At 41.9% G+C, this 64,512-nt stretch overlaps 2 protein-coding genes across 7 annotated transcripts; one reads left to right on the top strand and one right to left on the bottom strand.

Moving 5' to 3' along the window:
- Nucleotides 1-19,736: 19,736 nt before the first annotated feature.
- LOC147880555 (adrenodoxin-like protein 1, mitochondrial) lies at nt 19,737-33,975 on the top strand. 6 transcript variants are annotated; one of them, XM_087370729.1, is made up of 6 exons: nt 19,737-19,986; nt 20,117-20,185; nt 20,454-20,560; nt 20,853-20,902; nt 33,279-33,361; nt 33,490-33,975. In XM_087370729.1, the coding sequence occupies exons 1-6, from the start codon at nt 19,895-19,897 to the stop codon at nt 33,602-33,604; spliced, it is 516 nt and encodes a 171-aa protein (XP_087226855.1). In that variant the 5' UTR covers nt 19,737-19,894; the 3' UTR covers nt 33,605-33,975. The 6 variants fall into 6 exon arrangements, with proteins under 6 accessions (XP_087226855.1, XP_087226857.1, XP_087226854.1 ...); XM_087370731.1 differs by having other exon boundaries at nt 19,741-19,986; nt 20,117-20,159; XM_087370728.1 differs by having other exon boundaries at nt 19,744-19,986; nt 20,078-20,159.
- A 24,012-nt stretch (nt 33,976-57,987) lies between these two features.
- Nucleotides 57,988-61,411, bottom strand: LOC147880554 (uncharacterized). Its single transcript, XM_087371180.1, has 7 exons — nt 61,241-61,411; nt 61,009-61,128; nt 60,616-60,865; nt 59,283-60,287; nt 58,984-59,185; nt 58,729-58,819; nt 57,988-58,527 (listed from the first exon to the last, which is right to left on the bottom strand). Exons 1-7 carry the CDS (start codon nt 61,390-61,392, stop codon nt 58,470-58,472), a joined length of 1,878 nt encoding a protein of 625 aa, XP_087227306.1. The 5' UTR covers nt 61,393-61,411; the 3' UTR covers nt 57,988-58,469.
- Nucleotides 61,412-64,512: the final 3,101 nt, after the last annotated feature.

Raw genomic sequence — 64,512 nt, 5'->3', positions numbered from 1 at the left:
TTTTGTGGAACAGTGCTTTAATCCGTGCAGTACTGCATAAACACTACATATTAATGAATTGTGATCAGGTACATGGTAAGCAGTATTTATTATGGGTTTTGAGGTACAAGCACCTTTGTATACATTCATACCTGCTAGATTTGTGGAACAACCAACCCCATAAATTTAGGATTCCGGTGCATTGCGCCTGTACATAAGTAGCTGCAGGGTTTTGTGGAATAACTAACCATATAAATTGTGTTTCTGTTACCTTGCCTCTGTACATAAATAGCTGCAGTATTTTTGTGGAATAACCAACCCTATAATTTCAGATTCATTGCCTTGCCTCTGCATAAATGCCTGCAATATTTTGTGGAATGTGATTTAACTACTGCAGGTGTTTTGCGTTCTAAACATCTCATACTGAGGAAATATGACTAGGTACATGGTAAGCCATATTTGCTGATGTCTACCCATAGATTTTCCGGTAGATGCACCTTTGTACTCATGGCAGGCTGTTGCCATAATTGCCAAAACACACACAGGCTGCTGCACATAGGTGGGCTGATTGGCAAGGTGACTATGCCATGCATCCTTTATGGTGCATCAATGGCATTGTTTTTCCCCAGCAGCGGCTCTTCAATTGGGGCATTGTCCCCTGTGCATAGGGCACCCGGGATGTGCAATATCAGGTGTCAACATCTGTCTTGAGGAGGCTGTTGCCTCTTGTGCAGGCTACGGTGAGATTGAGCTATGCAGGTAGTGGAAAATAAGCAAGATCAAGTCTCCACAAGCTATTGGATCCCACTGACAACGTCATGTAAAGTGATTTCCAACGCCCCTCTAAAGTATTGCTCCAGTTGGGCATAGCTATAAAGTAATTCTAGCACTTGCCTTCATTTATCTGAGTATGTTACCTTGTTTTGGAAAAAAACCGGATTCATTAATTAGTATTGGAGTTAAGGGTAGGGTTGTAGTGCTTTCTCCTTTTGAAGCATTCGAGGGATTGCAAAGCATGGATAGGGAATTACAACCTAAATAAATATGAAAGCTTGAAAAGCCAAAAAACTTAAAATTAAAATTGGACTCCCAGCTTCTGTGATCTAGGATAACAGTCTGTCCAACCTGCAGTTGAGCTTCCGTGATCTACATATTATGATCGTTGCTAATTGTTATGCTCTAGCCGAGATAGCATGACCTCGGAAAGATCGGTGGGCATTTTCTCTTAGATGACCGACTTTTGTAATATTTCATGTGCGTAAATTAAATGGTCAAGGGAAGTAACTGCCAAGGTCCTAGGTGAGGGTGTATTGGCATTGACTAGGTGGTTTTGAGTACTCAGGCCAGGATGCACCTAAATGTGTAAGAATGCCAAGGGGCAAATGGTTTAATTGTGCCCCAAGAGAGGGGTAAATGGTGTACCAAGCTAAAGGTCTAAAATGATGACATGTGGTAGGAGGGAACCATCTAGGGAGTTGTGGGCTTGTGGATATGCATGAAACGAAATTGAATCACGTATCTTGGTGTGCATGCAATCCATGAGAGTGGCTGGGAGGAAATACGGATGCCAGCACCTATGAATTAGCTCGTGAATCGACGGAAAGAGTGAGATAAGGAAAGTGAATGTTTCATTTGGTATCAGAGCGCAGAACATCTAGGTAGTGTGGATGAACGATTGCGTATGAAGGGAGCGTTTCATTCGTTAGCCGTTTCGTCCGTTAGCATCAGGCAAAGATTACGGGGGATCTAGGCAGCGTCATGATGATATGGATGGCTCGACGGCGATGCGTGGTTCATTGACTCCACGAAATTGAGCGGATTTGGTTCGATCGACGAGCTGTCTACGTGAACCCATTGGTTTACGGTTAGCTAAGAGCCAAGGAACGGTGGCACGTGAGACTGAAGTTAGGGGCAGGCCCTTCGACGCGATAAGCTGTGGAATCGTATTATTTTCCCTTAGAGGACCGACGATAGCATGAAAGAGCGGAAACCTGGCCCTTCAGAATTGCACTACGTATCAGGAGGGGTGACGGGCGAATTTTTGGGTCTCAGCATTGATGCTCTCCTCGCCTACGCAAATAGCTTGGAATTAAAAGAGAAGGCTTGGGCACTTCGTCGAAAATGTAGCGACTCTCGAAGCTGAAAGTCTAAGATGAAGCCGGAGACGGCGGTCCTTGATTCTGTCATCTTTTAGCTCACTCCTACGCGAACCAGCGGAAGAACAGCTTGCAAAAGGCGACTACTCTATCCAACTGGAACCTCTTGATCGCTATGAGTCTACATGGTTTACCAAGGGCACCATAGAACGGTTTGTTCGGTTTGTTAGCACTCCTGAGGTGCTAGAGCGAGTCAGCGATGTTGAAATGGAGCTGATATAACTCTTCATCAAAGGAAATAGGGATATTTGCATTACGTGGAGCTTCCAGGGAGCATCATTTTTTTTCCTTCTATATAAATTTTCAGTTTCCAGTTTGCAGTCGATTTATTCCTGTATAGCAGAGGGAAAGTTGAGGAAAAAAAAAAACTATTTTCCCTTTTGAAAAAATGGAGGCAGAGGACAAGATTCCAGGGTAAATCCTGGTGAATCTAGAGCACGATCTGCGCAACAAGTGTCCCATCACACAACACCTACTCTGGTGGGTAGGATTTCTGTACTAGAAGATGCCTTACAACAGATCATGAACCAGCAGCTTCAAGTGAACGCTGGTCAAAATGAAATTAGAGAAATGGTGCAAGCCTTGTCGGCTAGACCAGCTAGAAATGAAAAGGGCAAAGCTCCAGCAGAGCCAGAGCTAGTATACACTCATCAGAACGTGCGAAGCTCAAGGTACCTAATATTGCCAACTATAGATCGAAAAAGTACATTGGTCGGATGACCGAGCGCAGTTCTGATGTGATCGAGGTTCGGTTGCACAAGTGGAAAGAAGCCTTCGCCATTTGTGAAATCAGATCTGATCTAAAGAAAATCCGCGAGACCACTCACCTGTTTATTGAGGCAGCGGATAGGTGGTGGATCAAACAACAGAAAGATCAGGTTGTCCCTACCACCTGGGAAGGGTTTAAGGCTGAATTTAAGAAACACTTTCTTCCACCTGACGAAGAGTCCTGAGCTTGGGATGCTTACAGAAGCCTTCGCCAGAGGAATTTGTCAGTGGCAGAGTATATTGACAAGTTCAGGGAATGTGTTATGAAAATAACAGACCCTCTCCCTATGTCGGTTCAGTTGAAAGACTAAATCTATGGACTGAATGACAAGATTAAGATGGAAGTTCAGGCTAAATATGTGACTACATCAGATGAATCTATTGCAGTAGCCTTGAACTATGAGGATGCCAGAGGCAGACCTAGTGAGTTTGTGCAGGCAGGGACTCAGCATGAGTACCCGAGAAAAGGAGGATTTCAAAGGAAATGGACTTCAAAGACAAGTCTCTCGCAGCCAAGTGGCCAAACCAAGCAAGTGAAGCCGGTTGAGGGACAAACAAAGACAAGTACCACCGTTGGGGTGAAAAGAAAAGTAACTCCAATGGCAGCCCGGGCAAACCAAGCAAGTGAAGCCGGTTGAGGGACAAACAAAGACAAGTACCACCGTTGGGGTGAAAAGAAAAGTAACTCCAATGGCAGTCCTCGTTGACCCCTGAGCAAAAAGAAAAAGCGAGAAAAGAAGGATTGTGCTTCGGCTGCCTTCAGCGACATCAGTGGAAAGATTGTCCACTAAACAAAGACCGTTGCACGGCCAATATGATAATATCTGAATGCGACACGGAAATGCAGGAGAGTCCCAATGCGGAACATATGCAGATGCAATTGGCGGGACCTTCTCAGAGGTTAGTACTTCTGTTGTTAAGTGTGTCTGTTACTAAGTTAGTAAGCGGTGCACCCGATAACATCCTTTCAAAGCCCGCAGCAATGGGGTATACGGTTTTCAATGAGCTCGAGTTGATTAAAATGAAAGGGCAAGTAGCCAATCATGATGTGATTGTGTTGTTTGACTCAGTGTCAACGCACAATGTAATTAACTCAAAGCTTATTAAGAGGCTCAAGTTGAAAACTAGTCCGTCTGACTATGCTTATACGGTTATAATGGCGGACGGAAGTTCAACTGAAGTATGGGACCAGAGGGTTACCCAGTTGGAACTTCGAATTCAGGACTATGTTGAGAAGCTGGACTTTGAGTTGACCATGCTTGCTCACGTAGATATAGCCCTAGGCATGGCTTGGCATTTTTGGAAAAATCCAGCCATTGATTGGAAAAAGGATATTTACCAATTCAAGATGAACGAGGTAGAATATGTTTTGCGAGGTGAAAAGGATTTACCTCGAGGACCATTGATTTCAGCCATGGAAATTCGGAAGACTCCGAAAGAGTTTTTGTGTCTGTGTATAGCATCGGTAGAGTCGATTGATGATGCATCGGCTAGCACTAAGGCTACCCAAGATGGGTAAATGGCCGAGTTAGCTAAAGAGATATCGGAGAAGTTCTCTAATTGTTTTAGGGATGAGTTACATTATGAATTACCTCTAGAGCGGAATGTTCAGCATAAAATTGAGCTTATCCCGGGGGCAGAACCTGTAAATAGACCTGACCTCCCTATAGATTGAGTTTTACAGAAGAAGCTAAGGTGCGAAGACAATTGGAAGAATACCTCAAGCTGGGGTAGATTCATCCCAGTTTTTCACCTTTTGCTTCCCCAGTGATATTAAAGAAGAAGAAAGATGATACTTTTCGTCTCTGTATAGATTACAGAGCATTGAATAATATCACTATTAAGCACATGTATCCAATGGCTCGGATCGATGATTTGCTAGATGCATTACATGGGGCCGTAATTTTCAGTAAGATAGATCTTAAGTGTGGCTACCATCAGATCCGTATTAGAGCCGAGGATGTGCATAAAACCGCATTAGAGTCGAGGATGTGCATAAAACCGCTTTTAGAAGCAGGTTTGGTCATTATGAGTTTTTGGTAATGCCCTTTGGACTTACCAATGCTCCAGCTACATTCGTCATGCTTATGAACGATTTACTACGTCCGTATATCGGAAAGTTTGTAGTACACTTTATTGACGATATTCTGGTATTCAGTAAAAGTATTACTGAGCATCACGGACACTTAAGAATAGTGTTCAATACTTTGAGGAAAGCCAGTCTTTATGTGAATAAAAAGAAAACTATACTGTGTATGGTAAGACTTGAATATTTAGGATTCATAATTACTCCAGAGGGGGTAGAAATGGATCCAAAGAAAGTGGTTGCGATACTGACTTGGCCAATCCCTCAGAGTTTGACCGCTTTTTGCGATCATTCTTGGGATTTGTCCAATTTTATCGAAGGCATATCAAAGGATATTCCGAAATAGTATCGCCATTGACTGATCTGACCTCAGATAAAGTACCTTTTTTATGGGGACAGAATCAACAGGAAAGTTTTAACTCCATAAAACAAGCTGTGGTCACAGGACCGGTGTTAAAAATAGTGGATCCCCAGAAACCGCTGTTCCTTGAAACCGATGCAAGTGGCATTGCGGTAGGAGCAGTTCTCCTCTAAGAGGGAAGGCCAGTAGCCTTTAAAAGCAAGAAGCTTTCTCCCTCTCAAAAAAATTGGCCAACTCATGAATTAGAGTTGTATGCTATTGTCCATGCTTTGAAAACATGGAGACATTATTTGTATGGATCAGAGTTTTATGTGAATGTTGATCATGATACTCTGAAACATTTTTGTAAACAACCTGACTTGAGACGCCGCCAAGCTAGGTAGGTAGAACTCATGCAGGAGTTTAATTTGACGATTCGGTACCAAAGAGGGAAGGATAGTTAAGTTGCTGATGCGTTGTCACGCATTATGCATAACATGAGTTTCACGGTGTTAGAGGGTGCTCTAATGGTCGAGATTAGAGAAACTCAAAAGGTGGACGAGTTCGTCCAGAGCCTTTGGCCTAAGGCTCATGTATTAAAAGCCGGGGAAAAGGATGACCTGGCATCCAGAAAAGGCCAAACTTATGCAAGATATGCCATAAGGGATGGTATGCTGAAAAGAAATGGCAAGGTAGTAGTCCCTAATTAGAATGATCTCAGGCAGAGAGTCATTCAACAATGCCATGATAGCCCATGTGCGGGACATCCAGGAGTCGAGAAGACATATGATCTCGTGAAGCGAGATTTCTTTTGGCCAAAGATGAAAAAGCATATTCATGAATATGTGACGCATTGTTTTTCGTGTCAGGTAAGTAAGGCAGAACGGGTGAAGCCACCCGGACTTTTACAGCCCTTGGAGATACCACTAAGTAAGTGGGAGAGCATTTCCATGGACTTTATTGTAGGGCTGCCTACGACACAAGGTGGATATGATTCTATCCTTGTGGTGGTTGATCGTCTTACCAAGATGGCTCACTTCATTCCAACTAGAGAATCTGTTAGTGCCCCGCAAGTGGTGGTTTTGTTTATTAGACATATATTTTGTCTGCATGGATTACCCAAATCCATAGTGTCAGACAGAGATGTCAAATTTACCGGTCATTTTTGGACTGCGGTATTTGAGACACTAAGGACTGAGTTGCGAATGAGTAGTAGGGATCATCCAGAAACGGATGGTCAGACAAAAAGAATCAACCAAATTTTAGAGGATATGCTTAGAGCATATGTGTCATTGAGGCAACATACATGGGACAAGTGGTTGCCATTGTTGGAGTTTGCCTACAATGATAGAAAACATTCCTCTACAGGGTTCAGTCCATCTGAACTGAACTATGGTTATAGACCAACGAATCCAACTAGAGTTGGAATACCTTAGAAAGTGCCTAGCACCGCGAACTTTGTGGTTCAGATGCGGGAGATGCTAGCACTTGCGAGAGCTAACATCCGTCAAGCTATGGATAGAGCTAAGGCGTATGCGGATGAAAGCCAATCGCTAGAGAATTTAAGGAAGGAGAAAAAGTTTTTCTCAGAGTTCCTTCGCACTCTAAGTCTTTGACTGCAGGAGAGTGTGCTAAGTTATCACCTCGATATTGTGGGCCATGGTTAATTCTAAAAAGAATAGGCAAGGTAGCCTATAAATTAGAATTACCACCAGGGTGTAAGGTGCATCCAGTGTTTCATGTTTCTCGTTTAAAGAAATTTTTGCATACTGGTGACTAATTAATCGAAGGTGTTGTTTTGTTTCAGGAGATAGAGGATAATGCAAGATGCAAACCAACAAGAATCTTGGACCGAGGAACAATGCAAGTGCGCAATCGGAAGATACCCACGGTGTTGGTTGCATGGCATGGTCTACCTCTATCAGAAGCTACCTGGGAATCCGTATACCAGTTACGGAGAGTGTTCCCAGATTTCATCATCGAGGACGCTGATGCTTGGAGAGGGAAGGAATGTTATGCTCTAGCCGAGATAGCATGACCTCGGAAATATCGGTGGGCATTTTCTCTTAGATGACCGACTTTTGTAATATTTCATGTGCATAAATTAAATGGTCAAGGGAAGTAACTGCCAAGGTCCTAGGTGAGGGTGTATTGGCATCAACTAGGTGGTTCTGAGTGCTCAGGCCTAGGTGCACCTAAATGTGTAAGAATGCCAAGGGGAAAATGATTTAATTGTGCCCCAAGAGAGGGGTAAATGGTGTACCAAGCTAAAGGTCTAAAATGATGACATGTGGCAGGAGGGAACCATCTAGGGAGTTGTGGGCTTGTGGATATGCATGAAACAAAATTGAATTACGTATCTTTGTGTGCATGCAATCCATAAGAGTGGCTGGGAGGAAATACGGATGCTAGCGCCTATGAATTTAGCTCGTGAATCGACGGAAAGAGTGAGATCAGGAAAGTGAATGTTTCACTAATCCTCTTGAGGGCATGTTGTGAGTGTCGATCTTCTTTGCTAGACCTCTTGAGAGCCTATTGCGGCTCCAGCTTATGTAAGTTTGTTGTTGAAACGTAAGTTTTCAGGAGTAGAGCGTGGTCCCTCGAGTTGTACTTCCTTTTGAGTTGAAACAATAATACAAGTGTCCAAAAGCAAGTCTTGAAATTTGGCTTAACTCGGCACAATGAACCCAAGATTTCCTGTTGATTTGCAGACAGGTTGGGAAGCTTGATGATAGCTGGAGTCATGAGCATGGCTTTTGGGAATCTAAAATACCTGATGTCATAAGCAACCTTTTATGGGATAGACTTCTGCCTATCACAAAGAGTAGATACTCTTCTATCACCTTAACTGGTCAACTGCCATGTAAGATGGGAGGTTTGTAATCTAAGCTGGATGCTCAACGTAAGAGACTTTTTGTGATTGAAAGCATGTGCCCATGGTAGAGATTTCAGGTGTATGCCAGTCCTCTCCAATAATTGATTTTGGTGGGAAGCATCTCATAATGTAACAAAGGCTTGTTAAGTACTTTGTTATTGCTAGTGTCCTTTGGATATGGGCTTGTTGAGTAGGTCCAGGGTGACCAGTCACTTGTTAACATCTTGTATGTTTTGGTGGACTTATTTATGTCTTTTAGTTTAAACTTTGTTGGGTATGCCATTTGGCACAGCGGGATTAATCCCATGCACAATACTATGTTTAACAGCAAGTTGCCAAATGTCACTCATTGTAATGGCACACTCCCATATACATGAAAGTTGAGTAGGTCACAACAATTCATTTCAAGAGCAATCATTTGGATAGTATGCTCAAAGTGATGGATGAAACTAGAATGCTTGGCCACCTGCTAAGTATATGGGCCCGCTACTAAATATATGGGCTTTTGTAAGTAGCTAATAATAAGTAAGTTATCTAATGGCTTAGAATGTGCCACATGGCTTCGTAGAATTTTATAGTTTCATAAAATGCTCTAGTGTTGGCCAAGTAATCAAGCTTAATAATTAGAGAATGGATGTTAGGTTGCAAAGTCTCTTGTCAATTGGGTTGATTATCTCAAGCAAAGTAAAATACATGAAGGGAAGAGACCCCTTAAACATACTTTTGGAGAGGATTTTGATTAGATGAGGAACGAGTGCATACAATTGAACCTGAGGGTTTCATGGCATCTGCTTAGAAGCTTCATATTTTTGGGGATTCAACTCATAAAGCAAATGTCCATTAGTTGCAGCTCTCAAAGTAAGTGTTCTGATACTCAAGGTCTATGTTAGAGGTTTAATGAGTACAAGGGCTTCCTTTTGATCTTAAGTCAGCTCTTGCTTTCCAACAATATGTAGAAACTGTGGGATCCCACAATATGCTTTCCCTGATGGTATGACTAGACACACAAGAAGGAACATTGGAAATTTATGTTAGGCAATTGTGGAAATTATATCTTTTCATCCATGGTATTGATTCAAAAATTAGGATCCTCAAGTTTATGCATGGCTTGCACCCTAGGCTTGCCTTAGATGTTTCAGCTCAAAGACCAAGCACTCAAGGAGGCCATGCACTCAAGGAGGCCATGCCATTGATCGACCTGCAAGAGCCTAAGTACAACATGAAGGAGAAGAACATTAGTATTGGTCATTTTGGTACCAAGCCTTCAACACAACAAGCCAATTATTTCTTCAACAATCCCTACCAAAAAGTACAAGGCTGAGGATCCAAAGGCCTTATTCAAACCTCTTCTAAAGGATGACATGCTAGATAAAAAAGAGGTGGAGGCTAAGCACCTATCTCAAGCTCTTACCGAGGAGAGGAAAAGAGCAAATGAATGTTTTCTTTGAGGAGAAAGTGGACTCTAAAGCATAGAAATGTATGCAATGCCAAGTCTCGGACAAAGATTAATATGATACTAAAGATTGACGATGAGACGGTTCTGATGAACTAGTGCCAGGCTCATAATTTTATGAATGTGTAAATGAAGAAAAAGAGGGTGACGAAGTACCTCAAAGCTCCAAAAAGGTGACTTTTCCATTTGACCTAGGTGGTTTGGCTTAGGTGGACTCAATGTCAAATGATAACTTCCATTGAAAGAGCCAATTAGCTTGTCAATGATGACTATTCTTATATTGAGAGAGATCCAATGGGGAGTTCTTGTGTAGAGGACGGTGAGTTATTCTAGAACACTCAATCATTCTATATAGTATTCCTTTAGAGGCTTTAATGGGATGAAGGGCTATATCAACATAAGACATGTCCGTATATTGGTATATAGCCTCCAAACCAATGTGATCCTCACCTGTCTCACTATCATCTACATACTTCAGGCTTGCTCTCCTCCTTCTCATCATGATGTTGGTCTTCCCCCTCAATATCATGGAGAAGCTCTTCACGTGTCCCACTAAATCTCTCGACTCCAACATCTTGGCTAGTTCAAGTCCTCTTGCCTCCACTCTTATTAGAAAATGTAGTATTTCCTCTTCCTCTTCCTATTCCTCTAGAGAAGAGTCTCTTTTGGTGCACTGCATCATGTATATACTCATGTTTGGCATGGTAATCCTCTCTCTCTCTCTCTCTCTCTCTCTCTCTCTCTCTCTCTCTCTCCCTCTCTCTCTCTCTCATAATGTTGGGAGGACCAAATTCTTTTATAAAATTATATTGATCATTTGGTTGGATAGAGTTTTATAAATACATAATTTATCCTTTTTATAGTTCATCAATCGGAGCTATAGTTTGAGAGTTATGACCATCATCACATCTCCATGAAACCTTTTGCTAGTGAAAGGGTCCTAGAAAGATGCCAAATTTTATTTTTGAGTACACAATTAGAGACAACACAAAAAGTACATCACATTTTATTTTTACATCTTATCAATCCAAGCTACGGTTAGAGAGTTATGAGCACTTTTGTTAATTTCACTTCTACTATTCTATTCATTGTCTCCATACTTAAAGGCTATAGATTTACAAACAAAAATTATAAAAGCATAGACATGTTTCAACACAATCTCTCCAAATACACTTAGTATGTTGCAAGTGAAACGAATATAGAGGTAGAATTCCAATCCAAAAACCTGTGCAAAAACAAGCTCGTGAAAATCTTTTGCATAAACCCCTTTGCATTCATTGCCTTGCTATCAGGGTTGACCATTACCCCAGTACACAAGATATCAAAGCAATTAGTCACTTCAACAATCACAATTAACACACGCAAGCTCACAACTCAATTGTGGTGTACCTTACCCCAACACGCTAATGCAAGAGCTATGGACTACAATCTTGTTGAATGAAGAGAACTTGTGACTCTCACAAGATTTTTATATGCATGAAATGGGGGGAACAACCAGTCAAAACTACCACCAGTAGTACAAGCCTTGATACCACTGGTATATGCACTCATACCACCGGTAATAGTACATGTACCATAAGATTTTTTTATACACCACTGATATATAGTGATATATGCAATTCTACTAGTATTATACATAGTTCATTAATTCAGTGAGCAGACTTCAGATTATTCAAAGGAATTGCCAATTGATCATTGGGCAGATTGCACATGATTTGATTTCACACAACATGCTATCATTGTAAAGCCTATTTGGCTATTTCACAGCATTGTGCACATCATTTTCAAGCCTTGTGAAGCCTCTTGGCTATTCCCAGCATCATTTGCCACAAGCCTTGTAATTCAAATCAGAATATATATTGTGGTTCTACCTTCATCGATAGTGCAGATTTCATTTGCTACAGTCAGTGTTTTGCAATTGATTCAGACAGTGATTTTCACGACACTTTGAGTACATTTCTTGCACCATGTCTATGACTAGCAACCTCAATTTGGAGGCATCTGCTAAGCTAGACAACTCCAATTACAACACATGGAAATACCGAATGGAGACCATTCTTGTACTTCAAGACAAATGGGAGTATGTCGATGGATCTACACCTAGACTATTGGACATTCCAGCCAGCAGTAGTTCTACTCCACCTATTGTCATAACACTTGTAGCGGGATCTCTAGCTACACAAACAGTTTTCGCACCTATAGCAGATCCTGCCATTGCCCACTACTAACATCTCCATGACACACACCTCCTACTCGCAATGCAATGGCAAACTAAGTGACATAATTTCTACAACGTGAAACAAGACAGGCCTCCAATTGACAAACGACTAGTCCTTCACACTGAGGTGGAACAACAAGCTTCAGCCTCCTAGCACCATGGCATGTCCACCATCTCCTTGCACATAGCTCCAAGGTGACCCCAATGACATACTACATGACCAACAACACTCACGATGATTTTTCCCACATGCAACCTTGGATTTTCTTTGTGACTCTAACTCGCTGATAGTAGCCACACCCATGTAGTAGAGTTTGAAACTTACAAAAGATCCAGAAAATCCTACAGTCAATGACAAGTACTATCGACATCTCATCGAATCTCTTATATATCTGACTATCACGAGGCTAGATATTTATTGTGTAGTAAGTTCACTTGCATAGTTTATGGCAAATCCAAAATAGTCTCAATGGAATGTAGCCAAGAGAGTTTTGAGATAAGTCATTCAAGGTTGCATGGATACCATGACAGTGACTATGTAGGAGATCATGAGACCAGGAGATATACACAAGGATATGCATTTTTCCTTGGTCAAGCTACTATATCATGATTTTCAAGCAAGCAGCAAATCGTTAGGCTTTGTCTTCAACTGAAGCAGAATATAGGGCACTCAACAACAAGTGCATGTGAGGCTATATGGCTCAGAAGATGATTGTCGAGAACATATTACTTTGATGAGTCAAAGCCAACAACAATATACTATGATAATCAATCGGCTCAGGCACTAGCCAAGAAACTAATAGAGGGATTTCTGCACATCATAGAGGGCTTTCTGCTCATTTCCTCCCAGCCACAGTTTCCAACGATCTCCTCTCATGAGCCCTGTTTCTTTTTTCATCATCACCATAGAGATCTCTCTCTCAAAACCTCCCTCTAGCCCAATGCTTGCAAAGTGGCCTCCTGCCTTGGTGTCATGCGTCTAGGATCTTATCTTTCTGGCCCTCTTATCAGCTCCCCTTTGCACCTCTTAATTAATGTCTAGGCCTAGGCGTGACCCTAGACCCAAACCCTCAAGGCCTCATAGTACGCAAGCACCGTCAAGCCCTTTGGTTTCTCGCCTAACCATAATCACACCACATCGTTCCAGAATTATGGCTAATGAAACATTCCCTTCCCCTTAAGAATGGTTTACGTCTTAAAAAATAAAATTAGGAAACCTTCTCTAGAGATTGCTTACCCTTTCCCATGTTGAACTCTCTTCAGGTCTATCTTTCCACTTAACCAGACATTCTTGCCATATTGTGTGTCGCGTTCTTTTTTCTTGTCTATCTAAAATTCTTTCTGGTTCATGTGGTAAAGATGCAAGTTCAATGAGTTCAACTAGGACTTCATTTCCAATGAGATTATCATCATCTCCTAATTTTCTTTTTAGTCTACTAACATGAAAAATTGGATGTACTCTACATCCCTCAGGTAAGGCTAATTTGTAAGCAAGTTCTCCAATTCTCTTAAGTATTGTGAATGGTCCACAATACCTAGGAGACAACTTTGGACATTTACCTATCTTTAAAGATTTTGAAGATTCAGGTACCTTGAGGTAGACTTTCTCATTTACTTCAAACTCCAACCTTCTACAGTGGGGGTTTGCATAACTCGCGCTCTATCCGGAGCTCTTCTTATGCTACCTTTAGCTAACTTAAGTGTTTGATTCATATCTTCAAGAAAGTCTTTGGCCACTTAAACCTTCTCTTTTTTTAAGTCCCACTACCATTGGGGCTCTTGGTTGAAATCCATACATCATCATGAATGGACTAAAACCTATAGCTGAATGTTTGGCACTGTTATATGCAAATTCTAATATGGGTAAATATTGTTTCCAATTAGTTTGCCATTTACTTACATATGCTTGAAGCATATCCTCAATGATTTGATTGACTCTATCAGTTTAACCATCACTTTGTGGATGATCCGCGATGCTCATATTCAATGAAGTTTCTAACCTCATAAACACAGCCCTCTAAAAATAGCTATTAAAATTACTATCTCAATCATTAACAATACTGGTAGCCCATACAATCTGTAAATATGCTCCACAAATAGCCTAGCTAATTTTGGAGTTTTAACATCTTCATTGACTGGAATAAAATGAGCCATCTTGGTCAACCAATCAACAATTACCCACACAGAGTTGCGCCCCCTCTGTGTCCTAGGTAATCCCACAATAAAATCCATGGAGACGCTTTCCCATTTGCTAGATGGAATCTCCAAAGGGTGTAGGAGACCTCCTCCCTTAAGGCATTCAACCTTATTGACCTAGCATTTTTGGCACTTCAATACATAATCTTGGATGTCCTTACCTATTCCAGGCCAAAAGAATTATCTTTTCAGAAGCGCAAATGTCTTCCAAATTCTCAGGTGTCCAGCACTCGGACTTTCATGACATTCAAAAAGAATTTGGCAGCTAATGTCATTATCATCTAGGACACATACTCTACCCTTGTAGAGCAGGTAGCCATCTTCAATAGCATATTTTTTCCACTTGAGTCCTTTATCACCAACTTGTGGTGTGTCGCCATTTCCATGCGACTCCTCAGTGAAAGTCCCTCGATTAGTTGGATCCCTACTTCTAATTGCTTTCCATATTTCAGAGAAGTGAGGATCAAACTCACATTTCCCTTTTAAGGACTCTAGGAAATCACTCTGAAATTGAGTAAAATTCAATTCATTAAAAATTGGCATTCGGCTAAGAGAGTCTACTACCACATTGAACTTCCCCTTCCAATATGTCAATTGTATTCAAACTCTTACATTATTTCAGTCCATCTAGCTTTTCTACCTTTAAGCTCTAGCTGATTGCAAATCCACTTAATGCTCTTTTGATTAAAGATGATCTCAAAATTTGCACCATATAAATAGTGCCTCCACTTCTTTAAAGCATAGACTATAGCATATAGTTCCGCCTCATATGCTGAGTAATTTCATTGGGCACGATCTAATTTTTGCTTTCAAAAGCCGCTGGTCAACCTTTTTGTAAAAGTACTGCCCCAACAACAAAATCATTGGCATCTGTCTCAACCATGAATGGTTCATTGGGATCCACTACCTTTAAGAAGCTGCTGCTATAGCTACTTTTAATTTTTCAAAACTTCTCTTTTGAGGTTCATCCCATATGAAGGTGCTTCCCTTCCCCTTAAGCTGGTCCGTCATCAAAACAACAATCTTAGCATAATCCTAGATGAATCTCCTATAGAATCCAGACAAACCTAAGAATATCTATAATTCTTCTAGGTTTGTAGGATATGGTCATTCCTATATAGCCCTTACTTTTTCAAGGTCCATATGAATCCCTTCTTGGGATATTATATGTCCCAAGCATCTCATTTCTTTTGCAAAGAATTCACATTTGGATTCTTGAGCAAAGAGTGAATTATCTCTAAGCAATTGGAACACTTTTCACAAATGTTCCAAATGATTTTTTTTTGTTTAACTATAAATAAGGATATCGTCTAAAAATACTACAGAAGTTCAAGAAATTGTGTTGCACTATCATTGACCATCACTCTTACCCTTTGCCCCTTTATTTTTCCATGCATCCCCATTAAATCATGAGGACCAAAGGTGGGCTGCCACATTGCTGATCATAGACAACACAAGTGGTTAAGCAACAACACTTGCACTGCATGTACTTGTTTTTGTGGAGGTCTATTTGAGGCTTTAGCTCCCGCTGTTTATTTTTAGGGTAGTTCCAAGCAGCATGGTCTTTGCCCAAACATTTGAAGCAAAGATTTTCTTGCCTAGCCCTTACATAATCCTCTTTCTTCAAGAGAGGATAATTTTGTGTTTGAGGTTTCTTAGGTGGTGCTTAAGGAATCTCCTTCTTAAAGTGCCCCTTCCTTTTCAAATTGGGAAATTTGTTGAACTTAGGAACAAAACCTATTTGCTCTGAAGTTCCAACTTTGGATCTCCCCATCGTATTGTCGTATATTTCGGCATACTTAATTTCTTCCTCAAAGGTTTTGAGAGAATTTCCTTTCGCCTCAACCTTATAAGTGTCTTTGAGACCTCTCATGAAACCCCTTGTCTTTTGGAATTCATCAATTCGCTTTAGCTTAAGGACTGCCTCCCTATAGTTCCCTATGTACTTGAGTAGAGTGTTTTTACCTATTGTGCAATTGTCCCAAGCCCACACGCTCTTTCTAATTCATTTTTCGGTAAAAACTCTTTTAAAAAGGCTTGTTCAAACTCAGCCCAATACCTAGGAATTCTATCATTTTCTTTGAGGCTCATCCACCATTTATAGGCATTATTTCCAAGGGAAAGACTTGCTTCCACGACTTGATTTTTAGGAGGGGTATTCCTGAGTCGATGGAAGTCTTGCCACTTTTACAAAAACATATTAATCGCATCTTTATTATGCTCCTTTTCTTCCCCATTGAAAATTGGCAATTTCAAGTCCTTAAGAACGTTAGAGGTTTCTCTAAGTCGAGAGGTGGACCTCCCAACTTGATTAGGAGGAGTCGGTGATTTTTTCGTAGGAGTTACCGATTGAGAATCGGCTAACTTAATTATGGCTTCAGCTAGGATTTTCAATGTATCATTAATAGTTCCTAACTGTGTTTCCATATTTTGCGTTCGAGTTTCAAGTTAAGTGAATTAATCACCGTAGTCTATGTCCTCCATTTCCACATTATCCTCTTGAGTTTCATTTTGTACCTCCTCATGTATTTCCTCTCCAGCTAAACTTTTCCTTTCCTAGCCCTTTCCTCGCTCTCCCTAATCATTTCATCTCTTTTTGGAGTTGACATTTTTAAATTTGAGTTGTCCATATTTTTTTAATAAAGCAGAAATCTTTATCGATAGAAAAATATGATTGCCACTTCCTTGGTATTTGTTCGATGGCCTTGAATTCATCTTCACGCTTTTGTCTGATTCACGAACTCTTCTTCGATCCCGCTCTTTCTGCTTCCCTCGATGTCAAGCTCGAAAGTCCTACTTATAATTTTCTCTCCTTAGTTATGGCGAGGCTAAGGGGGTTGGAAGGGAAATAACTTTTTAAGAGAATGAGAGGGCTGAAAAGAGAGGGATGAGGTGGCTTTTTCAAAGGTTGGAATCCTTTGAATGATGTGGTAGTTCTTTTGGTTGAAGGAATTTCTCCGTGTAGGTCACGCGACGACGGAAGTCTGTATTCTATGATATGACCGCGGCTTTCCCTCACAAATTATGCAGATGCTTTGCCATACCAAAGCTTGAATGCACACCCACCACGCTTCCGATGTGCCACTTTGATCTAGATATATATATATATACTGATATGTAGCTCAACAATCGTGATATGTATATGCAGCAGCGGCTCTTGTACAACTCAGAGTCTCAGACAAGCAAGCAAGTTTCTATGGGTGCTAGATCCTCACTGACAGGGTAGTCATGGACAACGAGTACTATTTGTAGAGATTTCCTACGAGAGCTACAACTGGGCAACTAGACTTGAAGAGCGAAAGCACAAGAGAGATGAGCTTGGTGATCATGAACGCCAACTCATTGGTCAAAATACTTACATCCAAACATCTGGGTAAGCAATCTCACCGAAACTTCCAAATTACGGTGAAGATTTAACTCGGTGATGAAGATAACGATCACACTTGTCCTTGCTCATTTGTACATATTTGTTGGTTGGAGATGTTTGCGTGGGTTGCAGTCTCCAGAAACTCAAGAGTCTACCCTAGCGGGCTCAACAACATTCTCAACTGTCTCACAAAATGGCTCTGATACCAAGGGCTTTTTGCTTAGGGTTAAGTTGGGGATACCTAACTTCCTGTGTTTTGTTAGGCTAGATGGTTAGTATTGTTGGTGATTCCATCTTAACCCTAATGTCGCTAGTGTTACTGGTGTTATTGCAATTAGTCACAAGGTGTGTATTTTGATATCTGTATATCAAGCATACAATTGTGTTGGGATTAGTGGGTGTGATGATTCATCAATTATTTGTAATAACTTACACAATTAGGCAGCTTGAGTACAGATGATGAGTGGGATAACGAGGAACGGAGATGGTGAAGGTGATTTGGATTGATCGAAGTATCAAATGGTTGCCAAAGGCTGTGGACCATACTGTAAAGTAATGAATATTTAGTCATAGGCCAATTTATTTTATTAATTGTGGATGAGAGCATATTAAGCCTTGTGATATTTTGAGCTCGTGCAGCTACGTTGAGCAATCCCTCTAATTGTGGACAAGGGATGCTTTTGGATACACTATTATTGGCTCTTTGCTTTTTGGAATTACAATTATAAATACCCTAGATGGGAAGTAAGAGCCACCATCTAGGGGGGGCCAGATTGGACCCCATGGAGTGTCGCTCTGTCTTTCTCTTCTCTCCCCCAGTTGTTTCCTTGTTCTTAGTTTTCGATGGTTTTCGTAAATCATGAGTATGTGATCATGTTTAATTTTAATCCATGGTTAGAGTGCATTCCCGTGTCTTCAAGCTTCTACACACAATCAGAGGCACCTTGCTTGCCACTTCCTTTGCTTGATGTTCCCTCTTGTTTGGATCCTTTATTTGTGTATGCTTCCACTAGACACATCTAACGTTTGTGCCTTGCCTGGGGTGTTGAATATAGATAGATGGTGGAGACTGCTAAAATGTATCAGCTCCCTATAGAGGCTCTTAACATTGACAAATTGCGTTGTTAGTGGACCAATTTCAAGCTCCTACTTTTCAGGCGAGAATGGAGGGTATGTGGTTCCAAACAAAAAGGGCGAGTTTTAGTATAGCGTGGGAATGGGCTCTTAGGCGAGTTTCACAATCTCTAGACAAAGACGAAGAGTATCCCTGTCTGGATGCTCCTATGTTTCACACGGATGTCCTTGCTTCTCATTTTACTTTATCGCATGGCCCACTGTATGATATAGCATCTGTTCACGGGTGGCCCTAACCCGTTTGATGACTTTTACTTGAGTTGCCATCTGCGCCCTTTGCTATCGCCTTATGAGATTCTGCCACTTAGCAGGATGGCCCCTGCATTGCTATCTCGTCCAAAGAGTTGTGAAACCTATCTTAGGTTAAGGCTAGGTTCACACCACTCGCCAGTCATCCTCCCAAAGGTGGTGCGAAGGGTTGCTGCCTTACTTGGCCCAGTAGGGAGGGATAGGCTCGGATACTGACACAAAAGATTTGTCTGGCCTATGAGTCAACCACCCACTACATGGTCAACTCCTCCAACAGCTACATGATTGACCCATTCCATCTCCTCCAACTGTTACACCAATCACATGTTGGTGACATAAATTAGCAGCCCGATGACCATCGGGTGGCGTGAACCATCACACTTGATAGCCATCCTCGAGCGAGTGGTTTGTACCTGCCCTTAAGCGGGCCTTACAGCACCCACTCATAAAAAAATGTTGGAAGAGTCATCGTTCCACTTGGACGAATCGAAAACGTGGGCTCGAACTCTGTTTGCCAGAAGAAATGTCACCCATTGGGGTGGCTGAGAATTTAGCCAATGGGGGATAAAACTTGTGCCGCCGCGAGACACAAAGCCATTTCATCCATCCACTACCAATCCAAAATTGGTGTCATTAAATGCCATTCGATTCAATATAACTTGACCGCTGTCGGGTCGTGTGGGCCAGACCCTCGGGAGCCATTCTCTCTTCGTCCAGGGCTGGTGGGATGAGGTGCTGTTTCCAGAGAGCGCATTTGGGTGGTGGTGCGGGCACCTGGGTGGCTCAAGAGACCTTACGAATTTGGAGCGAGCCAATGGCGCACGCGACCTTTGAAGGCGACCGTGCCACTCAAAGAGAGGAGTTCTATTATTCATGTAAAAGGAGCCCGTGAAACCAGAGTTAGGGCAAGTCAAAGAATGTGACTATAAAAGTGCTCCTGCATGTGAGGATGGGGTAATAGGGCTGTGCTGCATTGGCAGCAGCGTTGTCGCCCTATTTCCTCAAGCATTTGGACCTTGCAAGCTACTTCTGGTGTTGTTCCTCTGTATGGCCAGTCTGCGCGTCCTCTCGGCATGGCGATCAGCTTTGCAATCTCTCCATCGCCTCGCTCCTGGTTTTGCTTCTCACTCTTGCTCCCTTCCTGCTTCATCTTCCTTCCTCCCAGGTTTCCCTCTTTTGCTCTCCTTCCCCTACCTCTTCTTCCATCGCCATCTTTTGTACCTTGCCCTAACTTTTTTCGCTTTTGCCTTCTCCAGCTTCTTCCCCTGACCACCGGCGTCTTTATGCGTCCGCAGCTTCGGAGGTTTCTTCAGCCGAACCTTGCTCCAGCAAAGAAACGTTGGTATCTACTTTAGCATCCCAAGGTGAACTATAGATGTGCGCTTTAGCGTAAAGATGAGCTTAGTTTAAACTGTTTTGCACCGGGCGTGTTGAATGATCCGCACCAATTAACTCTCGATACGCTTAGCATCAGTGAACGACGAACTAGAACCAGAAGCCAAACTATACAGTTCCAGGCTGAGTGGCATTCGCTTGTTTAACTCTCGTAAGTTTCGAAAGTTTTTTCCATCCTGACAAAAATAATGCAATGATAAAGTCGGTAAGAACGGGTGGTTCCTTCTGGCTTCTCAGGATTGCAGTGACTTTTGTTGATAAAGATGGCGATGAGAAAAGTATCAGAGTGCCGATGGGTATGTCAATGCTAGAGGCCGCACATGAGAATGGTATTGAGCTTGAAGGTATGAGATACTTCTGCTACCTTTAATGGATAAGGAAGAAGGATACGTTTTGCACTTGCTGGTTGGGAGGGGGGAGGAGACCAAGATTATCGTCAGGCTTGGTAGTGAGTTTATATTCGTTTCAAAGTACCGTGTAGCAAGTTCTTTGTTCGCCCTAGAATTTATTGTTTGGTCTTGGAAAATTTGAAATTTACCATTTATGTATGTTACTTATTTGTAGGTGGAATCTGATTGGAGGGAATTTGATTCTTCAAAACGCTAACATGACGCATATCTCTGTGATATTTTGCAGGAGCTTGTGAAGGTTCATTGGCTTGTTCCACTTGTCATGTGATCGTTATGGTTTATATTCTCATCCCTCACCTTTTGAGTATTGTTCTCCTTTTGGAAAGATTTGTGTAGCCATTGTGAATTTGTCGTCAATAAATTCACTTCTAATTCTCTCCAGCTTTACCGCAAATTATTAATATAGTGTGAATTTTGAAATCTTTGTCGCATAGACAAGTTTCACATTAGTAGTCGTTGAATGGAAGCTATTTCTAAGAAAAATAAATATTCATCTGGCACTATAACTCAGCCACATCAGAGTAGGGTCAAGAAATATAGCACACATCAATCTCAAAATAGCTAGCACATTCAACAAAGCATAGATTTCCTTGTGTTGCAAAGACAAGTTTCACATTAGTCTTCGTTGAATGAAAGCTATCTCTACGTGACGTGGAAAATTAACATTCATCCACATGTGATGGCACCATAACTCGTAGTCATATCAGAGCAAGGTTGATAAATATAGTACATTAGCAATCTCAAAATTGATGATAAACAATTAGCATGAACAAACCATAGATTCCCTTAGCAGAAAGGAAGTCTGCACAATACAAGTCTTCGTCATGGTTGAGTTTTTCCTTCACCGACAGAAACTTAGTATGAAGACTTTGTACAAAATGGATGCTCAAGTATGTTTGGGTGTGTGGAGTTGTATGTGTGAGCATTTATACTATGGTCTACACCCATTGTTGGGCGCTAATGATGTCAGCGGGGATGTCATAGTAGCAAGTTCCTAGAATGCGTGGAGTTTATGGTTTGCAGCCTTATGGGTGACTATTATGAGATTGAAACTGCACTATGTTGTGTTTTTAGAGGATGAGTTCGGCTAGATTCATCTAGATATATAGATATATATGAAGTGTTACATATACATACGATAGAGAGCCAAGATGGACCCCTTTTTCGCCTTCTTTTATGGAATTGCAACCTCAAAGGCATGAACATACCTCATGCATCCTAACAAATCCTGAAATGTCTATGATATCATTCAATAAACTCAGACGAATAAATATCATTTGGATCTTCTCGAGGTTTCTTCTTTGCCTTTGTGGTCTTGTCCTCTATCTTGTGTTCTTATGTAATCTCTGGAGTTCAATGTGTCATTGTCTAAAGCTCTTGCTTTGAGGATTAGGGATATATGCATGGCTGTTCTATAGAGAACCAAACCATATCAGAGTTAGAACTATTAGTAGTCCATTGTCTTCAATCTACTCAGTATAAGTAATTGTGAATTGTTGTGATTATTCTCAAACAACGTCCAATCAGTCTACTAGTGCTCCTTAAGATAATTCGGGGCTGATGTCAATGCTCCACACCAGTAAACTGTAATATGAGCTTGTAGAACTTGCGCAAAAGCCCTAGGAACAGACCAAATATGATGCTTGTCATTGCTTCTAGGTAGTAGTAGAACTCACAGCAATAAAAGAGATGACTCGGGAAATTACAAGTTGGTGTTTCAAGAGTAGGCGTATGGGCATTGCAAATAGATGAACATGCTGTAATAGTCAATTGCAAGTGTTTTGTGGGGCTGCTCTTTGAACTGTAGGGTTGGCTGGAATATTTGGACAGCAAGAACATGATGATTCTAAAAGTTAGGAGGTATAGAAAGCAAGTGGATGGTACATAGGATACTCTTGAGATAGCAATGAAAATTAGGGTTTTAAAGAACTTCAGCTAAACTTATCCAAATCTCAAGTCAACTAGCTACACGTTGATAAGAAAAACAAAAAAGAAGGAAAGACAACCAGGAATTATGTACTTCACCACGTCAGATAGCTACAACTTCATAGGGATCAGCTGCAATGTGGGCTCGTAGATGATGAGCTTATGAACCAAGTTCCAGATCATGTGTCTTTGTATTAGGCACCGAGAAAAACCCCCCACAAAAAATTGACTGAACACGGATCACACAGACTCGAAGAGTGCCAAAAGACTACGCTGCCCGAAACAGATAAACTTAGAACTGAACTTCCCCCCCAAAACTCAAAAAACAGCAGTGTCAGAATACTATGAACCCACAGCCCACACTCCTAAGCTTCCATCAAGAACAATAGCTCGCAACTCCTACAAAGTTGCAATAGCGCCATCTTCTCTCCTTCTCTATCAGTACCCAAGCATCTTCCACGATCAAATCAGCATAAGATCACAACCATGCCAAAGAGGCTTCTAATTCCTTTAGGATAGCTTCTCTTTCCTCACAAAGCAGAAGATTAGTGATTGACGAACATCTGCAGCAAGCATCAATCTCACGTTCTTTCACGAAGAGTGCCCAGCTCCTTTAGGACAACCATCATCGATGAAGGTCACGTTCCATTTGCCTTAGTGTCATGTGCACGGATTGGTATCCGACATGTACTAGGTACACAAGACTAGCTCAAGTAGCCTGGGGAGGCTTAGAGCTAGGCAGGCTTGATTCTCGGGTTGAGTGGCAAGGGTACGAACCAGTTAGAGGTCTTTGCTATTTTTGGCGCTTGGGGCCCGAGTCTATATAAGGGGCCCAGAGGTTTAGTTCTCAGAGAGCCGATGGGAGCAAGTTTCGTTCCCAGATGCTAGGTATGATCTTGGATTGAGTCGCGGACGCGCGCCTGCATCATAGCATAGCCCAAGGCCCAGCAGTAGATCCCAGGCTTCACAGCGCCACTTGGTGGTATGGGACACCAGGTTGGTTAGATTTGGTTAGGAGTTCGTGCCAGTAGTTCAGCTCGTGGCTCGGAGGGGACATCTCCTGATTCGGGATCACATCCCGTAGATGTCATGGTTGCGTGGTGAGCAACCTGCTCAGTTCCTCACGTTGTGTGTGTTCTTGTGTTTGCTTGCATAGCAGAGGTTTCAGGAGTGCTGGGATGTGTCAGTTGGTATTGCTGGAAGGTGGCAGGAGCATTGGTCAAACCAAAAGGTAATACAAGAAACTCATAGTGGCCATACCTAGTTCGGAATGCAGTTCTATCTATGTGTTTAGCATAGATACGGATTTGGTGATAACCCGTACACAAATCAATCTTAGTGAAATACTTCGCTCCGGCCAAACGGTCTATTAGATCATCGAAACGAGGTAGAGGGTATCGATTCTTAATTGTCACTTTATTCAATCGTTTATAATCTATACACATTCTCCATGTAGAATCCTTCTTCTTTCTTAAGAGGATAGGTGCTCCCCAAGGTGATTTACTTGGGTGAATTCGTTGAAGTGTGCTTAGATGACATTTTGGTATATAGCCGAACGCTAGAGGATCACTTAGGACACCTTCGGATTGTCTTAGTTATTCTAAGATAGCGTAAGCTCTATGCCAAGATGAGTAAATGTGACTTCTTTATGAAGGAGATCATTTATTTAGGACACAAGATTTCTTCTGAAGGTATTAGCATTGATCTGGATCGTATCCAGAAGGTTTTAGAATGGCCTATCCCTCAGAATGTGAAACAACTTCGTTTGTTTCTAGGATTTACGGTATTTCTACGGAAGTCTGTGTGTGGTTATTCAAACATCACGGCACCTTTGACAAACATATTGAAAGGTCGCGGACGTAGGTCTACCCAGCCGATCTCTTGGAATGATGCCTTGAACAAGGCTTTTGAAACCTTGAATTTTTCTATCAAGGAAGCACCCGTTCTTGCATTACCCGATCCTACCCGGCCTTATGTTTTAGAGGCCGATGCGAGTGATTTTGCGATTGGGGCAGCTTTATTCTACCTCGAACGCGCAAGGGTCATGACTCCATTTGGGTCATAGTCGACCGTCTGACAAAAATGGCTAGATTCTTACCTACTAGAACAACTATTTCAGCTGTTCAGCTGGCTCACGAGTTTGTGGACCACTTGTTTAAGCTGTATGGTTTGCCCTCTGACATAGTCAGTGATAAAGTATGAGTTCTTCAGATCATGCACAATCCGATGGCAGTACAGAGAAGGTCAACCAATTGGTTGAAGATATGCTTCGGGCATATGTTTCTAAGAGACAGTCTTCATGGGAAGATTATCTACGTATGATAGAATTTGCTTATAACAATGCAAAGCATTCGAGTATTGGTTACAGTCCTTTTATGCTTATATGCAGGTTTCAACCTAAGTCACCAGTTATGGTTGGGTTAAAAGGAATCCAAAATGATGCTGCAAAGACCTTCTTGCTAGACATGTAGGAAATGTTGCAGTTTGCCAAGGAGTCTATTAGAAGTGCCCAAGATCGGGACAGATTTTATGCTAATAGACATCGTTCACCTAGAGAGTTCTCTGAAGGAACGATGGTCTATTTGCGAATTTCCACTGGTTTGGTTCCGAAGTTATCCCCCAGATACTGTGGTCCGTTCAAGGTAATTAAAAGAATTGGACCAGTTGCTTATAGACTAGAATTGCCACCTGATGTTAAAGTACATCCAGTATTTCATGTCAGTAGACTGAAGGAAGTATTGGGTGCGGAGGATCAACTTGTTTCTCCTCAAGAAATAATAGAAGTTACAGATTTGACTTTTACTCCACACGAACCTGAGTGTATTCTTAAATTTCGTGAAAGACAGATTCGTAATAGAACTATCACGGAATACAAGATCAAGTGGAAGGATCGTGTTGAGGAGGATGCAACATGGGAGACATTACAAAACCTCCAGAGGACATTTTATCGAACTCAGGAGTGAGTTCTTAGAGGAGGGGAAGTATGTCATGTGCACGGATTGGTATTCGATGTGTACTAGGTACATAAGACTAGCTTAGGTAGCCTGGGGAGGCTTAGAGCTAGGCAGGCTTGATTCTCGGGTTGAGTGGCAAGGGTACGAACCAGTTAGAGGTCTTCGCTATTTTTGGCGCTTGGAGCCCGAGTCTACATAAGGGGTCCAGAGGTTCAGTTCTCAGAGAGCCGATGGGAGCAAGTTTCGTTCCCAGGCAGGCTTGATTCTCGGGTTGAGTGGCAAGGGTACGAACCAGTTAGAGGTCTTCGCTATTTTTGGCGCTTGGAGCCCGAGTCTATATAAGGGGCCTAGAGGTTCAGTTCTCAGAGAGCCGATGGGAGCAAGTTTCGTTCCCAGGTGCTAGGTCTAATTCATCGCAATCCAAAAGCTCTACATTCCTTGCTACATGAGCAAGATGCCTTCCCAATCAGTCCAGCCACGTCATCACGTAGAATTTACCACTCTTCCATTAAAAAAAATGCAAATATCCCCCCAAGGCACATTAAATGCACATTTTGGACCTTTAGTCACACAATTCCCACACACATTAGCATGCACATTAAAGCTTGCATTCACCCCCGTACACACACATGAAAAGCCTTTTGACATGGATACCATAACATATCAAATTCCTGTAACATGCAGGACCACATTGACTCAAGAAAATTAAAAAAAAACCCTTCTTGACTTGATTTTCATGACCCAAAAAACATTCACTTGACCACACACTAGACACCCTTGGTCTGGAGGTCTGGTACAACCACATTGCATTTTATCATTTCCCATGAAGTCCCTGCAAAACATACTTTATTGTCTCAAAAAACTATACATTAGTCCATCATGCTTGTGAAAGAAAAATCCACAAATGCTAAAAGCCCACACCTCCCCTGGATGTGTAGAGTTAACTATGTGCCTACCCACAGCTATATACAGTGCTCAAAAACTTGATACAGGTTTTGTCCTATCATTTTGCCCATCCCCAAGTCTGCAGACATTCATGTCTTGCAAATAGGGGTATATAAGATTTGCATTTCTTCAGAGATATCTTGGCTTGTGTGGTTTCATCACAGTAGGTCCACAGCTGCTCTCACTCATGATCCTATGAAAGTATTTCCTTAGTTTGAAGCCATTGACTCTATTCTTATGCTGTTGACCATTAAAATTCTCAAGTTGATATGAGCCATTTTTGAATTTCTTCGTCACACGAAAAGGTCCATCCTTTTTGGTCACAAATTTCTTCTTGAAGGTAGAATCCAAACTACTGTTGTATCTCAGAATCCAAACTACTGTTGTATCTCAGAACTAGATCACCCTCCTCGATTTTCTTATCCCTGAATTTCCTGTTTGCTCTCTTCTGATTTTCCTCTTGAATTAAAGCATAATGTTCCACCGCCTTTTGTCTGTCTAGTTGTGCTTCCTGCAAATCCAATAAACGGTTCTGGAAAGTAGAATTTGAATCCTCGTTTATATTCATAAACATCTGTAATGCAGGAATTTCTACTTCCAAGGGTAATAGAGCTTCTTTCTCGTAAACAAGATGAAATGGTGAAAACTGGGTGCCTTCTTTTACAGCAACTCTATAAGCCCGTAAAGCCCAGTGCAAAGCAAGGTCCCACTCCTTCTCATGTGTTCTCATGATCTTTCCCATGATATTAATACACACATCATTAAATTTTTCATTCATCCCATTACATTGGGGATAATAGGGACTTGCATATCTGTGTTTAATCTTAAGCTTTCCACATAATAAATCCATCAGTTCACTGCTGAAACCTGGACCTCTATTAGAAAGCAACTCCAGTGGCACACCAAATCTACAGCAGATATCCTCATACACAAATTTACATATAGATTTCGCATTGACAGCCCATACTCCTCGTGCTTGAGCCCATCTCGTCAAATAATCCACAGCTGTCAGCACATAACAATCTCCCTTGGCTGGCATGGGTAGAGGACCGATGGCATCTATTCCCCATATCTCAAAAATATTATAAGCAAGCATGATATTTTTGAGTTCTAGATGTATGATCCTCTTACTCATTTGTTGGCACTGTAGGCATGACCTGCACCAATGTCTTATGTCTCTTTGGAGGGATGGCCACACATACCCTTCTGTAAGTATTTTCCTCGGCATGATTTTGAAAGCAAAATGTCTTCCACATACTCCCTCATGATTAGCTTGTAGAATATGAAAAACTTTCTCATGCCAGGGAATTCTTCTGAGCACCAGATCAGCCCCTTTCATGTAAAGAACATCATCAATCAGGCAATAATAAGTACAGCACTATTGTTCCTTCATCACTTTCTGAAGTCATCGAGCTCTCATCCTCACTGCTGGTTTCACTTCTCTCTTCTTCTTCACTTGCTGAATCTGAAACTTCAGCCCTGCTTACCATATTGAAATTCAATTTCTTCCCATTGGTATGTACAGAAAAGATTCCTCTTTGCTAATTCTGAATTGCACCTACCTTCGTCAACCACGGCCTTCCAAGAATCAAAGGATAGGCTCCCAACCTTGCAGGCATCACATGACAATCCACTCGACATGAAACATTGAATGCCTCAACCTCCAGGCCAGGTACTATCCCTAAAGTCTTCACCTTGGAGTGGCTTGCTATTCTGATGCGATAACTAGAGGAGCGGGATATCTTCAGTCCTAATCTCTCTACACAAGCCTGGGTAATCACACAAATCTGTGCACCCCCATCTATATAGGCCTCTCCAAAACCCTTTCCTTTATGCCAGGCTTCTACAGCAGGTAAAAGATCTGGCAACTCTGAGACAGACATCAGCTTAATTGTACCTTTATGAGAGTTCTTCTTTGCTGGATTTACAGCCCACCTCCATTCTTTCTTAAGCTTTGGGCATAGACCAATCATTTGGGCAAATGTAATGTCCGGTTTCCTCGCTGAAAGATCTTTCACCAAATTATAATCTCCCCTGCTTCTTCCCCATGGGATAATCTGCAGTTTTGTACTTCCTTCTGGACTTGCTCTTCTTCTTTTGGTAGGTGATCATCTCCTCAGACTGCTTCCCCTTCTTTGCACTCGGACCAACCTCCTCTTCTCTATCTCTCTTCCCTAATGGCGTGACATCTTTAACTTCCTCCAACTCCAACAAGCCAAATGTAACTGCCTTACCTTTCCCTTTCTCTTCTGCAGTGGCTTTACGGATTCAAGAGGTACTAGGCTGACTTGCATCTTTTACTTCTACACTATAACACCCTATTATTTAACCCTGTTGGCAATGGATAAACATCACCTCCAGCATGAGGAGGCTTATCACATTGTGTGCTGTAATGTCCCCACTCTTCACAATTAAAGCACTAGACACAAGGTGCAAATGACCCTTGACCTCGTCCTGCCTGCGACGGGCTTGAATTATTTGAAGAAGGCATGCTGCCTCATGAATTTCTTCTTTTATATTCTCCTCCTTCCTGACTTCAGGCTTTTGTATTTCTGGCCTCTGCCATAACTACCCGATGATCTACCTCTTCCCCTACCGTTCATCAACTCTTCATAAGCTTCGACATTTCATGAATTTCTTCTTTGATGTTCTTCTCCTTCCTGACTTTAGGCTTTTGTATTTCTGGCTTCACATGAGAGATAATTTCAGGCACATGCTGAACCATTGGCATCTCTTGCATCATTTGTGACAATCTTATCTGCTTCCTCTCCTTCTCTTTTGCTACCCTGAGAGCATCCTTATAAGTGACCAGCTCTTTACATTCAATTTTTATCCTAATCTCTGGCTTCATCTCCCTCGATCAAATCAGCATAAGATCACAACCATGTCAAAGAGGCTTCCAATTCCTTTAGGATAGCTTCTCTTCCCTCACAAAGCAGGAGATCAGTGATTGATTAACATCTGCAGCAAGTATCAATCTCACGTTCTTCCACGAAGAGTGCCCAGCTCCTTTAGGACAACCATCATTGATGGTCACGTTCCATTTGCCTTAGTCTACAATTTCTTCGTCCCTCTATCTCTTGCATACGGAATTCATGGAGTCTTTGTCGCTAAGATTACTTCATGTTGCATCGTAGCGCCACAAACAGTCCTTTAGATGATCTTAAGCAGACCATGCATTCTGCGCATTAGCTCACGTGCAAACGACAACCGTCCTGCCTGTGTGGTAGCCATGCTCAACCAACTACAAACAGCTCGCTATCTTTGGAAATCTCCAGTGCCAAGGTCTTCTCAGCACACACAAGCTCACAAACTCCCTACGTAAAGATAACTAGTAGCGTCCGCAATAGCTCTTCTCTCCTATTCGATCTGAATTCACCACGTAGCTATAATCCCGGAGCACCCATAGCTTTTCCTTTCCAAACCTAGAGTCCCTTTGTGCAAGCATGCAGTTAGAAATCCCCATCCCATCACGTACGTAGGCCTTCACTTGATGGGCGCTTAGCCTCTCGCTTTCATCTACGAGACCCTTGGTTACGTGCGTCGCTTCCTCTTTACTTCAAAAATTCTAGATTTCTCTACACGTGATCGATCGCAATCCAGAAGCTCTACATTCCTTGCTACGTAGCCACCTTTGCATGAGTAGGATGCCTTCCCAATCAATCCAACCACGTCATCACGTAGAATTACCACTCTTTCATTAAAAAAATGCAAATATCCCCCCAAGGCACATTAAATGCACATTTTGGACCTTTAGTCACACAATTCCCACACATTAGCATGCACATTAAAGCTTACATTCACCCCCGTACACACACATGAAAAGCCCCTTGACATGGACACCATAACATATCAAATTCCTGTAACATGCAAGACCACATTGACTCATGAAAATTAAAAAAAACCCTTCATGACTTGATTTTCATGACCCCAAAAACATTTCACTTGACCACACACTGGACACCCTTGCTGTGGAGGTCTGGTACAACCACATTGCATTTCATCATTTCCCATGAAGTCCCTGCAAAACATACTTTATTGTCTCAAAAAACTATACATTAGTCCATCATGCTTGTGAAAGAAAAATTGACAAATGCTAAAAGCCCACACCTACCTTGGATGTGTACAACTATGTGCCTACCCACAGCTATATATAGTGCTCAAAAACTTTATCAACGTGAATAAATTATATGCATGTCATCATATTGTCAAGCGCCAAGAATTTAGAGGATAATGCTAAACAACAAGATACCTCTTTGCATATCTTACTATTCTAATTTAAGTATGTTAATGATAAACTTGATTGTTTTCTCAGCTAGTTTATAATGTGACTTTGAGAGAGAGATTTTCTGTCGATGCATCAGCAAATAAAAAATAATCAATTTGATGTCCTTCACTCCTTGATCAAATTAGAGACTTAAAATTATCTTCGAGTGTCATTAGTTCTTTGACATGAGGTAAAAGTCTCTTTTCAGAAAAGAAATTCTAGTGAGTTATGGAGATCCTTGACAATTTCTCCTTTCACGTTTTGAAGATCTCAAAAATTATTTGCTTTGGCATGTTCCAAATCTTCTTGGTTTTGATACGTAGTGCTTTGACATGCGTTAGAATACTGATTTGTTTGACTATGCGCTAGCTAGCCATGCTTTTGAGCTTGTGCATTGCTATGAAGAGTTAAATTAGACAAAACAATACAAAATTGGGAAGTACTTGATTCCTTCAAGCTAACCTTTTGAACTTGTGGCCTTTATTGCAAGGAAAGTGAACCAACTACACGATCAAATCAGCTGAAGCAAATTACGCAAGGACTAGTCACAACATAGTGATACTATGTTTTTTAATGGGGTTCTTATACCTTGCTCGAGACAAGAGGCCATAAGGAGTAGGAAAGGTCTTGGAGAAGGCATCTCCCTTCCGTTGAGTTATGGGGAGGGAGAGGATGGTGACAACGTTATGAAGCAGATGGAGATAGGTCAGCCCTGAGGAAGGTATCTTTGCCATGAGGGAGTGACAATGATAGGGAAGTGGAGTTAACCTCCTTGTGGCTGGATACCACCTACTCAGCCTCATGCAAGTGGATTGTTAGAGGAAGAGACAGTTATAGGTAACTCCTATCATGGATGGCTATATGATGGCTGTATGCCACTCACTCACCCTCATGCAAGGGGATTGGTAGAGGCATGTGATTGCAAGTAGCCTCCCTCTCTCAACCACCTTTAAGACTCGCCAAGTTTTTTGGATAGATGGTGCTAGGTGGCAAGATAGTTGATGGAGGGTTTAGTTGTAGAGGGTCTGACTCTGAAGTTGAATATTTTAAGAAGCAACATATGATGAACATTGAGGGAAGGAAGTGGCTCCAAGGATGTAGAGATCTTTTCTGATGGTGTGCTTGATGGACTCCCTACGTGGTGAGTTTTATAGGGTGAGTTATCCATTTGATTACGTTTGTATCTTGCTTAGATGTGTTTTTGTGAGTATTCAAGGATTGCTTTGGGTGGGTGCTATGGGATGCAATTCTATGAGCTTTCAGGGATTGCTTTTGGAGTCCTTCCAGTGCACTTTAGAAGCTCGTTTCTCATCGAGATTGGAGCTGCATGTATCTGCTCCCTCAACTCTTCTTACATTTTCTAAAGGTTGTTGTGGTTGTCTGCCATGGGTGGCCTAGAGTTGGCTCATGATGCTTCCCTAGCGAGCGGGCTAGGGCATTGCAATTGTTTGGTTCGTCTTGTAGTGCCTTGGGTTGCAAGACTATTTTGGTTTTGGTTGGATATGTGGGGGTTCTTGTGGAATCTTGTGTATGAAACTGTAGTACTCATAGAAAAAATACACTGCATGTGTTAAAACCCCATCACGCAAAGAGATCTAAAAGACATTAATTGTTAGGTCAAAAACATCATTAGCAAAGGCGGCTGGCAAGATTTTTGCATTGGCTACTTGATTTCAAACTCTAGAGGTCGCTTTTTAGTCTTCATAGTTCACGTGGTGTGCCAAAAAATGTGCGTGTAACTAAGGTTTGATTAGAATTGAAGAGCTTGAAGCTTGAGCCCTATACCATAGTTCTTGATAGAGTCTAATTGCTAGACGACTCTAGTACGAGATTCTAATTGCTAGACTCCTCTAGTACGAGATTCTAATGTTTTATGTTGAAAGAAGCAAGCGAACTGGGAAATGTGTGGGCCTTAATTAGCTCTCCCCCCCAATTCGGAGAGTGACATCATGTACAAAGTTTAGGAATAGAACACACGAGATGTGCGTTGTCAGTGCCATGTGGTTTGCAAGTTTATTTTTGTCCATGGTAGGAGTGCTGGTGTTTGCTGTATGAATTAATTCAGTAGGCATGTACAGTTTCTAAAGATTCCCTTGCTTGACACCTTTAACCATCACCTTTGTTGTCTTTGTCTCATCCTGTATCAAGCATTCCATGCCATCAAATATCATCTTGTTTACTAACTAAAAATTGACTTACAGATAGTAAATTCGAGTATGATCTTGGCACATAGTATTCACTCTGATGTATCTGTTTTCACCATGAGAATGCATATTGGAATGTCTCCGATTCCCTTTTAGATAGTTATTGTCCATTGCCATATGTCACCTATGGATTATCCACATGTATATCCATGTTGAAGTTATCAAACGAATCCTCTCTAAGAGTCATGTGGCAAGTAATTATATCAGTCCGGGTTGGCCTCTTATGCAGTCTGCTCCCTGCCCCTGCTATTTTCGAAGAAATGAAAGGCTTTCATTTGATGGTGTCTACTTTGGAGGGTGTTAATGGGTGCTGCAATTTGATTTCCGCATGGCTGAAACTTGGTGTACAAATGCAGGATGAAGATTACTATGGAAAGCTTCAGGAGCCAACAGATGAAGAGAATGACATGTTGGATCTTGCCTTTGGCCTGACAGAGACGTAAGTACCTAATTATTGCTTTTAGCTATAGATTTTCTGGCAGCACTCTGTCATAAAGATTAACTGGGGAGGTTGTGCAAGGTTTGATGTACTATTGTCTTTTCACGTTAAAGGTTTTGTTGATGCAGGTCACGCCTAGGCTGCCAGGTGATAGCCAAGCCTGAACTCGATGGAATGAGGCTTGCTTTACCTGCTGCAACCAGAAATTTTGCAGTGGATGGACATGTTCCTAAACCACATTAGTTTGTCTAATGAGTAGAATCTGCGGTCACTGGAACTGGATACCTGCTCATGTGGAATTTTGCAATGCATGTTCAATTGAGAGAGCTTTTCCATGGTTTTATACAGAAGTTGTCGAATCTTGAAGATGTCTTACGCAGTTATGCTTGGCTCAGGATGAGGAATCTGCTTTTTCTGAGTTCTGTGCTCAAGCCGTTCTCACTTCAAAGAAATCCACTACTCAAGATATTTGGAAGTGCTCTAGACTGCTGTTCATATTTTTATGATAGTGGCTAGGTATGAAGTGACCGGTTCCATTCTGGTGTCACTGAACTCCCCCAACTGTGCCCAAATTTGCCAAGAGTCGTCTTGATAGCATACTTTTGTTCCAATCAGATTAATCAGTTTGCAAAATGTTGTGTTTGGATTTCGAATTCTTTTCCAAGGAAGCAGTTTATATTGTAGTTATGCAGGAACACCAATGCTTCATCTGAATATTTAGTAACTAGGTGTAGAGAAGCTTAGTTCTGTAAAAGATTCAGTCCCAACTGGGCCAGCAGGAAAAGGAAAATTGTATGCTAACGTTGTTTTTTTAATCCCGTTGGCTTTAGATAAGGAAAACTAAAATTGATCTGTTAGTTGAGTGTAAGCTGGTACTCTAAGTGGTTAAAGTGGGGTTTTGACACGACACAGAATATTAAAGCTCATATCATGCAGTCTTAGGTCTCCAAGTTCTTCTCATAGTGCTCATGGAAAATAAGTCCACCAATTTTACCAGCATACAATTTAAGCATAAGCCTGATCTCACCCTATCAATCCCTATAGCAGTCTATTAATTACTTATTCAAAACTTGAAAAAAAAAACAGCAACCTATTAATTTTAATATCTGTAACAGTAAGATAGCCAAGTAGTGAGTTGTCTTTGCTACTCGGTCTTTTCTAATGGCTCCTGCGGATTCAGAAATCTGAAGCTATCAAAAGCTCATTATTTTGGACTGCAATCAATCGGAAAAGTTTCGTAAATTTCCAAAGAAAATTATGGTAATGTCTCTTGGCAGTGTGAGATTGAGGAAGAGGGCACACACACACAAGCACATGCTCTCTTATTGAAGCTAATGGTTGAACCTTTGACCAATGAATTAAGACATTGAAAACTTCAATTATGTACACACACACAAGCACATGCTCATGCACCCGCACTATGAGACAAGAAATGGATTAGGTTCTAATAGACAAGAAAAGTATCGTCTATTAGAAGCTTTGAAAATAAGTAATCTGTGAGGCTAAGTACTTTTTGTGAATGCTTCAAAAACTGTCTTTCCCACATGTTCTATTGCTTGCGTAAGGTCTCCAGCGTATTCAACCTACAAAATCAAGACCCTTGAGAAATAGTGAATGGATACAATTAAAAATGCTAATCTTGCTAAATGAAAAGAATGAATACAATGAGAAATGTGAATACAATAAAAATGAGCACACCTAAAACACCAAACGTGCAAGACATCCTCTTGTCAAAAAGCAACTATGCATCATCAAGTGGGCATGGTGACGACAGAAATGAGCACCTTTTTGTGATGCAGCATATGGTTAACTTGTCCTCTAGTGAGACCTCCGAGCACCAACAATTTGGAGGGGAGACATGAATACCTTGGTTGATGACCTCATGTCAACCAAGCAACCATGCCCCAAATGAAGACTTGATGAATCCTTGAAATCTTGGCGCAATCTTGAGGAAGCACAACCAAATCCACTTGGTTGAAATGTAGCACCACATGCGCTACGCTATCATCTCCAAGTCTCTTGCCACAATGGATAGATCCCATCTCTCCTCATCAACACTAGTCACAAGCCAATGGGTAGAAATAAAAGGAGTATGAATTCAAAAATCTAGTAATACCTCAAAGGACACCTGGTGTGGGTATTCTCGTGAAAGACTTTACGAGGCGTCCAATTGTAGCTCTCTACCATATGTATGGTTCACGAGAAAATCACGGCCTCCTCTATTCTCTTTGAGTGCCTGATCTTTATGGCCCACTCCTTGGGGTCTTACTCTAACCTTCTTCAATGATTATCCCTTCCACATCCATAATCAACACTGCATGAGTCCGCACAACTGTTAGTGAGTCTAGGGTGCCACCATCCATCACTGGGTCTTTGTCGAATGGCTCGACTCCTTGGTCAATGCTAAAAAAGACTCGGTATGGCTCGCAAGTGTAATAGTCTATGAAAAATACTGAAACCCTTGTTTTGGAAATGTGCCCAAAGCAACAAGGGTGAGCTATTGGATTAGGGCTACATTGAGCCCCACTTGCTAGGCCTCGGGGATGGTTGCATCAAACTCTTGTACGAGTAACCAGCAAGTGCATGCAAAAAAGCATAATGTTCCTTGTTAGATTGCTTTGAAAACCAACCCAAGCTCCTAAGTAGTGGGGCTGTTGCTTTGTACTGCCGTGCCTTGCTAAAGTGAGTATGATGACCAAGTGTGTGTTCTTGCTAATCATGGACCGCTAGATGCCAAATCAAATGGTTGGCTCTCAAACCCCTCCCTACAATGTGGGTTGGTTCAAATGAGGCTAGTTGAGAGATGCTACCAGATCCTCATCAGATGAATCACATATGGGTGACCTCTTCTCCCCAGGAAGGGGCCTCTATGAAAACCCAAGTAGGAGCAAGAAATTTCAGGGCTTTGAGCATGGGTAATTCCTTTAACAATGAGTGGCTCTGCTTCGCATCTCATGCCCAAGCCATCCTCTGCCTATGGCATAATTGCCCTCTACCAAGTAACTCTCATTGGAGTATTACATGTACCATTTGATGCTACACAAAAGAAATTGAACACCAATCTCAGAGCTATCCCATACAATCTATGGAAGCACCAGCAAAATACAAGCCATGGCCAAATAAACCTGATTCACCACCACTAAATTTTTCCTTTGAAGGGTAGCTTGGCTAAGGTCAAATAGAGGATTTTCTAGCACCACACACTCTCTAGTGGCAGGGGTATCTATAGGTTAGGTGAGATACCCAAGCCCACCAAGCAACCCAAGTATCTTCTTGTCTCTGACCATGAGGCATCCATTAGGATCTTGGCCCCTGATGCCTAGCAATATATCTCTAGTAGGTGTCTTACCTACTCTAAGGTAGCTACTGAGCCTCTAGAGCAATGCCATGTCATCTTCGAAGTCCAAGAGTGCCTCCTCTTGCCACATCAAAAAATGCATCCCCGGTAGGCCAACCTCTTGGGATATAAGGAAATAGCTCAAGGTCTGGGCCACAAATAAGAACAAGAATTGTCTAGAGTGCAATCCTAATGGCATCAAGTACAAGAGGGAAAAGGCCTCCCTTGTATCAATGTCTAACTAGAGCTACTTGCATATAAGGCTAAGATCCCATGTAACTTATGGTCCCCTCCACTCAAAGTCCAAAAGGAGGATCATGAGGGGGTAACGCGGCTGATCTACCCACTTGTGGGCCTCCTAGAAACTGAAAACATTTCTAGGATGATGTCTTGAAAGTAGGTTGAAGTTGCAAGCTCAAGACATTACCTAAGATCTTAAATGAAGTATCCAAAAGCGTGAGTGCCACTACCAAATATTTGTCTTGTCCCCCACTTTTGAGATCCAAATAATCCATCCACAACCGAGGGTTTTAGGCAGTTTCCCATAATAAAACTCTCCTAAAAATCTAATTGTAGTGGGCCACATAAGTACTCCCCAAAGGGCACAAGGACATTAGAGATAGATTGTCTTCCCACAAGTATTTTTGCATTGGAAGGTCACAAGAATTTCAAGAATGTTATCATCTACAACTCCTCACATATGAAAGGACCCTCCAACTATCTCATCATTCAAAAGGAGACCATTGAAGGGATGTGGGCGCCCATCTAGACGCACTCACTTGGGATGTCTCCTTCTCTACTTGGAAAAGCTAGTGGTAGAAGGAGGTGGTCCTCTCAAGGATCTTGTGTGAGTAAGAATGTAGGTATTTTGTCCACATTTCAATCTTAGAAGCTACAAAACTATTGAGCATGGGTGTGCAAGTTGAAAGAATTGTCATGTCATCCTATCCCCTTGCTAAACGCACTGGGCACAAAATGAATAGTACAAGTACTATGCCGGTTTCGGGTCCGCCTCTTGCAAAGCAATACTTGCATCTATCTAGTAGCCATATGGAACTTGGGGACCCTTGTCTTTGAACCTCTCAAGGGAAGTTAAATATTTTTTGCTCCCTCTTATGGAGTGCCTATCAAGGCATGGGCGACTCAATCTTATGGCTAAAGAGTTTTTATGGCTTGCCCCGAAGGTGGGGGGGTAAAAAGGGGAGGGGAGGTCTTAGTGTTAATATTGGCCTTCAAAGGGGAACTCGCATAGACATTGCATTGTGCCTACCACTTGGACTAAACCTTGTGGTTTACAGCCATTGTAAGAAACCACCGATGTTGACAATCTCCTGAAGAAGTTTCATATGGCAGAGTGCAAGATTGCAGCCACTCCCATGGAACAGCTTTTGAAACTTACAAAAGATTCAGAAAAGCCTTCAGCCAATGACAAGTACTATCGGCAACTCATTGGATCTCTTATATATCTGACTATCACACAGCCAGATATTTGTTATGCAATAAGCTCACTTGCATAGTTTATGGCAAATCCAAAACAGTCTCAGTGGAATGTAGCCAAAAGAGTTTTGAGATACATCGAAGGTACAAGACAGTTTGGAATAGAATACAAAGAAAGTCATCCAAGGTTGCATGGACACTATGACAATGACTATGCCAGAGTTCATGAGACCAGGAGATTGACACACAGATATGCATTTTTCCTCGGTCAAGGTGCTATATCATGGTTGTCAAATGAGAAACCCACTGTCTCTTTGTCTTCAACTGAAGCAGAATATAGGGCTCTCACTACAGGTGCATATGAAGCTATATGGCTCAAAAGACTATTGCCAGAAAAAAAATACTTTGATGAATCAAAGCCAACAACAATATACTGTGTTAATCAATAAAAGGGCCTCATAAGGAATGGATTAGGGAATGCTTAGTGGGCTAATGCAAGGGGCTTGGAGGGTCCCAAAGAGGCCTAACCAACCCAACCTAGGTGGGTTAAGCCCACATTTGAGCCCACCTCTCCCCCCATCAATGAGGGGAAGGGGCCACTTTTTGAAATTTGAATTTCAAATTTCGAATCTCCCTCCCTCCCCTGGCCTCCTCTCTCTCCACCTCCCTCCCTCCTCCTCTGTCTCCCTCTCCCTCTCCCTCTCCACAAAGATCATGGTAGAACCATCTTGGATTGTACCAAGTTCCTACAAGGGCCTCTGAAGCCATATTTGTTCACATGCATACCATGCAAGAGATATGTACTCAGCCTTTGCTGTAGATAATGCCATTGTGGCTTGCTTCTTGCTAGAACAAGATACACAATGGGCATTCAGCATGAATGTGTATCCTAAAATAGACTTGCATTGACATTTGGTGCATGGCACCAAATGTTTGATGGTGTAATGATCCTTGGCATCTCATTGGTTCTTGTGTGTGGCTTTGAGTTTCGTACATGTTGTGAGGAGACCTTGGTGTCTTGTTGGTTCTAGTGCATGGCTTGCATTCAAGCGATGATTGCGTATGAGTTTGGTATAGGTTGTTGTGAGGAGATCTACATTCTGTTTCATTGCAAGTTTAGTGATAATTACGTTCATTGGTAGTTGATTGGATTTTGTTATAAGGAGATATGCATTGATATCACAGATCCTTTGCATTTGAGGTTTTACTAGTGTTTTTCTTTCTATAAGGAGGGATTTAGTGTCATGATCCTTACATCGTGATCCATGTGCAATCTGCAATCATTCGATATTCTCACTGCATCTTCGAGGCACTTAGTAGTAGAGCCTTTTGCTTGTTGCAATGTGTGCTATGGATGAACGATAGCTTGTCATATTACACTGGATTCTCTCAGGTGTGTTCTTCACAGGGGTTTCATGAACGATAACTCAAACAGAATATGGTGGCACTTTCTATTTGATGAGTTCTTCTGCAATTATTTGATGTGAGTCCTCTACAAGATATATCTACTCGGATTGTCAACCTATATTGTAACTATAGTTCATGCACACAACAACTATTCTACTTTGATGAAGTTTGAAGCAATGTTGGTTTTTGTATCTCTCACTTGAAATTGTGGTACTTGTGATAGTTATCCAACACTTCTGATTTTAGCGTATTTAGTTGAAGTTACATTTTATACATTCACTTGGAGGATCACAAATATGATTGTATTTTATTGATCCTAGTGTTTGCAAATTCAAAAGTGATGAAACTATGGTTTTAAGTTCCTGTATTGATTATTTTAGGTATTCAAAGTGTGTTTGAATGTTGGGATTTCCATGTTTTCAAATATGAGGAGAATGTTCCTTTCTTATGCATTAGAAGTTAGTAGTTCAGATTACAATACAATGTCATTGGGTTGTTGCGATAGAAGGTAGCTCCTTCTCATAGTTGGGTTGCGAAAGAGGGCTAGGAAGCTTTGAATGAAGAGTGAAGGGTTGTTTTTAAGGATAGTTGGGTACTGTGAGAGGGCTAGGAAACTATGAATGAAGAGGGGAGGGCTATTTCTGGGGATAGTTGGGTATACTATATGCCATTACAAATGGTTGGGATATTTCTACGGATGGTTGGGTACAAGAGATGTCTAATTGAGCTATAAGAAGTTTTGCACACCTTTAGACCCATTGATTCATGATTGTAGTGTGAATCTGTGTTTGGTGGTTGGTTTCCATTCTACATTTTTGCTTTAATGAATTGTCTCATGACCCTTCATTTGCCATTAATTGAACATGCATTGCTTAAAAAAATTTATGATAAGTATTGGCTTAGGATGCTTCAACATTGTAATTCTTTGAGATAGTAGTTCTTATAATTTCTCCCCTGGGATGTCCTTAATGTGACATGAAATGGTTTAGAGGAATTAACAAACTATTGATCAACATTGTTAGTAGCACGTGAAGGTAAAAATAGAAACACAATGCATTGCATGTTGAGAAACCATCTCAACATCATGTGTTAGATATGTGCATAGCACTAACCCAATAGAGTGCTATAAAGGAAAGGGTTAAATGCCCTAACCCTAACCCTATCCCTAAAAGGGTTTGTATATATTCTACATTTTCAACTAAATCTAGTGTACAATTAGTCATTTGTGGTGTGCTCTCTATCTGTGCGCTCTCTCCTCATCTCCATTATTCTCCTCTCCCCTATTCATATTTTGTCATGGTATCAGAGCATCCCTGCCTTCCGTTGAGGCATTCCGATCCTTGAGAGAGTGAGAGTCTTTCATTCCGTTGATGAAAGAAAAATTCCGTTCAGTTTTGTTCACGTGAGAGATTTTTTTGTCCATGAGAGAAAGAAATTCCATTGCAAGAGAGAGTCCATTGTTTGAGAGATTTCTATCATTTTTTTCCTTAGAATTTCAGAGAGAGATTTGTTCTTGTCTAAAGAAGAGAGAGTTCATTCTGTAAGAAAGATTTTTAGATCATTTTGTGAGAAAGATCTGATCAGTTTAAGGGAACTTTGAGAGAGAGACCCTATGTTTAGTCAACTAAGCGTCTATCAAAGGTGGAGGACCTAAAGGCTCCTACTCTACAACTACGATTCTAAGCTGCTCTACAACTATGATTCTAAGTTACTCTAGCAACAAGCAATTAACTACGACTCTAAGCAGCGACATGGTGGTGAGCAGCCAAAACAAGACCTACGTGCAAGGTTGATTAGATTTGCAAAGCTAACAGCGCCATCGGCCACCTCAATGCAGTCGGCCACCTCCATCTTTGTGTGGCAGCACCTACAATGACTCCTATGCAATATCAACTGACGTGACAAGCATCTGCAGCAGCACACCTAAGCTATCGGACTACACAGCAGCAAGACCTAAGTGTAAGGCAAGCAACACGACAATGCACATGGTAGCTCCAACACGTTTAGTAGTGCACAATTGGATCCATCGACACCGACCAAAATGGGCTACAAGGCCAACCCACAATTGGGCCTAGGAACTGGATTGTAGCAATTGATGGCTCCTCAATGCACACCTCCATCGACACTCACAGCACCGGCTCAGCGTGACGACTAGCTCCTCATGCCCTACAACAACTGTGGATAAAGAGCCTACGCAGCCACGCCACAATAGCACACAAACTACAAAGACCTCCGGCTCACACAACTTTGCAGCGCTCGACCACTCGATGACTTTAGAGGCGCCATCTCTCACAGCCTTTTGTAGCACCTCTTCAATGAAATGGCTAACCCTCCAAGAAGCAAATCCACATGCAACTCCATATCATGCCTTCGTCAACAACAACGAGCTAAGATGCCTTCAACGATTGCAAACAAACATACTGCCATGCCAAACGGAGAAGATCGACGACTGATGTTCTATGCGGAGATACGTGGCCTTATCATCAACCCTATCTTCAACAAGACTACCACACCTTGAGGCTGGGTCAATCGTTTGACACGTGGCAACCAATCTGCCACATCATACTTTTCTACCACGACAAGACACAATCGTCCATCCATGTCAGCACTCCACCTTAGCACGCCACATCATCACACCAACATCTTATTTGACTAGTCAATTGCCATAGCAGCCAGCCAAAGTCAAAGTGCCATGCCATTTGCCACTCAGCATTGCCACATGGCACCCAAACACAGTTTCCTCTCCTCGACACACTTGGCAGCCTGCATGTGCATAGACCTGACACCTTAGCATAGTGCCCCATTGGCACACCTCTTGTGAGGCACAATCACATCATGTGAACACAGTGGCCACATCATCATTTCATCCTTTTTGCCCCTCCACCTAGTATCTCTTGATTTAGGAAGAATTTAAGGACGCTCCAAAAAGAAAAAATGCTTGATTTTTTGTGCTCTATGCGATCGTTACATCAAACACACATTTTGGTGCAAGTATCACACACTTTTGAGTCTCGGATAGATCCAATTCTTGCATGCACATCAGCCTCTACATTGATGCATCTGACCCACCACCTAAAACGAACAAAGAAAAGGAATTATTTGCTGCATTTTCCTCACTCGACGGTTGATCCAGATCTAGTTCAAAGTATAGTAGATCATCCATAGTGGAGAGAACTCCAAAGCAGCCAATCGAAGCCATGCCAAAAAATTCCTAAATTGTTCCTACTTAGTGTCAGTCCCTTCGCTCACATGCGGTTTCACATCATTACATTTCCTAAAACGCGACGTTTCACAGTTTAGTGAGCAGACTTTAGACTATTTAGAGGCATTGATCGATATATCAGAAGTTGCACATGATTTGATTTTACACCCACATGCCATCATTATAAAGCCTGTTTGACTATTTTCTGGCATTGTGCACATCATTTCAAGCCTTGTAAAGCCTCTTGGCTACTCCTGACATCATTTGCCACAAGCCTTGTAATAGATTGGATAATATATAGTAGTTCTATCTTCACTGACAGTTCAGACTTTAGTCAGTGTTTTGCAGTTGATTCAAACGATGATTTCACAAACACTTTTACATTTCTTGCACCATGTCTACAACTAGCAACCTCAATTTGGAGGCATCTACTAAGCTATACAGCTCCAATTATGGCATAGGGAAATACCTAATGGAGACTATTCTTGTACTTTAAGACAAATGGGAGTATGTCGATGGGTCTACACCTAGACCATTGGATGATCCAGCCAACAGTAGCTCTACTCCACCTGTTGCCGTAGCACCAGTAGAGCGAGATCTACAGCTGTGCCAATAGTGATCACACTTAAAGTAGATCCTACCATTGCCCGAGCATAGGAAGACTGGGACAAGAAAGACATATATGCATATCATTTGATCAAGCATAATGTGCAAGATGTCATGCTAGGACAACTCAACATAGTCAAGATGTCAAAAGAAGCATGGGATATGTTCGCAGCTCTTAATGAGTCCAAGAACACTTCCAAGATCCTCACACTGAGAAACCAAATCAATCAGAGTTTTTGCAGCAGTAGAGAAACCGGTCATGGTTATGTACTTAAGATCAAGGATTACAACAATCAACTCGTAGCAGCAGGAGAGACCATGAATCCTGAAGAAATGTTTTAAGTCATCTTGAATGGACTAGGACATGGATATGAGAATCTACTCCAGAGTATTGCCATTCAACAGCAAATTCCAACACTTGAAGAACTCTAGTCAGTGCTACTTGGTGAAGAACTCAGGACTCATGCCATTCACGCACGCATAGGTCATTTTAATAATCAAGCATTCACAGTTTCAAATAGAAGCAAAGGCAAAGGCAGAGGTAGAGGTAGAGGTAGATCATTTCAATGAAGTGATCATCATCAGCAACAAAGTCATAAAAAAGTCAGCGTCAGCATCATCCTCAGCAACATCAACATCATCCTTAGCAGCATCAGCATCAACAACCAATAGAAGTATCGTCTACCCCAAAGCACTTGGTCATGGAGACATACACCTTGCACTATGCCTATTGCATGTTGCTATAGAAGGTCTATTTGATGCATTGCTGGCAGTCGTTGGTGCCTTGGCTGGCCATTGAGGAGTCGCTGGAGGCTCATGGATTGGCATTGCTCGCTAGCGCCCTTGTAGAAGCTTGAGTCGAGGGTCGAGGCTGGAGGATGTTGCAAAGCACTGGAGCTGCTTCATGAGCCATGTGTAGATTTTTGGAGGAGGTAATTGCTAATCGTTGGAGAAATGCTCATGGGCGCTACCCTGACTGGGCTTGGTTCTGCTTGGTTGGAAGAATGCATTGGAGCCTAGGTATTTTTGGAGCTTGATGAAGAGTCATTTATGAGGATAAAGCCGCCTTTGAGCCTCTTTGGCATTGCGAGTGGGCTAGAGATGGGGGTTTTCAAGGCACGCTTGCTGGGCTCGCTGTTGAAGCTTGTATGAGGCCCATTGTGCTGTTGTGAGCTTTGTTGCTGCAGCATGTTGTTTGGGTGTGTGGCTATGGGATGGTAGAGCTTCACTTGTTGTCGGCTATAGAAGCCTAGTCGGGCTGACCATGGAGATTCCCTAGAGCCCAAAGTGTAGATGGAGTAGCTCTTGCTTGAAGATGAGGCTGGAAGTTGGACTTGTTGTAGAAGCAGTTCCGAAAATGGAAGCCCCCAAAACCAGAATCCAATAGAGGAAGGTTCCAAGGATGAGGGAATGCATCCACCAATGTGTCAAACATTCAGTGCAATTTTTATCATAAGTTTGGACATATGAAATTGCCGCAAGAAGCAGTATGACCAAGGCTATCAATCCAGCAGCAATCGAGGGAATTTTGGAGGAAGAGGAAATCATCGTGGTGGATAATCCAGTCACAATCATTATGCCAATGAACCTGAGAATATGTGTCTTGCAAGCAAATATATGCAAAAGACTAAAACAATATATCTTGACATTGATTGTAATTCAAACGGGGAATGCAGTTATCAACTCGATCAAGCAGATCAGGATCCTTGGTACATCGACAATGGTGCATCATCTGATATGACAAAGCATAAAAAATGGTTCACAGAGATGAAACCATTAGAAGGGCAGAAGAATGTCATATACACGGCAGATAACACACCAAATCCAATTCAAGGGAAAGCCATTGTCCCTATGAACAATTCACTAGTACGAAAGGATTGGTGAAATATGTACTCTATGTTTCGAAGCTCAGCAAGAACCTCTTGTCATTGGTTAAATGACGAAAATAAAATTATCAAGTCATCTTTGATGGGATGAATGCACGATCTGAGACAAATCCAAAGGACATCAACTAGTAGGAAAGTGGTCAAGGACAGATGCTTGTTCAGAATGCTAGAATGAGTACTAGATTTGCATGCCATGTCAGCTCCCGCAAATAGGTGCCACTTTTCGTAGTATGGCACAAGAGATATGGACATGCGAATTTCAAAAGCTTGATAGAACTCAGAAATCAAAATATGGCAATTGAAATTCCTAAGCTTTAGTTTCTTGGAAAAGATTGCGAAGCATGTTGCTTCGGTAAATGAAAGCGAACCAATTTTGGCAAAAGCACCTCTCGAGCATGAGGTATTTTTGATTTGATACACATAGATGTATGGGGTTATGCCCAGACCCGCAGCATCAATGGTTCACTTTACTACTTGACTTTCCTCAACGACTACAACAGATATTGTTGGGTCTACTTTCTGAAAGAGAAGTCTAAAGTCTTTTCTAGATTTCAAGAATTCAAAGCCATGGTAGAAAACCAGACAAGAAGAAAGATCAAAGTCATGAGATCAAACAGAGGAGGTGATTACATGTCTTTAGATTTCATGAACTTTTGCAAAAGTAATGGCATTCGAAGATAATTCACTTGTGCTGATACTACTCCGCAGAATGCATGAGCTGAAAGGAAGAATGTTACTTTAGCAGACAGTGCTAGAGCAATGCTCTGTGAGAAGCATCTTCTGAATCAGTATTGGGCATAAGCCATCGTCGCCACGACCAACTACTTGCTTAATCAACTTTCGACCGAACTGCTACAGGGTATGACATCTTAAGCCACGCATTGGGTATCTTGCACAACAATATGGCCAAGACTATGATGAGACTTATGCTCTAGTAGCAAAGATGGATTTGATATGATTCTTGATATCACTAGCAACACTCAATAGATGGAATGTGTACCAGCTTGATGTTAAGAATGCTTTTCTCAATGGTTACCTAGAAGAGGAAGTCTACATGCAACAACTAGCAGATTATGTTGAATCAGGAAAAGGGAATCAGGTTTTCCATCTCAAGAAAATTCTCTACTACGGCTTAAAGCAAGCACCTAGAAGTTGGTACAACAGAATCAACAAGTATTTTGCTAATCTAGGATACATTAAATCCAATGCAGGTCATACTCTCTACTACAAAGTTTAAGGGGAAGACATCACTATCGCACTTTTGTACGTAGATGATTTGATCGTGACTAGAAGCAATGATAGCTTCATAAAAAAGTTGAAACAAGACTTGGTGTAGAGTTTGACATGAAAGATCTTAGACTTATGCACTATTGTCTTGGTCTTGAGTTCTGGAGAGACTCAGATAACACCTTCATGAGTCAGCTAACAATCTGGTGTTTGGTATGAAAGATCAGAGACCTCTATGGACACATGCTCCACCCTACATTTTAGCTTGCAACACTAATACCTCTCTTTGAGTACTCATGGCACCATTCGAGGACATATCCAACAAGTACCATGTGAACTTATAGCTCGAGGCTTCACATGGAAGCACACACCATTTAGGATTTTGGAAGAGCTCCTCAAAATGTGCTCCACAGTCTTCGATTGCAAGGGAAGAACCAAATTGACCTTTGGTTGGATGGAACCTTGTATCCTTTGGAACCTGCCATGCAAAAGAGTCCTCCTTTTTATATAGTGCATGATTTGTTTGGTTTGTTGGCGACAGACATGTTGGATTGCTTCGTTATTGCAATCAATTGAACCATGCTCAGACAATGGCTTTGCAAGCAAGCGAGGCTCAGAGAGCCCAAGCAGAAGAATTAGCACATTTGGGAAACATTACTATTGTGCCAATGCATAGTAGTATGCAGGATCTCCAAATGCAAAACAAGGAACTTAGTGACAAATCCCATGCACTGGACTTGGAGCGACAAGAATTGGAAGAATCAATCCATAAGCTCGCTGAAAGCAAACAAGCATTTGAAAGTTCTATCTATGGCCAACTTCAACGTGTTGTGGAGAAGGAACGGATGAAGTCAATAAAACGAGTACAAAATTTAAAGGGAACACCTTTGGGATTGAAGGAGGGGAAGAGACAATTGCAATCTATGGATGCATTAGTGGCCAACAATGGTGCCCAAAAGAGGAGAGTATGGGCCACAAGAAGAGTGCCATGAGACATTGAAGTGGGTTTTCTAGCAAACCGGAATCCCATCAGATATTCAAATATAAGAGGCAGGGAAAACATTGACAATGGATGGGCATGGAATATTTCAAGTTAAATGGCATCTAATTGGTGATTTGAAGACCCTCAAGTGCTTGTATGGTTGTGATATAGTTGTAGATGTAAAATGGACATGCTTGTATGGCACCCACTCTCAGAAGATGCAAAAGGGAAGCCTACATTGGGTAAGTGGCATCCTTTCTTGCAACCAACGTGTAGCCCTTGATCACCACAAAAAGGATCCTAAGTGGGACTTACTCCGAAATATTCATGGTGTTGCATTGTTTTCACTAAGACTCACTTATACTCTACTTTAGGAATTTTATGGAGGATGTGATGGGAACAATGAAAATAGATGATAGTGACCCTTCATATGTTATAAGAAGATGTCATTGAAGTGTTGAAGGACCCTAGACAAAAAGGGTTACATGAACAAGTTGCTAGAGAGGTGATGAAGGATGTTAAGGGCCTTGTGCAAGCAACGGAGGTGCTTGGAGCTTGTGACACTGCTGGTGTAAGTCGTGAAGCTTACAACTCTGTTTTTAAAATTTTAAAGTCTGCTATGGAGGAAAAGTATAAGATATCTATAGTGCCATTGCCAACACCTTGGTCTACAAGGCTTGCACATCAAGAAACAAACCAATGTGCTAGAGAAAAGCTTGGAGGATACCATTGTGTAAGTGGCAAAATGACTTAGAAGAGTAAAAAGAAATCTCACATCCCAACGTTTGAGATGAATGCTTTTAATAATGTTTATGTGGATGTAGAGAATCTGCAAAGAGCCATGGTCAAATTCTATGTGATGAGAGAAGAAGCTAAGAGAAATTCCCTCTTCGCATTCAACTTTACTTCTCATATTCTATATTTTTACTATATTTCTCTTTCATATAAAAATGGATGAAGCTCAGTTGAAAGAGCACAAGGTAGAGAGAGTGAGCATTTGTATTATGAATGACGCCTTGCATTTTGCTCAAGGATGAGGAAGATGAGCAGGGTTTCTCAGTCCAATCTAAGAAGGACATATGGTGGCTTGCAACATTTGAGACCACATTAGGGATAGACAGAGCTCATGCCTTCAAGTTAGACAAAAAATAGAGATCCTCCAATGAGAGAAAGGCCAACATTATGTTGGAAATGATTTTCTAAAAAAAAAAAAAAGACTTTATCTCTCTAGAGATGCTTGACACACTGACATTTTGAAGTTCCCCACTCTTGCTTTCCAGTGTGTCATAAATGCTACACAAAATCCCAAAACAGATAAATTGACATTTTGAAAGTTCTCACTCAACGAGCATTTTTGAGTGTGTCATAAATGTCTTTTGGGAGATATCAAAATGACCAAATCAAGCATCTAACAAGAATGTGCTTAAGAAAGCGATTTGGGCACTTGGCCCCAAGCCAAATGCCCAAATCACTTTCTTAAGCACAATCCTGTCAGGCGCTTGTTTTGGTCATTCTGATCCCTCTAGGAGGCCAAATTTAGTGATTCAAAAGTCATTTTGGGGTTTTTTGCCTGCTCTGGACACAATGGTGCTGCCAAAACCACAAAATTCCACACCAAAATATGAAAAACTCATTTGAATACTTGGACATAACATTTATGACACAATAAAAAATGCTCGAGCAAGAACTTCAAAATGTCAGCTTATTTGTTTTGCAATTTATATCTCCACGTGAATGCTCGAACATATAAATTTGTGCTTCTCACTCTAGAAAATTTTATTTTGAGCCAAGAAAATTAGAAAATCATGAATTTCTTACAGGGTCCCAAAATGAGCTCCGCTTTTTCCTTATGTTGGAGCATGTACATGTGTGTACTTTGCATGCTGAACTATGCATACTTGACACGTTACTCTATCTCCATCTACTTTATGCTTGGAATTTAATGCTGTAGCAAGTCTCTACACAATGCATTGCAAAAGTTGAAGAACTAGTCTCATTGATGGGCCTTCACGGAGGCAATGTGAAGATTAAGCAGGACAAGAAACACTTAGGAAAGACACAAAAACTTCTTGCTAAAAAGTCCATGGGCGGAGAAAAGGCAAAGAGGTTCTTGTCCAACCACAATGCTGATAAGAAAAACATACATTGGGGTTGGGAGTACTCGAAAGCTTTGTGCAAGTGCACTATGAAACAAGCTTCACATCCGTCAACAATATGCACACCTGAAATAATACTCAATTTGTTTCAATACCATGAGCCTTAGAGTCATGGGATCAAATGGTGTGAAAGGAATAGCTTATTTCACAAATTAAAGTTAAGGTCATTGAAGCACAACTACAAACTCCCAGAAGCAAAATTGCAACAAGGAAAATAGTTCTAATAACTTTATGCCAGAAACTTGACAACCAATGCTTTTGCAATGCAAAACAAGTGTTCATCACCCCCCCACCACATTATCACATCAACCAACATATTCTATGACTTCACACCTTTCCAACACCTACAAGTACTAGAAAAAGACTAAAACAACAATGCTCTCGACAACCTATGCCTCTTATTTAGTGTGATGGAGGTTGTTTCATGGTTTCAAACCTATTGGTTGAACAAACACAAATCAAACACTTTCGAGCTATCGCAACCATGGGATAGGAGTCATTGCACTAGGAAATGCCCATGATGGTTCAAATTTTGTAGAATAGCCTTTTTGATGGACACAATCTAGTAACGAAACTCACCCCATCCCTTGGGTACAAAGACTATTATAAATAACTACAATCCAATCCTTCTTAGCCTTTTTGATGGACATAATATACCAACAAAGCTCACCCTAACCATTGGGTATAAAGACTTTTTTGATACTTGCATGTTCCCACCGCCACAAGGTAGGGGTCATTGCATTGGGCAATGCTTATAGAGGTTCAAATGTCAACCACAATTCAATCCTTCTTAGCCTTTTTGATGGACACAATTTATCAATGAAACTCTCCCTAAGCCTTGGCTACAAATACTTTCTCAATACTTCTGAGTTCCCACCACCATGGGGTAGGGTTCATCGCACTAGGCAATGCTCGTCATGGTCCAAATGTTGTAGAAAACAAGTTGAAAGGGAGTCCAAAAACAACGAGGAAGAGAAAAGACTCACCATTAAAAGAGGGGTGCATGCAGGGAGGGTTGGGCAAGGTGGCGCCAAGGCCTCCTATGCGGTAGCAGTGCTTCTAGAGGAGGGTTGTTCGCCTTACCAGTTAGATTGAGATTTGCTCCTCACATTCCCTTGTGAGAAGAAAACTCAAGAATCAGCCACCATCGAGGAAGAGAGGACCCAAGAACATTAATCTCACCTAGCAAAGAAGGCAGTCCCAACGGGTCAAGCAATAGTGCATATAAAACCAAAAGTGAAGAACTAGGAAGAGAAGTCATCTCAAGATCAGAAGAAAATGTTCAGAGAACAAATGAATGAATGTGAAGTCCACAAAAAGAGGAAGACTCATAATCCTCCAAAAATCAAATATGGCTCTATAACTATGTGCAATAAAGTTGTAGTTGTATAATCATCCAAGTTTAGCCACATTGTGGCCTCACTACTACATATTGTATAGGATTTGGGGGGGTCCCTAGTGATGTATTATGACCCATAAGAGGACTAGGATATTGATTTCACTAGTGGAATGTGATGGAGAGCAAAAGTAGAGCCAACAGCGTAGATTGTGCATTCATGAAACGATTGAGTAAAAGGTTTGTATAGGATTTTGGGGGTTCCTAGTGAAGTATTATGAGCAGTGTAGATTGTGTGTTCATGAAACGATTGAGTAAAAGGTTTGTATAGGATTTTGGGGGTTCCTAGTGAAGTATTATGATCGATGTATGAATTTGATAAAAGAAAGAACATTGGATATTGATGTTAGCAAAGGAAGGTGATAGAGAATGAAAGTAGAGCCACTAGGGTAGAATGTGCATTCATGAAACTAATTTAGTGCAGGCAAATGTATTTCCATAATGTATTTTCATGTGACCTATATGTGCATTTAAGAGGCTTGGTTTGCGAAACTTAATTGAAAGACAAAACGATTTAAGAGGCTTGGTTTGCCAAACTTCATTGAAACAAAAATGATGGAAGAGATCATGATCGAGTGAAGGTTTGTGCATCTCTAAGTTAATGGTCTTCCTTAAAAAGCCTATCAATTAGTTGCGAGCAATGTCTTCACCCAACTCTACACATTAACATATTATTCTCAAACAAGATTCAACTTTCTCTTTGTTTTTCTCTAAGATAACCATAGTGTCATCTGCAAACAATTGGGAGTATAATTTTTCTCCTAAGGGGAACATCAATCCCTTTATAACACCTTCATCAATATCTTTTTTAAGCATGCCTATCAGCAAAACTAAACATAGGGAAAATAGAAGAGGGGCAAGCAGGAAACCTTGCCTCACCAATCTCCATGACTCGGGTATTCCAACCACTCTTGCAATAAGGCATAAAATCACTGAGGCATTTCCAAACAAAGTTTTTACCATTCCCACAAAAGCACTACCAAACCTAAATCGATCTAATACAAAACATATGAAATCCCACCAAATGTGATCATGTGCCTTATCAAGGTTAACACTAATCAAGATACACTTCTACCCCAATGCACAGGCATAGTCCAAGACTGTTGAGATATTTTGAACGTTCTACAAAATATCCCTTCCCATGATAAACTTCATGAGTTCCCTATTCACCAAATACCCCCAAACTTCTCGAACCCTTAGGGAAAGTGCCTTTGCTAATTTCTTATAGGACATATTCAACATGGTGATTGGCCTCCAATGACCCACTCTTAGCCTGTTTTAATGTCAAGAAAGAGTTTCATTAGCTCTACATTAAAATCCTTAGAAGAAGTCCATGTAGCATTCAAAATTTCTTGGTAATCACTCTGAATGTCATCTCAAAAGGCCATAAAGAACTCAATCATTAGACCATCTAGTCTAGGTGAGTTCTCCTTTTGCATCAAAAATAGAGATGACCTTAGAGAAACTTCTCGAGAGCCCCTATTAGGCTTTGGGCAAGAGATACTCAATAGCTAACCACCATTGGCCCAACACCTCAACCGTTAAGCTCAAAAAGTGAAAAGAAAATACTACCAAAACAATATGGCAACATAGATACTTGTGAAAAAAAAAGGTACCCAAGGCTAGGAACAACACAGTTAACCTCCTTACAATTGACATGAATTAGTAAACCTAGAAAGAAGACAAGGGACCCAAAATGAAACCTATCATGTGTCCAAATGTTCAAATCTTAACCAGGGGTTCAAGAAAATGGCAGACAAAAGAGGACCTCTTCGTCTGTGGGAGAGATCCTAAGAGAGCCAATGTACAAGAAATAAACCTGAGAAGCTATAAAAGGGCTTCATAATAAAATGTCACACAACAAATTGAAGATGCAATTTTAGAAATATAGACTTCAATGGCAATTCTAAAAAGTACCAGGTTGAAACAGTGAGTATGAAGTTCAAACAAAAATCCTCGCTAATCAGTCACATGTGGACTTCCATCGTCAATGCACAACAAGAGGGAAGCACTAACAATAGTAATAAACAACCCTTTTTTTGGTGAAATGCAATAAAACAACTGGTGAGCATACTAGTGCCCTGTTAATTGGATCACTACCCACTAGGTTGAGAGGTCAATCATGTTTGGCATAACCAAGCTCAAGGAACAATGGGTGTGAAACTTCTTGGTCGTGGGCATCTCGTTTTAGCTTTGGTACAACCTGATACTTGGGTTGTAGTAGCTTGGTTTACTGAATGGGGGTGGGGGCCTATTGGTCCCATGAAACCCCCATTGGCACAAAATATCTACTTAATTTATGGTTGTCAAATCACATCTTAATACTCTAGTCTTTTGCTTTGCCAATGGTTTGTGGGATATCCTTTAACATTTGTTTATTGATGTAACAACCATCCTTTGCAATTGAGGATTTCACCTATTTGTAAGGTGAAGTTGGAGTACCCCAATTAAACAAAGTTCAAACGGATAACTTCAAAATTTTATGTAAAGGGGGGACTTGAACTCAGACATACATTATCCTCCCATGTATTCTTACCACTAGGCTATACGAAGGTGTCATAAAAGAGATAGACTATAAGGGTTTTAAATCCTCACCGTCCCAAAATAAAGGGGAGGGGCTCTTGTCCTCAAATGGCAACCCCCTGGTATAAACATTAAGTAAAATTTTGGTTCCCTTGCCCTCTTTGACAAAACATGTGTGCCTCAGGATCTATGGAGCACTCTAAGGTGGATGGAACCTATGTGGAAACATGATGAAGAGAGTGCTCATGACATGTATCTCAAGTCAATTAGGTTCCAAGATAGATTAGCTTGGACTCATAAAGAGAATCTTGAGATAGTGCAAAGTGCTTCATTGAATTACTTCAAATGAACCTCCCTTTTATAGGTGAGGGTACTTACATCCATTTGCTTGCTCACATGTGGGATATCTCCTCCATGCCATGTGGCAGCTTACCCTTTGCTCATACCTTTGCTCTACAAGTGCTCATGGCACCACAACTCTCAACACCTCCCCTTGGTGCCATGATCCTTTGGCTACTGCAAGGTGGTCAGATGTGAGTTACATTCCATCACCTCCCCTTAGTGCATGCATTGCTACTTAAGGTGGTCAAGTGTGGCTTTTACATGTCAATACCTCCCCTGGGTGCTTTCATAGCTACTCTCAGGTGGTCAGGTTTGATTTACAAAATATAGGCAAGGTTGGCAAGGTTTTTGCTTTTCATTACATTCCATTGATGTCACCTTTTGGCTCATGGCTTGATGATGACTCGTTTGCTGCTTTGCTTGGTGTAGCTATCTGCATGATGCTTTGTTCTTCCATGTGCCTTAATGCTTTATGTGTGGATGCCATGTTTCGGGCTATGGTCATCTCATACACTTGTGCTTTTGGCATGCTTATGACAATAATGTGTGCATTCATGCTTTGCTTTTCCATTTGTTGCAAAGGTCTTACCAATTGAATTCTTTCAATATTGGCAGTGTCTAATTGCATACAATGATTCTGACTTGACAGGCGCGTAGAGCTTGAAAAGACGATCACTTTTCCTTTTTGGAGCGTGTGCAAATTCTTCCTGGATTGGAAGTTATGGCTTGTTGAAGGTTTTGTGAAGAAGAGGGGGCCTTGATGATGTGGCATAGGCATTCATATGCTGCTTGCAGGACTGTGCTTGGCAAGGGGCCTTATGCCATGTGGCAAAACATTCACTTAACCAAACCTCAATAAACCTAACCATGAACTTTAACCAAGGTTGACTTAACCATAGTGATTTCAAACTTAACCACGGGTGCTTCTAACTAACCCTAGTTAGTATTTATCTGCCACATGTCTTTTTGTGGGGAGACCTTAGGAGACTTTGTATTTCTTCTCTTCTCCAATTTCCGTCGATGGAGTCGTCTGTCGGTGGAGACTAGCACTGCTCCATCGCTGCTACTGTCGTTTAGAGATGGAGGGGCTGCCCATCGTTAGTGGAGGCTTTGGAGCTCGAGTCACTAGAGCCAAACGATTGCTGTGTGCGTCGTTCAAGTCGACGTTGGCGAGACTGCTCTTGCTTGTCTACGCTGTGTGAGGAGCCAGTTTGTGGAGGTGCCGTCAGCTTTGCTTACCTGCGCTACTGTTTGAAGCGTAGATAGCGGCTAGCTGCCCGTGTCAAATCCATCGATGGAGCTGTTGCTGGAAGCGTTTGATGCGAGAGTCTTCTTTGAGGTTGTGGCATCGAGGAGCGCTACTTTGCTTGAAGCTTTGGCGCAGTCGTTCAGTTCAGGAGCTTTGTTGGTGAGGCCGCTCGTTGACAGCAACTGTGTAGGGCTGCATTGCCTTTGTTGAGGTCGTCAGGCTACCGGTAGGGCTGGCGAGGTTGCAGACAGGTAGGCAGAAGCTTAAGCTGCTTGTCGTGATGGAGGCTGGAGCCGCCTTTGAAGCTGAGCGTTGGAGCTTGTTGCAGAGTCACGGGTAGGTAGGCCCTTTGCTAGCACTGCTGGTCGAGCTTTGGAGCTCTGTGGATCTTTCGGGTCCGTAGCTTTCGGATCTGCAGCTAGCCGTAGGTGTCGAGGATGTCGGTGCAGCCTATTGCAGGTGGTTGAACCATCCGTGGCGACTGGCTGTTGAAGGATTCACTTGTTCTTCTGTGTCGCGGCACCTTGCAGGGTCCATTGATGAAGAGCCTCTGCAGGGCAAATACTTTGCATGGGCAACGAACTTTTCGTTTGCCTTTTCTACACCCCCCCCGCCTCTGTGCTATTTTGCTTGGAGGAGGCGTGGCTGTCAGAGGAGTCGCTGAGGCGTGGCTTGGAGGTAGACGCCATTTTGCGATCCAAATGCTTTGCTACAATGGACAAGCTCCATTAATCGTCATTGCGGTAGAAAACTCCATGGATTGGACATGGAAATATATACTCCTTCATCAACAACACTGAATCATTTCAGTCAAACTCTCCGTGAATTCTATCTCCCTCTCTATCTTGATCCTAAGACATTTTCTTCTCTCAATCTAGTCTCCTTGAGCTCATGATCTATTTCAGGATGTTAGCTTCCTTTCAATCTCAGAGATACATATTCTCTCTTTCAAAGAACCTCACTCATGAATTTCTCACAAGAAGAATCGAAAAGAGCTGAAGCCTATGGACGGAATTTTCTCTCACAAAGATCACTCAAGAAAAAACTCACTCTAAAATTGAAACTAACCTAGGGGAAAAACATGAGCTCCTAAGACATGCCTACAACTAATCTAGGAATGGAAGCAATCCTAATGAGCTACTAATGAGCTAAACTAGGAGAACTAAACCTATGCTCTGATACCATGACAAAACATGTGTGCCTCAGGATCTATGGAGCACTCTAAGGTGGATGGAACCTATGTGGAAACATGATGAAGAGAGTGCTCATGACATGTATCTCAAGTCAATTAGGTTCCAAGATAGATTAGCTTGGACTCATAAAGAGAATCTTGAGATAGTGCAAAGTGCTTCATTGAATTACTTCAAATGAACCTCCCTTTTATAGGTGAGGGTACTTACATCCATTTGCTTGTTCACATGTGGGATATCTCCTCCATGCCATGTGGCAGCTTACCCTTTGCTCATACCTTTGCTCTACAAGTGCTCATGGCACCACAACTCTCAACACTCTTCGCCATTCTCCCCCATTGTGTTGTCTCTCTCCCTCCAATATGTCCCCCTTGTGATCTCTCTCCCCCTATCGCCCTCAACTCTCTCCTCCTTAGTGATCTCTCCTCCACCCCCATTCTCTCCCCTCCAAGCCCCTATGCCTACCCATCACCTTCCCTACCTAGCTCTTCCCTTGCTAGCCCCTTGCATTTTCCTCCCCTCCTCAATGCCTCCCCTCTCTCACCTACCCCGCACCCACCCCTCTCTCTCCCTCCCTTTCTCCCTCTCTCTCTCTCTCTCTCTCTCTCTCTCTCTCTCCACATGTTGGATGTGGCGCATTGTCAGTGTGTTAGTAATGTGAGGTTGTTATGGTGGGTTGCAGGATGACTAACATTGCAAAAGCGCAAAAGGAAGCTGAAGAGACCTACAGACGATTGCAGATGACTTGGCAACATCAGAGTTGTGCAATGGGGTAACTGTGGGAGATCAACACCTACCTCCCATCATGTCTCTGAAGGTCTCAACACAATGCACCCAAACCTCCCTCCTCCCCTAATCTCCTGTCTCATCTACCCAACCTCTAGAATTTTTCTCTAGACCTCCAAATCCCTCCACATGGCAACTCCCTTGCCCTCCTTTCCTTCCATGTGGCTTCTTCTCATTGCATTACTTATGACGTTCTACCTTGCCACAAGTACAATGTATCCCCTCTTCTTATATGGTGTATTAATAGCAAACATCGTGTAGAAAGAGGTGATTCTTTTTGAGACATGTATACTAACACACCTAAGTTTCATTTCTATTAGTTGATGTTCTCTCGAATGTCCAAAAACTTGTGAGTGTATCCTTCACAGCATTTGCAACTTTGATCTTCTTGCACTAGAAATGTTGCTATATCAACTCATACAATGCATTGCCTAAACACATAAGCATTCCATGTACATAATACTTTGATGGAGTCATCAAGATACTGCAAGGGTTGTTGACTCAAGGGTTGCTGACTCTATGATTTGCACCTTGCAAGCTTGAAATTTTCACTCCCAAGTGTTTAAGAATGGAAGATCTTCACTCATTATGATGGGGGGTCTAAGGCTCGAAATGTAATACATAAGTGCATGTGTGCTAAGCCATTCCATAGATTCAAGAAGGAGCTTGTCATCTAGCATAGTGGTGACATGCATATGTGAATCAAGAGACATCTCTGATCAACCAAGTTGAGAGTTCTCTTTTGGAAGTTTGTGTGTTCCTTCCTCGTTATCTCCTCTCCCTTCAATTCTCATATCATAACCACTAAAGTGACATATAAACATGGATCTTGCTTAATTTTGGACATCTATGGCAACAATACCATAATCACTAAAATGACAAGGATATATTGGCCCATTGGTGCCATGAAAAGAGGTGGATCAAATAGCTTAAGCTCAATTAAAATGGGGGCATAGCCCATTTTTGCTAGACTCAAGGGCTTCGAGGGGTATTTTACAAGAATTAGTCGGAAGGCCTTGCATGTTCACTACATGCGATCGTTCCTCCTTGGAAAGAGACTCCCTATGCCATCTTCCAAGCATCCTTGCAGCATTTTTCGAGAGTCAATCGGCCAAGAGTCATAGGACAAAGGGCAAAATGATGATGGTGGTGACAACGGCGCAGAGATTGAGGCAAGCAGAGTCACATATACAAGATTCAATGGCCTATGGATGGATGGCTTGATCGAGATCAAATGCATGGAGGAGCCACCGATATGCCCAAATTGGAGAAGGAATTCTGTCCAAAAACTTCTGGTTCAACACTAATATGCCAATATTGGAGAAGAAATGCCAGCCTTAATATGTTCATGTTGGAGGAGGAATGCTGTTCAAAACTGCTGGTTACTTGGCCTGAGAAAGATTCTTATATACAGCTCGCATGTCCGCATTCCTGTTAATCCTGTAGATAAGCAAGGTCACAAATTCAGTTTCTCTTCGGATTCTTGAAAGATCTCAACTGAAGTTCTCCTCAATTCTCTTTGAGGATGGCACTATGTCTGAAGAGAACTGGATATTCAACAATCTTTTCCCACTACATCTTAATTCTCTTTGCAGATGATACTACTTCCCACCGATTTACATCAAAATATCCTTAACGTACCGGTAGAGCATTTTTCCTGTGGAAGACGGATCAGCATACATCCATTCAGGAGCAAAGTCCACCAGCAGCTGCAGCTGCTCACTTATTTCGCCTAGCCCACACAAAGCAACCTTTGAGATTAAGCTTGGGTCGGAGAATAACACACGGGCATCCTAGCTTGCAGCATATAAAATTTTGAGGTTTCAAGATGCACAGCAAAAAAAAAGGGAAGCTTTGTAGGAATACAGCATATGCTGCCCATTCCTCAGTGCTCACCTTCATCGGTTATGTCCGGATGTGAGGACAGAACCATCTGCGTAAGATCTTTACGAGTTAACACCGTCCGATTGCTTGACTGGAAGATGAGCCGCACCATATTGAACAACTGCGGCAATCCAGCAATCATCTGCTGACGCCTTCTAGCTTTCTCCAGCCCAGACTCTGCATCATGGCGCAGTTTTCTCTCTGTTGCTTGCATCTGCAATGCAAGGTTGTGAGTGCCTGTCCCTCGACTCTCTTGTCAAGCTATGGCGTCGAGGCAAAAGCACAAAAAAGTTAACTATTGTAGGACTCACCTTCTCCAGGAGATCTTTTGGAAGGACCTTGAGGATTTCCTTATCAGATGCAGACAAGGTGTCCGCCTCATCCAAATCCAAAATGTTATTGCGCACCGGGCGCTTTGGAGGGGTGCCGAACCGCAACGATTTGATGACACCCTGATTCTTTATAGAGGAGTCCTGAGAGTATTTTGAAGGATGGTCCGCTAACACAGCTGAGGAGCTTGATGTGACTCGGTCGTATGGACTGGCAGCAGGAGTCGAGGAAGAAATTTGAGGAGGAGACAGGAACGGATTGGAGAGAATGGAACAAGGAGTTTGAGCGGCACTCTGACATTTGGGGTTAGTGGAGGTGGCAATAGCAGATGGGGGAGACGAAAGGGGAGAAACTGCACTGATGCGAGCCGAGGGTGACGCACCCTTTTCAGCCGGGCGTTTCTGCGGAGTAGAATAGACAGAAGGGGGTTTCCCGCGTTTTTGTGGGGTGGAGCAGCCGGAGGGGGGTTTGGCACCGTTCTGAGGGGTGCAAGGGGAGGAGGAAGGAGCATTCTTACACCGCGTGAGAGAGAAATGTGGCTTGATCGAGGGAGAGGAGCTGAGAGGAGAAGAGGGGGGTGGATCGGAGGGGAGGTGTGCAGGCTGTCCTGAAGCTGGAGGTCTGCGGGATTCAGCAGAGAAGTGTCGTTTGAAAATGGAAGGGAGATGAGAAGATGAAGATGAAGATGGAGGAGGAGGAGCAAGGGGAGGGCGTTGCAGTTTGCTTGGCGATCTCGGGAATTTCTTGAGCTGGGAAGGATCAAATGCTACCGGCAGAGACAAGGGGAGAGGCTCCTCCTCCTCAGCTTCTGCCGGAGCTTCATCCTCATCAACTTCTGAGGAAGAACTCAAATTCTGCTTCGGATCACCGGATTTCTGCGCTACCAGCACCTCCTCTTCAGGCATCTTGGCAACATTGTCGTCGCCATAGCCAGAAACTGCTGAAGCTCGGCCCGGAATGCTTGCCTCAGGCACGTCGACGTCGTCCTACACAACACAGAAGCACGATCACACTATGGCCACGAGGAATACGATCATGCCATGGCTAAATAGGAACACGACTACGCCATAGCCAGAATGAACCAAGCTGAGCACACATGAACACGATTACGCCAAAGCCAGGATGAACGGAAAGAAATCGAATGGCATAGCCACAAAGGACACGATTGCGCCATAGCCAGGATGAACACTCGAAAGAAATCCAATGAATCATCATATCCCAAGCTAAGCGAAACTGAGCGCAGCGAAATCCAATGAGTCACCTACTCAAAACGAAACGAAGCGAAATCCAATTAATCAAACGCCAAATCCATACCTTTGGATTGGCCTTCGCAAACTCGAGCAATCGCTTGTGAAACTCCTGCCTCCTGGCCACCATCTCCGTGGATTTGCGTGGCGTTGCTGCTGCTCCTTTTCCTGAGGATGTGGGAGAGAGAGGCAAAAGCGTGACGCGCAGGTCCTTGGTAGAGCTGAGTGATTCGGCATTCCAAGCCGAGTACTCTTCGAGCTGCAGAGCTTCGGGGAGGATATGCTTCATCTGCGCGAGATGGCTACGAAGGAACCGCCTGCAGGGAGGCAAACCAGATCAATCCGCTGTTACAGACAGTAAGGACCATTCCATTGATGAAGAAGCTCTCTCGCGTCCTACAAAGAGGAGCACAAGGAAGAAGAAATCTGCAGAAATGGCAGGGAGAAAAGGAGCGGTTACCGTTGCGTGGAGCTCTCAACAGCGGCAGCGATGGCGGAGAAGGAGCAGATGTGGTGGCGGAGGCGGAGGAGGCAGATGGAAGCCTCCATGGAGTGGTAGAACTGCTCGAGGAGAAGCAATCTAGCGCAGGAAAAAAAGTGAGAGAGAGAGAGAGAGAAAAGGAAGAAAGAAAAACAAGAAAAATCCATGGCGAAGAAGGAAGGAAGAGGAGGAGGAGGAGGAGGAGGAGAACCTGGGAGGAAGGCAAGGCTGAGGGGAAGGGGAGGGGGAGCGGCATAGCTGCTGCTGGGGCTGGAGCTGGTGCTGCTTCTTTCGGCTACGAAACGAGAGAATGCCGAGAGCTTGCTTTTCTCTGTCGATTCCGCCATAGCCAGAGCTCTTCATTTGTAATTCCAACAAGAATATGAAGATGATGAAGAAGAAAAGAGAAAAGATGAAGAAGAAGAAGAAGAAGAAGGAGAGGAAGCAAATTTTCATCTATCCACTTTCCCGCGCTTCTTCCATGGCGGGAAAGCTGACGTGTCCCGCCACGTTTCAGCCCCCCCCTCCGATGACGTTTCACTCCCAACCCCCCCATGACGTGTCACTCCGTCCTATCTGGCACGCCCATCCCATGCCTCCTTCCACGTGTCACTCCTTTCCATGCCCATGTCTCACTTCTCTAGACCACGCCCAACCAGTGTTCACAAAAAAACTAGAATGCTCGGCTAGCTGCTAAGTATAGGCTATTGTAAGTTGCTAATAATAGGTCCGTTGATCTAACGGCTTTGAATGTGCCACATGGCTTCGAAGGATTTTAGAGTTTCATAAAACGCTTTAGTGCTGGCCAAGTAAAAAAAAAAACCTCAACCAATCACAAAACTTGAGGCTTCGAAAAGTTTTTTGGCCCTGAAAAGGGTCTTAGTGCGGGAGTGGAATTTGGGGACGTGGGTTAGGAAAGTGCGATTTAGTGAGGAAATGGTCAAATTGACCCGATTAACACAACTGTAGTGGGTAAGATGGTAGTCGTGGTTAGGTGATCAGGATTTAATTAAGTTAGGATGTGTTTTAGGGTTCTGCATTACGTTGTGTTTTTGGCTGTGCAGAATTCTGGCAAAGGAGGTGGCATGGTCTATCCCGAAGATTCTCACGCATGCAACTTTCCATTGTTGCATGCCGAGTTTCTCGGGTACAGAAACGGGCTTTCCAGGGCTGTGCTTGATTTCTGTGTTTTTGCTTGATCTCTGTGAATTGTTGCTGTGTTTAGAATGTGAGGAGTCCGTTCGAAAAGCATGCGTCTGATCTGTGACTAGAATTCTAGGTTATTCAAGTATCATGTGTTGGATTTTGGTGATTAGAGGGAACAGGACAGGAAGAGAAAGAGCAGGTTCTAGAGTACGTGCATTCAAGTATTCCCTTGTTTAGTATGTAGGGTAAGCGGTGGAGTATTTTTGAGAAGCTTATGGAGTGGCCGAATTTGCCTGTCAATCGTCTGTGTTTGCCTACAAAAGCAGGGATAGGTACAGTGGAATGGGATCTACGAATACTAGTTCGATCAGGAGCTACAAAGAAAGAGATTATTTTGATATGGCTGGCGCTTACGAGATGGATATGGCAGAAAGTGTAGGAGGTGACTTTGTCTTTCATCCGTTATATTTCATTTCAAAGCTGGAGAATTCAGATTGGTATTTTGGTGACTGTTTTTTGTAAACGGAGCTGTGAACTTTGAATCTTTGAATGAAGCTGTTTCGGGTAGTGTGTGGTTACAGTTTGGACCGGATTAGAATCGCTCGTCAGTACTTGTTCTACACAGTAAATCATGCTTTGTTATTGTTGAATTTCATATAGTAAATGAAATGTGCATAGAATGGCTTCTTCACTTAAACTATGAGAACTATTTAATGTAATCCTTGATAATACGTTGTATTGGCAGCAGTTACTTTTAATCAAGCTTTATGGTTGCAGTGAGAAAGTACTACACTGTCGATGCACCATCTTAACAAGCTCAACACAAAGCGTTCAATTTTAGCAGTCACTTCTAACGATGTTTCCAAATACCGCGTCTTCTGATGGATCTTCAAACTTGAGATCCATCAATGCTAGAAAGAAGACACAGAAGAAAAAGGTTGTCAAGTACAAGAAAACCAAAAACAAGAGTACGATGAAGCCTTGGTACTATGAAACCGCAAGGGCATTAGGCTTTTCGGAGTTTATAAGTACATACATGCACATATACGGTTAGCACTTTCAAGCTAGGTACTATACTACTGTATAGATACTGTTTCTTTTCCATGGTTTATCAAAGCTTTATGCTTCTTCATATTTTAATTACGATGATTGATTCACATAATTCTTATTTTTGCACTCATGGAAATTTCATACAAGTACTCATTAATTGCTGATAATTCAAAAAATTACTACAAGTACTTAAACTTCATTGCCCGGTAGATTTAACAACTATCCATCTTTCCTGTTTTTTGCTTTATTATCCTTTGAAAGTAGAGTGACTTACTTTTAACATAAGAACATGACATACTCTAACAAATTTGGCTTGTTTTTAATCGGAGTGACTGTCTTATTAGCGTCTATGTTTTGATAACGAAAAATCATGTCTGCTTGTACAAGACCAAAACCTTGCAATGTACGGGCTTTTCCTTTCTTGTACAACCCTTTCTGGAAATTTGAGACTCTTTTTGAACAAACAGTTTTTATCCTACGTACCTCTACTACATATGATTTTATGCTCTGGCAATAACTTCATGTTCACACTCAAAAAATAGTTTCTTTTTTTTTTTACAGTACAAAATACAAGATTTATAATGAAAGAATGAGATTTATTATAAACACCATACATATTAATAATATATCTTAAATTTTCTTAAGCTATCATATTATCTTCAAATAGCATGCGACATTACAATTAAACACTTTACTGCTTTCAAATACTTTTCAAATTATCATACACACATTCGCGAAGTGGTTCCAAAAGACATCTCCACATAGCTACAATTACGTTCAAGACTATAGCATTGTACGTACAAACTTCTATTGTACCTTTCACTATGGAAAGTGGATACTCACAAAAAAGCAACTACATTTCCTTAGAACGAAATTCACATTGACGAGTCTTTCTACAATGTTTACCCACAAAATAAAGCTGTATTTACATCCATATCTCATGTATTGCACTTTCATATAATGCAAAAATAGTTTGCCCCAAAGGATACAAATTGCTACAAACAACAGCTTTTGCACACGAGAGATGGGGGCTACAGTTCTTTGAATCAAACCTCTTTACACAGCTTTACTTACACATCAACAACACTAAAGAATACTTTCAAGGATTGCTATATGATCATTATTACTACTGTGCCGACGACCTATTCTTGCAACATGTTTTATTCAACACTTTCGGTTTCGAACTAAAAACATACCATACTAATGACAAAATTAAATATGATAATTTAGTGCCTGCAAACCTTCCAAAACAAACAAAAGAAGTGCAAGTTATAATAAAACATTCTA

The sequence above is a fragment of the Dipteris shenzhenensis genome, chromosome 32, assembly GCF_047967505.1.
Source record: "Dipteris shenzhenensis isolate YYH24624 ecotype China chromosome 32, Dip_SZ_1.0, whole genome shotgun sequence".
Classification (NCBI taxonomy): domain Eukaryota; kingdom Viridiplantae; phylum Streptophyta; class Polypodiopsida; order Gleicheniales; family Dipteridaceae; genus Dipteris; species Dipteris shenzhenensis.
Note: the sequence above shows the minus strand (reverse complement) of the source record. Positions and strands in the feature narration are given on the sequence as shown.

Coding starts and splice junctions, on each gene's coding strand:
- LOC147880555 (XM_087370728.1), top strand. CDS start 19,869: ATGGCCAGTCTGCGCGTCCTCTCGGCATGGCGATCAGCTTTGCAATCT. Junction 19,987..20,077: donor TTCATCTTCCTTCCTCCCAG/GTTTCCCTCTTT, acceptor TGCCTTCTCCAG/CTTCTTCCCCTGACCACCGG. Junction 20,903..33,278: donor CTTGTCATGTGATCGTTATG/GTTTATATTCTC, acceptor GTACAAATGCAG/GATGAAGATTACTATGGAAA.
- LOC147880554 (XM_087371180.1), bottom strand. CDS start 61,392: ATGAAGAGCTCTGGCTATGGCGGAATCGACAGAGAAAAGCAAGCTCTC. Junction 60,866..61,008: donor GTTGAGAGCTCCACGCAACG/GTAACCGCTCCT, acceptor GCCTCCCTGCAG/GCGGTTCCTTCGTAGCCATC. Junction 59,186..59,282: donor CAAAAGATCTCCTGGAGAAG/GTGAGTCCTACA, acceptor CTTGCATTGCAG/ATGCAAGCAACAGAGAGAAA.